This window comes from Oncorhynchus mykiss, chromosome 11 (assembly GCF_013265735.2).
Source record: "Oncorhynchus mykiss isolate Arlee chromosome 11, USDA_OmykA_1.1, whole genome shotgun sequence".
NCBI lineage: Eukaryota > Metazoa > Chordata > Actinopteri > Salmoniformes > Salmonidae > Oncorhynchus > Oncorhynchus mykiss.
The window spans coordinates 39,291,285-39,363,373 of record NC_048575.1 but is presented as its reverse complement, the minus strand read 5'-3'; the positions used below and the strand labels follow the sequence as shown (position 1 = coordinate 39,363,373).

The following is a 72,089-nucleotide window of genomic DNA, read 5'->3' as shown; positions in this document are numbered from 1 at the left end:
GATGACCAAAGGACAGATGACCAAAGGACACAAGCAATGGAGCCTAATGTCCATTGCTTGTGTTTCTTGGCTCAAGCAAGTTTCTTCTTATTATTGGTGTCCTTTAGTAGTGGTTTCTTTGCAACAATTTGACCATGAAGCCCTGATTCAAGCAGCCTCCTCTGAACAGTGGATGTTGAGATGTGTCTGTTACTTGAACTCTGTGAAGAATTTATTTGGGCAGCAAATTCTGAGGCTGGTAACTCTAACTCATCCTCTGCAGCAGAGGTAACTCTGGGTCTTCCTTTCCTGTGGAGGTTCTCGTGAGAACTTTAAAAGTTCTTGAAATGTTCCAGATTGACTGATGTTCATGTCTTAAAGTAATGATGGACTGTCATTTCTCTTTGCTTATTTGAGCTATTCTTTCCATAATATGGACTTGGTATTTTACCAAATAGGGCTATCGTCAATATACCACTCGCCCCTTGTCACAGCACAATTGATTGACTCAAATCCATTAAGAAGGAAAGAAATTCCACAAATTAGCATTTAACAAGGTACACCTGTTAATTTAAATGCGTTCCAGGTGACTATCTCATGAAGCTGGTTGAGGGAATGCCAAGAGTGGGCAAAGCTGTCATCAAGGCAAAGGGTGGCTATTTGAAGAATCTCAAATAGAAAATATATTTTGATTTGTTTAACACTTTTTTGATTACTACATGATTCTTTGTGTTATTTCATCGTTTTGATGTCTTCACTATTATTCTACAATGTGGAAAATAGTAAAAATAAAGAAAACCCTTGAATGTGTAGGTGTCCACATTTTTGAATGGTACTATATATTTTTTATTAATCTTTAGAAATAAATATGTATACACAAATGGAATCATGTAGTAACCAAAGAATATGTAGTAACCAAATATATGTGATATTTGAGACTCTTCAAAGTATCCAACCTTTGCCTTGATGAGAGCTTTGCACACTCTTGACATTCAAAATCAAATCAAATCAAATTTTATTTTATTTTATGTTAATGTGAGTGTAGCGAAATGCTTGTGCTTCTAGTTTCGACCATGCAGTAATATCTAACAAGTTGTCTAACCTAACAATTTCACAACAACTACCTTATACACACAAGTGTAAAGGAATGGATAAGAATATGTACATAAAAATATATGAATGAGCGATGGCCGAACGGCATAGGCAAGATGCAGTAGATGGTATAGAGTACAGTACATAAATATGAGATGAGTAATGTAGGGTATGTAAACATTATATAAAGTGGCATTGTTTAAAGTGGCTAGTGATATATTTATTACATCAATTTTTCATTATTAAAGTGGCTAGAGATGAGTCAGTATGTTGGTAGCAGCCACTCAATGTTAGTGAGACTGTTTAACCGTCTGATGGCCTTGAGATAGAAGCTGTTGTTTAGTCTCTCAGTCCCCGCTTTGATGCACCTGTACTGACCTCGCCTTCTGGATGATAGAGGGGTGAACAGGCAGTGGCTCGGGTAGTTGTTGTCCTTGATGATCTTTTTGGCCTTCCTGTGACATCGGGTGGTGTAGGTGTCCTGGAGGGCAGGTAGTTTGCCCCCGGTGATACGTTGTGCAGACCTCACTACCCTCTGTGGAGAGTCTTATGGTTGTGGGCGGAGCAGTTGCCATAGCAGGCAACATACCAGGCCATACCAGGCGGTGATACTCTCGATTTTACAGATGCTCTCGATTGTGCATCTGTAAAATTTTGAGTGTTTTTGGTGACAAGCCGAATTTCTTCAGCCTCCTGAGGTTGAAGAGGCGCTGCTGTGCCTTCTTCACCATGCTGTCTGTTGTGGGTGGACCATTTCAGTTTTTCCATGATGTGTACGCTGAGGAACTTAAAGCTTTCCACCTTATCCACTACTGTCCCGTCGATGTGGATAGGGGGCTGCTCCCTCTGCTGTTTCCTGAATCCACAATCATCTCCTTTGTTTTGTTGACATTGAGTGTAAAGTTATTTTCCTGACACCACACTCCGAGGGCCCTCACCTCCTCCCTGTAGGCTGTCTCGTTGTTGTTGGTAATCAAGCCTACCACTCTAGTGTCGTCTGCAAACTTGATGATTGAGCTGGAGGCGTGCATGGCCACGCAGTCATGGGTGAACAGGGAGTACAGGAAGGGCTGAGAACGCACCCTTGTGGGGCTCCAGTGTTGAGGATCAGCGGGGTGGAGATGTTGTTACATACCCTCACCACCTGGGGGCGGCCCGTCAGGAAGTCCAGGACCCAGTTGCACAGGGCGGAGTCGAGACCCAGGGTCTCGAGCTTAATGATGAGTTTGGAGGGTACTATGGTGTTAAATGCTGAGCTGTAGTCGATGAACAGCATTCTTACATAGGTATTCCTCTTGTACAGATGGGTTAGGGCAGTGTGCAGTGTGATTGCGATTGCGTCGTCTGTGGACCTATTGGGGCGGTAAGCAAATTGGAGTGTGTCTAGGGTGTCAGGTAGGGTGGAGGTGATATGGTTCTTGACTAGTCTCTCAAAGCACTTCATGATGATGAAAGTCATTTAGCTCAGATACCTTTCTTGGGGAACAGGATCAATTGTGGCCCTCTTGAAGCATGTGGGAACAGCAGACTGGGATTGATTGAATCCGTAAACACACCAGCCAACTGGTCTGCGAATGCTCTGAGGATGCGGCTGGCGATGCCGTCTGGGCCGGCAGCCTTGCGAGGATTAACACGTTTAAATGTTTAGCTGCAGTGAAGGAGAGCCCCCATGCTTTGGTAGCGGGCTGTGTCAGTGGCACTGTATTGTCCTCAAAGCGAGCAAAGAAGTTGTTTGTCTGGGAGCAAGACATCGTGGTCCGCGACGGGGCTGGTTTTCCTTTTGTAGTCCGTGAGTGACTGTAGACCCTGCCGCATACCTCTCGTGTTTCTACTTTGTCTCTATACTGACGCTTATAGCTTGTTTGATTGCCTTGCGGAGGGAATAGCTACACTGTTTTGTATTCGGTCATGTTTCCGGTCACCTTGTCCTGATTAAAAGCAGTGGTTCGCGCTTTCATCAATCCACGGTTTCTGGTTGGGGAATGATTTAATAGATGCTGTGGGTACAACATCACCGATGCACTTGCTAATAAACTCGCTCACCGAATCAGCATATTCATCAATGTTTTTGTCAGACGCTCTGCGGAACATATCTCTGTCCACGTGATCGAAGCAATCTTGAAGAGTGGAATCCGATTGGTCAGACCAGCGCTGAACAGACCTGAGCACAGGCGCTTCCTGTTTTAGTTTCTGTCTATAGGCTGGGAGCAACAAAATGGAATCATGGTCAGATTTTCCGAAAGGAGGGCGGGGGAGGGCTTTATATGTGTCGCATTCGATATTCTGATACAATTTAGGGAGTCTTGTTTTCAGATTAGCCTTGTTAAAATCCCCAGCTACAATAAATGCAGCCTCAGGATATGTGGTTTCCAGTTTACATAGAGTCAAATGAAGTTCTTTTAGGGCCGTCGATGTGTCTGCTTGGGGGGGGATATACACAACTGTGATTATGATCGAAGAGAATTCTCTTGGTAGATAATGCGGTCGGCATTTGATTGCAAGCAATTCTAGGTCAGGTGAACAAAAGGACTTGAGTTGCTGTATGTTGTTATGATCACACCACGTCTTGTTAATCGTAAGGCATACACCCCCGCCCTTCTTCTTACCAAAGAGATGTTTGTTTCTGTCGGCGGGATGCGTGAAGAAGCCAGGTGGCTGTACCAACTCTGATAACATATCCCGAGTGAGCCATGTTTCCTTGAAACAAAGAACGTTACAATCTCCGATGTCTCTCTGGAAGGAAACCCTTGCTCGGATTTCATCTACCTTGTTGTCAAGAAACTGGACATTGGCAAGTAGTATGCTTGGGAGCGGTGCGCGATGTGCCCGTCTACGGAGCCTGACCAGAAGACTGCTCCGTTTGCCCCTTCTGCAGCGCCGTTGTTTTGGGTTGCCGGCTGGTATCCGATCCATTGTCCTGGGTGGTGGACCAAACAGAAGATCCGCTTCGGGAAATTCGTATTCCTGGTCGTAATGTTAGTGAGTTGACGTTGCTCTTATATCCAATAGTTCCTCCCGTCTGTATGTAATAAAACTTAAGATTTCCTGGGGTACCAATGTAAGAAATAACACATAAAAAAACTAATGTGAGCGGACCAAGTAATTGGGCGTCACTCTAAAGCGGGAAGGTGGAATAAACGAGTCAGGAGTAAGTTTTCTTGATTGAACACAGTTCTCTATTGAGGGCATTGGGTCAACACAAACACTCCAACATAATCAATGAAAATCTTCCAAGGAAAAACATACATCTTCTTCTCCAGATGAAACAAGAACATAATAGGATTATCTTTAAACTACAACAAAAAGTCACGGGCTTGTCACCGTCTTAGTGGTTCTTCCTGGAAAGCTCCTCTCTCTCGGTGGCCATCTTCCAGAGATAGTTTCCCCCTTCTCTGCTGGTTCCATTCTCTCTCTTATAGGGGAAGGAGAGTATGTCATTAGTACCGTCAGCTGTGCTTAATTGCCTCTGGTTACCTTGTCTCCCATGCCTTGTTGGGCTACTATCTATGAGCCCAGCCTGCCCTCTGGTGGTCCTTCCACATACCCTCCCCCCCAGGACCGAACCGGAGGGTCGGGCGCCAGACGCACCGTCTTGGTCGCGTCGGGACAGCGCGTCTGCATTCCCGTTCCTCGATCCGGCCCTGTGGATGACATGGAAAGAGAACGGTTGTAAAGACAAAATCCATCTGGCTATTCTGTTGTTATTGTTTCTCTTACCAGCCATCCACGTGAGGGGCGCATGGTCAGTAACTAATGCAAACCTCCGACCCAGTAGGTAGTACCGGAGATAATCGAGGGCCCACTTGATGGCTAAGGCCTCTTTCTCTACGGTCGCATACCTCTGTTCCCGATCGCTGAGCTTCCTACTAATGAAGAGAATCGGCTTCTCTTCTTCACCTTTATCCTGAGCTAGTACGGCCCCGAGCCCTGTATCCGAGGCGTCGACCTGCACAATGAACTCTTGTGAGAAGTCCGGAGCCTGTAGAACGGGATCAGAACACAGGCCATCTTTTAGCAATTGAAAGGCCTCTTCCGTCTCGTCTTTCCACTCTACCTGGTTTGGCAGGTTTTTCCTGATGAGGTTTGTGAGGGGGTTGGCAATGGTTGCATATCCCGGGATAAAACGGCGATAATATCCTGTTATCCCTAAGAAGGCCCGAACGTCTCGCTTGGTCCGGGGTCGAGGCCAGTCACGAATGGCCCTTGTCTTCTCTGCCTGTGGGCGTATTTTCCCATTCCCCATGGTGTACCCCAGGTATTCCGCTTCGGACAGGCCCAGGCAGCATTTATTTGGATTGGCTGTCAACCCTGTGGCTTCCAAACTCACGAGCACCGCCCGTAATCGCAGGAGGTGACTATCCCAGTCCTCGCTGTGGATGACCACATCGTCTATGTACGCCGCTGCATACTCTTGATGGGGCCGTAGAATGGCATCCATGAGGCGTTGGAAAGTTGCAGCGGCACCGTGCAGTCCGAAGGGCATCCTCACATACTGGAAAAGCCCCTCTGGGGTGGCGAAGGCAGTCTTTGGGCGATCCTCCGGAGCCACCGGCACTTGCCAATATCCCTTCGTCAAATCCAGGGTAGTGATGAACTTGGCCTTTCCTAAGCGCTCCAAGAGTTCATCCACGCGGGGCATGGGATACGCATCGAATGTAGAGATGGCATTCACGCCCCTAAAGTCGTTGCAGAGTCTCATACTACCATCGGATTTGGGGACCAGGACTATGGGACTGGACCACTCACTCGTCGAGGGCTCGATCACGCCCATCCTCAACATTTCCCTCACCTCTTTCTTAGCGATGACTCGGCGAGCCTCAGGAATCCTGTAAGGGCGGATATGCACCTTGCCGGGTTCAGTGTGGATATGGTGGAACAGGACATCTGTTTGTCCTGGGAATGGAGAGAATATTCGACCGAAGTTCATAATCAGCTTGTCTAGCTGTCTTGACTGCTCCGGTAGGAGAGTTTGACCACGGCGCACCTGTGGTAGAGCCTCCTCTTTTCCTTTGCCCTCCAGGGCCATCAAAGCCACCTCCTCCTCTCGTCCATGGTACGTCTTCAGCAGGTTTATGTGATAGAGTTGGACCTTCTTCCTCCTGTCAGGTTGCTTGATGAGGTACTTGACCGGTGAGACCCTTTTCATTACCTCGTAGGGCCCCCTCCACTGCGCCAGCAAGCGATGTTCGGCCGTGGGCACAAGCACCATCACTTTCTCTCCCACGGTGAACTCACGGGGGGTCGCAGACTTATCATAGGCCCGGCCTTGGGTCCTTTGGGCCTTCTCCATATGCTCCTTGACTATGGGCCACACTGCTGACAGGCGGTCTCTCATCAGGGTAACGTGCTCTATTGTGGATCGAAAGGGGCATGGTTGGGTCTCCCAGGTCTCCTTGGCTAAGTTGAGGATTCCTCGACAGGGTCTGCCATAGAGCAATTCAAACGGAGAGAATCCAGTGGATGCCTGGGGTACTTCTCGCAGGGCAAACATTAAGTGTGGGAGAAGCATGTCCCAGTTTTTCCCGTCTCGGGACACCACTCTTCTCAACATGCTTTTAATCGTTTTGTTCAAGCGTTCACACAACCCGTCTGTTTGAGGGTGGAATATGCTTGTACGTATCTGTTGAATCTGATATAACCGACACAAGTCCTTCATCAACCGGGACCTTGATCGGTTAAGATAGTCTTGGGGAGGCCCACACGAGAGAACATCAGGAATAACTCCTTGGCAATTCCCTTTGACGACATGTTACGCAGGGGTATGGCCTCCGGGAACTTGGTAGCGTAATCTATAACCACTAGGATTCAGATTCACAGTGGGGTAATAGTGGGTGTCTCCATGGATACAGGATACGGCTACTTTGTCTGGTAGCAGTGCTGCGGAGGTCACCATCCGCTCCTCTACTAACGTAACCATACTTCCCGAGTCGAGAATAGCTACCACATCTTGTCCTTCGACTCGCACCGGAATCTCTGAGGCTGGGGCTATCTCTGCTAACCAACAGTGTTGATCCTGCCCCCTCAAAACGGGATGTGTGGGGATAGGCAGTGATGACTCCGTGACCATGGGCTCATCCTTGCTAGGACATTGTGGGGCATAATGGTTGGGAGACTGACATTTATAACACCGACCCTGCTGTGTGGTGGCTGACTTCTCCCACCTCCGGGGGGGGGTTTGGACGTTTCGGCGGCGGGCGCGCCGGGATGAGTCGTGGTACGGGATTGGAAGACTCCTTCCGTTCCTCCTTGTCACTTTTTAACAACTCCCCTGTAGACCGATATGTTTCTACCGCCTGGGCTATGTCGTCGGCTGACAACGGGTTGGCTTGCCTCACAACCCTTTTTAAGTCACTGGGTAATTCTCTCAATATCTTGTCCACTACGAGAGTCTCTATCACATGTCCTACTCCCTTTCCAGGTTCTAGCCACTGTTTCGTCAGTCGTATTAATGCGAAGATCTGGGCACGGACGGGTTGATCAGCTGTATAGGTCCATTGATGGAATTTTACAGCCCTATCTCTGGCAGTCAGTTGGTACCGGGACAGGATCTCGGTTTTTAGTCGCCCATAGTCCGCAGCTTCGCGGGAATCCAGGTCAAAATAGGCTTCCTGAGCCACCCCGGTCAAAAGAGGGGCTAATGCGCTCGCCCATTCTGTGGGCGGCCACTCTTCCAAGGTGGCCGTCCTTTCGAAGGTCATGAGAAAGGCCTCAATATCATCCTCCTTGGAGAGACGAGGTAAGATGGCGTGAGCAGCCGCTCTTGGCTTAACTCTAGGTTCTTCTCGTCGGCTCAGCTGTTGTTGCAGGAGTTCTATGGTTGTCTGCTGTGCCGTGATTCATTGTTGTAGTAGGGCGTTATCCATCGTTCTTGAATGGTTCCTCCGGGTCTACTGGAAGAATCTTGATTTACTCACTTATCCTTGTGTCACTCGTCCACCTAGTACCTGCATTCTCCACCAATGTGAGCGGACCAAGTAATTGGGAGTCACTCTAAAGCGGGAAGGTGGAATAAACGAGTCAGGAGTAAGTTTTCTTGATTGAACACAGTTCTCTATTGAGGGCATTGGGTCAACACAAACACTCCAACATAATCAATGAAAATCTTCCAAGGAAAAACATACATCTTCTTCTCCAGATGAAACAAGAACATAATAGGATTATCTTTAAACTACAACAAAAAGTCACGGGCTTGTCACCGTCTTAGTGGTTCTTCCTGGATAGCTCCTCTCTCTCGGTGGCCATCTTCCAGAGATAGTTTCCCCCTTCTCTGCTGGTTCCATTCTCTCTCTTATAGGGGAAGGAGAGTATGTCATTAGTACCGTCAGCTGTGCTTAATTGCCTCTGGTTACCTTGTCTCCCATGCCTTGTTGGGCTACTATCCATGAGCCCAGCCTGCCCTCTGGTGGTCCTTCCACACTAAATACTGCATAGTTTCCTAAGAACGCGAAGCGAGGAGGCCATCTCTGTCAGTGCCGGAACCAGCAACATGAGGTAGTCAGCTGAAATGCATTTGAATTAACAGGTGTATTTGTATTTATTATGGATCCCCATAATCCTGCCAAAGCAGCAGCTACTCTACCTGGGGTCCAGCAACATTAATAAAGGCAGTTTTTACCATTTTAAATACACTGCTCAAAAAAATAAAGGGAACACTAAAATAACACATCCTAGATCTGAATGAATTACATATTCTTATTAAATACTTTTTTCATCTACAAAATAGCTTCTCAGCAAAACTGGATGCATTTATCACAGTGCCATCCGTTTTGTTACTAAAGCACGTTATACCACCCACCCCTGCGACCTGTCTGCTCTAGTCGGCTGGCCCTCGCTACATATTCGTCGCCAGACCCACTGGCTCCAGGTCATCTATAAGTCTATGCTAGGTAAAGCTCCTCCTTATCTCAGCTCACTGGTCACGATAACAACACCCACCCGTAGCACGTGCTCCAGCAGCTATATCTCACTGGTCATTCCCAAAGCCAACACCTCCTTTGGCCGCCTTTCCTTCCAGTTCTCTGCTGCTAGTGACTGGAACGAATTGCAAAAATCGCTGAAGGTGGAGACTTATATTTCCATCACTAACTTTAAGCATCAGCTATCTGAGCAGCTAACCGATCGCTGCAGCTGTACATAGTCTATCTGTAAATAGCCCACTCAATCTACCTACCTCATCCCAATATTGTTTTTATTTACTTGTCTGCTCTTTTACACACCAGTATCTTTACTTGCACATCATCATCTGCTCATCTATCACTTCAGTGTTAATCTGCTAAACTGTGAATAATGTCGCTACTATGGCCTATTTATTGCCTACCTCCTCACCTCGCTATTTGCACACACTGTATACAGACTTTCTTTTTTCTGTACGCTTGTTTATTCCATGTGTAACTGTGTTGTTGTTTGTGTCGCACTGCTTTGCTTTATCTTGGCCAGGTCGCAGTTGTAAATGAGAACTCATTCTCAACTAGCCTACCTGGTTAAATAAAGGTGAAATAAAAATGTTAAAAAAGGAAGAAAAAAAAAGAAAAAGAAAAACCCTTGAATGAGTAGGTGTGTCCAAACTTTTGACTGATACTGTATATTAGTTTGTGTTGTTGCTGTGCTGTTTTCAGTGCAACTCTGTTCGTAGATAATCCTGTAATAATGTGACCACACACACCATAAACCCCAGTGGGAGAGAGAGAGTGAGACAGAGATCAAACACATGCGGTCACATGGTTTAAATTAGGGTCAGTCTTTTTCATCATAAAATACAATAAAGCAACTCTTACACAACACACACTTAACACTGCTTGTCCACCACACACTCAGCCAAGTCAGTATTAAACGTCCATCCATGTCCGATGACATTGGGAGATGAAGTGGAAACCGGCCACTAGGGGGCAACCGTGAGCGCTGTTACCTTCAAGTAGGTTTCAGTTTTGCTAGGGTGTTGTACACAGGGATTGTGGATAGGCAACAGCATCTGCCTCTGATTCCTAAGGTAGCAATAGGAGTTGTTTTCAATATGTTTGTTTTAAGCCTATCCCAAACGTTAACCATTCGGATTTAATGCATCATCTTAAGAATTTGGAGGTAATGCCTGACCTTAACACACAGACGAGACGTGTCGATGTGGTCACAGTTTGGAAAAATAATTCCCTGTGGGTTCTTTGTTAGGGGCAAATAGGCCCACCCACAAAAAATAAATGAAACATGCACGCACGCACACACACACACACACACACACACACACACACACACACACACACACACACACACACACACACACACACACACACACACACACACACAAACAAACAAACATGCACAAAATGTATTACAGCTCTCACAACGTCCCATTATAAGAAGCTTTAATGAGCCTTAACATCCTGTAAGAGAGCATGTGTCAGCAGCCTGACTTGCTGATATGTTAATATATTGTTTCCAGTGACTATACAGAATGGGACATATTCCCTCTTATCCAAATCCACACAACTACATCACACCTGAAGGATGAAGCAATCTTATTGTGTCTTGGTCCAGCTGAAGTAAAAGGGAGGAAACCGAGTTGTCATGCTCTTAGGGTGACTTTATGGTTTCATTAGAGCCCAAAATCCCCCAGAGTCCACCCACTCACACACAAACACACACTGAGCCCCCTGTGTAAAGCTGTTTCAGATTACTCCAGTCACACACAGCATTTAATGTGTTAACAGCAGGAGCAGCCATCCTCTCAGCAACTGAGCTGCTTTGTTCTCTAACGTAAAATCTCGTTTTAACTACCCTAAAGGTGATAGAGATCAATACAGTGCACACACACACACTAATATTTATCTAATATTTGATTGATTGATTTATAAACGTTATGCTACAAAAAAATAAATAACATACAGTTTGGATTAGTTTATAAATCTGTTAGTAATTGTATTTATTTCTAAGAATGCACTGCAACTCGCTGTTGACTGGGCTCGCCGCTTGTGCCATCAAACCCCTGCAACTTATCCAGAAATCCGCATCCCATCTGGTTTTCAACCTTCCCAGGTTCTCCCATGTCAACCCACTCCTCCGCACATGCCAATGGGTTCCAGACGAAGCTAGCATCCACTACAAGACCATTGTACTTACCTATGGAGCAGGAAGAGGAACTGCCCTTCCCTACCTTCAGGCTTTGCTCAAACCCTACACCCCAACCCGAGTACTTCGTTCTGCCACAAACATTGTTCTGATGCTTTCAACATTTCACCCCTCCATCAGATTTGGGGTGTATTCACTAGGAACCAAACAGAATCAGAGGGCCGAAACATGGAGGGACCTATACCTAAACTTGTCCAATAAGAAACTCTCGTTTTGTGTTCCAAAACGTTTTACTATGGTTTGCTACGGTGTGCACTAAAGAATGCACCAGATAACTTGCCCCCAGTTACCCTGGACACACAGGGTTATGGTCAAGATTAGGATAGGGGTTGAAGGGGGGCATTAGGTGGTTCAAGGTGCCTTGAAAACCTATTTTGCCCAAGACTGATAACCGCTGATCATCAATTCACAGTCAATGCTCTCCTCTGGCATAGTAGGCTGTAATTCGATTTCACAAATCCTCAGCACAGAGGGTTTATTGAGTGGAGATCAGTCTTAGCATGCGCTGACATGCACATGACTGCATTTCAATTCAGAGCCAAAGAGACAGGCTAATCAGAACTAGATCATCATAGTCATGATCTGTCATGATTGATAATTGAAGTCAAACTGAGACGTTTCTTAGAAAGGCTTGTTTATCTTAAACTTGTTATGTCACGTGTGCTCCCTCTCCGGCCTCTAGGTCACCAGGCGCACACCTATCACCAGCGTTACGCGCATAATGACACTCACGCGGACTCCATCACCTCCTTGATTATCTACCCTTTATATGTCACTCCCTTTGGTTTCTTCCCCAGTCATCATTGTTCCTGTTTCATGTCGGTGTGCTGTTTGTTTTCTTGTTTTGTTCATTTATTTATTAAATGTATTCACTCCCTGAACTTGCTTCCCGACTCTGAGTATGTTATCTGGGAAAAGAGCTCGGAATTCCTGCGAGACGATAGTAGTATTTGAATCATGAGTCTATTAATGTATCTTCTGTAAAAATGCATACCACAGTTCCACCTCAAGGAATGTGTGTGTGTGCACATTGTGTTTGTCTCACTTCTATGAGCATATGTTTGTTATAACACCACCAGATGCATCTCTTTACTGATTGGCTCATTTTATCCAGTTGGGACCAGGGAACAACCCCTTTCTGAGACGAGCCCAAGTGCCAGCCCCAAACCAGAACAACCATTTAGCATAAGCTGAATATTAGTTAAAGGCCAGTAGCATAAGATGAATGACACAAGTAGTCATATGTGCACGACTGGTAGTTTGAATAAGTAAAACATAAGGGCAAATTAGAATGAGCTACTGTTAATAGTGGATCTAAACAACATGACCTAGAGAGTCATGTCATATACTGTAGTAAACACAATGCATGAAGTGTGTGTGTGTGATCCCTCTTGCAAGCTAAGGTCACACAGACATTCATATGTAAACAAACATATACACTAAACAAATATATAAATGCAACATGCAAGAGTTCAATTTCACTTAAGGTAATCAGTCAATTTAAATAAATTCATTAGGCCCTAATCTATGGATTTCATCTGACTAGGAATACAAATATGCATCTGTTGGTCACAGATACCTTAAAAAAAAAGGGGTGTGGATCAGAAAACCAGTGCGTGACCACCATATGCCTCATGCAGCGCGACACATCTCCTTCGCAAAGAGTTGATCAGGCTGTTGATTGTGGCCTGTGGAATGGAAGGAATTGGGCCCATTCTCCCTGCCGGTCCTAACAGTGACTCCTCAGGAACCTCCCCAGCTCCTGGTTCATCCTCTCCACCTGCCCGTTGGACTGAGGCCTATACCCGGAAGTGAGGCTGACAGTGACCCCGAGCTTCTCCATAAAGGCTCTCCATACCCATGATGTGAATTGGGGGCCACGGTCAGAGACGATGTCCTCCGGAAGGCCATAATGCCAGAAGACCTGCTGGAATAGTGCCTCTGCGACCTAGAGAACAGTAGGGAGTCCAGAGAGGGATACAACAACGGAATTTGGAAAATCTATCCACAACAACCAAAATGGTGGTGAAACCGTCAGAGGTGGGGAGATCAGTAACAAAGTCAGTGGATAGATGAGACCAGGGATGAGGAGGCACAGGAAGGGGAAGGAGTTTCCCTGCTGGAGCGTTATAGGGGGATTTGGTTTGGGCACATATGGAACAGGAGTTAATGGGTGCGGGCTCCAAATAAAACATAGTAACCCCTTTATTGTGGTTGGGACCGGCCGCATCCACTTTCTTGACGTCCATCCTCACTCCCTGCGCACTGATTTGGTAGCCTAGGAAGGAGACAGCCTTCTGATAAAACTGGAACTTCTCAGCATTGACGAACAGGTGATTAACCACAAGGCATTCCAGGACTGCTCAAATGTGAGCGATGTGATCCTCCAAATTCCGGGAAAACTGATGGAGCATTGGCTAAGCCAAATGGCATCACCAAGTATTCGTAGTGACCAGACATCGTGCTAAAAGCTGTCTTCCATTCATCCCCCTCCCGGATGCGGATGATTTGAATGCACTCCGCAGGTCCAGTTTGGTAAAGAACCGGGCCCCGTGGAGCTGTTAGATGGCTGCCGGCACCAACGAGGGAAGGTAACGGTACTTAGTGGTGATTTCATTTACTCTTCTGTAATCAATACATGGTCGTGGAAGTAACCCTCCATCCTTCTTAGGCACGAAGAAGAAACCAGCCGACGCAGGAGAAGTGGACGTGCGGATGAAACCTTGTTGGAGTGCCTCTTGGATGTGCTCCTCCATGGCCTGGGTCCTAGTGGCCGATTATCGAGGGCTTGAATCGGGAAAGGAGAGGAGAGAGGGTATGATATGATGTTAAGATATTCAAGGATCTGGTCAATAAAGTTCCCTGCAGCACCACTAACACTGTATACACAGTATATGAGGGACAGTCAACTGGTGTGATGGACACTAAAAAGAGTTTAGCAGAAAGTGATGAAGAGGGAATACTCACTCCTGCCCCAGGAGGTGGAAGATCACTTGACCATCCCTCTGCTCTCGTGGATCCCGGGTTGGGAAGTACTGGACAATGCTGGAGCTGGTGCCCTCCTTGACCACAATAAAGACAGAGCCCCAGCTGTCTCCATCTGTGTCTCTCTGCCGCGGGAAAGCGTGTGACCCTTACCTCCATGGGTTTAGGCTCTGATCCAGAGTGTTCACTGAGGAAGGGAGAGAAGTGATGAGAGTACTGACTCTCCCGAAGTAGGTTATCCAGGCAGATGGCCATCGCAATGAATGCGTCCATGGACAGGTTGTTGTCACGACAGACCAGTTCCGTCTAGACCTCCTCTCGCAGACCTCTTCTGAATAGAGTACGTAGCTCCGGCTCATTCCATCCACTGGATGCTGTTACTGTCCGGAAGGTGACTGCGTACTAGACAGCCGTTTGGTCCCCCTGCCGTAATTGGAGTAGGCGCTCACCCCCTTCTCTGCCCTCCGGTGGATGATCAAAAATACATTTGAACAGAGCCATGAACACTTCATATGAATCTAGCTCCTCCTCTCCTCTCACCCAGGTGGCCGTGGCCCATTCCAACACCCACCCACCCATTCAGCAGAGAAATAACCATGGCAACCTTGTATTTGTATTTATTATGGATCCCCATTGCATCATCAGGGTGATGGCGGCGGATGAATGGCACGACTATTGGCCTCAGGATTTTATCACGGGATATCTGAGCATTCACAACAATGACATCAGCGAACCGCTCGCCCATACGACACCATACACACTCTCTGCCATTTGCCATGTACAGTTGAAAGCGGGTTTCATCCGTGAAGAGCACACTTCTCCAGCGTACTAGTGGCCATCGAAGGTGAGCATTTTCCCACTGAAGTGGGTTACGAAGCCGAACTGCATTCAGGTCAAAACCCTGGTGAGGACGACGAGCAAGCAGATTAGATTCCCTGAGACAGTTTCTGACAGTTTGTGCAGAAATTCTTCGGTTGAGCAAACCCACAGTTTTATCAGCTGTCTGGGTAGCTGGTCTCAGACGATCCCGCAGGTGAAGAAGCCAGATGTGGAGGTCTTCGGCTGGCCTGGTTACACGTGGTCTGCGATTGTGAGGCCATTTGGACGTACTGCCACATTCTCTAAAACAACATTGTAGGTGGCTTACGGCAGAGAAATTAACATTCAATGCTCTGGCAACAATTCTGGTGGACATTCCTGCAGTCAGCATGCCAATTGCACGCTCCCTCAACTTGAGCCATCTGTGGCATTGTAGTGTGTGACAAAACTGCACATTTTAGAGTGGCCTTTTATTGTCCCCAGCACAAGGTGCACTTGTGTAATGATCATTCTGTTTAATCAGCTTCTTGATATGCCACACTTGTCAGGTTGATGGATTATCTTGGCAAAGGAGAAATGCTCACTAACAGGGATGTAAACAAATGTGTGCACAAAAAGTTGAGAGAAATAAGCTTTTAGTGCTTATGGAACATTTAATGTTCGTTCAGTATAATAGCCTTAAAACATTTGTGGTGGTATTATAACACCAGTCACTGTAAGGATCAACACTGAAGACGAGAAGCAGGTACAGCTTCATCTCTCTCTGTTTCGGTCTCTCTCACACACACACTCTCTCACACACTAACAGTGGCGTCATGTCCATAGGGGACACAAAGGCATGTGCCCCGTCAGATTTATACATTTAAATTGTTTTCAGATGTAAACTTAATTACTTAACTGAATTTTTAAGCCCACGTTTTATCATCATTATTTATAAAAGAACTGTCAGCTGTATTTTGTGGAGGGGGCACACTGACTGAACCAAGCAAAGAGTACCCCCGCCCCCTAGTAAGTGGTTCTTTCCAAGGTGCACAGAGCAAAGAGATGCCTAGACAGGTGGAGGAGGAGAGAGCCTGTGAAGTGACACATGCAGTATTTTATTTGATTTTAGCTGCAGGTGATATGCAGGAGGCATGTTTGTAAATTAATTTTATCATCTAATTAAGATTACATTTGAAAAGGTACTACAGATGACAATTTGCTATCTAGTTAAATCTGGTGCGTTGACATCTTGGTCCCTGACAATTAAAACAATTAAAAATACAAAATCAAGCTATGTAGCCGATTGATCCCTTCTTGATGAATTAATCAAACTAAAATGGTTTGTTGTTTCTCTGTAATATTATCCACCTAGCAATTTTATGAAGTTGGCTTTAACTAGCCAGCTAGATATAGGTTCCCAATCTCCCAATCTCATAACTACATATCAAGGCATTTCAGGCCATCAATCAAGTTACCGTAGCTTGTCTAACTAAATATGCCTACTGTTGCTAGACTTTAGGGTAATACCCTGACTACAACATCCACGTCGCGTGCGCGAGCATTGCAAAATAAATTTAGGAATCTATGTTATTCAATTATTGCACCCACACTGCTCGCACGCGAGCCTACAAGCGTCTGCGTTTCCAAGGGCTAAAAAAATAAAAAAAATAAGTAATTCCTATTTCTGACACAGATCGCGCTGCAAGTCCTGCCTCTCCCATCTCCTCATTGGTTTATAAAAGCAGGTACCCACGTGCCATCTCCTCATTGGTTATACCCACGTGGGTGATTGAAAGATGAACTGTTTTGCCGGTTGTCGTGGTAATACTATGAAAGTGTAGATGCCAATCACCATATAAATTCAAAGATGAAAAGGCCTGGAAGGAGGAGAGATGACTAGAAACGATTCAGTTGGCCGTTTTATGTGTGGATTAATTGTCAGAGAAGAGGACCTTGTGCATTTCAGGTAAAATAACAACTCAATGTTTCTATCCGAGGACAAATTAGCTAGCAACAGCAGATAGCTAAATAGGACAAATTAGCTAGAAAGTGCAAGCTAACTAGCTAAATTGCCATACATGTTTAATGCTTTTCGACCTGTCCCCAAATTAATGTCATTGGTTCAGAGTTTGTTTTGATATTTTATCCTGTGCGTCGTGATCGCGTTTGTTGTAGGGGGACAAAATAAATGTATGCAAGATGGCGCACGCTCGCAGCCGGTATGGTTCCGTGTTAGGGATTGACAGATATTTAGATTGTTATTTTCAAAACTCATATGACAATAAATAGATACAAAATTGACAAAAATGACTAACTATTGGGTTATGATACTATATACCAGTGTGGCAGTTGTACTAAATTCACAAGGCATAAAAGTTATTACAATTCAATGTGCATCATGAATTAAAATGCTAATTGAACAGGTAAAGAGGTATGCTTAAATAACCTATGTAGAAAAATAAACATGAATTGGGCATAATTATTATGGCTCTAGATTGCAGGAAAAAGCTGTTTCAGTTATTTGAAAAATGCAAAATTGCATGATGCCCCTGCACACACACACACACACACACACACACCCTCTGGGTGAGCCATTTTGAAAGAGGCCTTGATTAGTGTTAATCCTGGATCAGATTGGGTTAACAAGAGCTGCTCAGTCTTGGGCCTGCAGTGCACACTGTTGTTGGATAACAGGCTCTTTTGAACTACTTTTGGAGTACGTAGTGCAGACCTGCTGTACTTTATTTGTACTACCCCTGCTGAGACTGAGGCTGTCCAAATATGGACACTGTACTTATGGATCACACAGTGGCTTCATTGTGATTCATCCCAGTCTCCTTTACTTCTACTGGACAAGTCATCATGGGTCAGTGTTTTATCATACATCCATGTGGGTCATCATGTACTGTTCTGAAAAAGCTGCAAAACCTGGACCCATATAAATCAGCTGGGCTAGACAATCGGAATCCTCTTTCTAAAATGATCAGCCGCCATTGTTGCAATCCCTATTACCAGTCTGTTTGGAAAGCTGCCGTGGTCATCCCCCTCTTCAAAGGGGGGTAACACTCTAGACCCAAACTGTTATAGACCTATATCCATCCTTCCCTGCCTTTCTAAAGTCTTTAAAAGGCAAGTTAATAAACAGATCACTGACCATTTCGAATCCCACCATACCTTCCCCGCCGTGCAATCCGGTTTCCAAGCTGGTCATGGGTGCACCTCAACCACGCTCAAGGTACTAAACAATATCATAACCACCATCAATAAAAGACAGTACTGTGCAGCCATCTTCATCGACCTGGCCAAGGCTTTTGTGTCAATCACCACATTCTTATCGACATCCTTGTGTTCTCAAATGACTGCCTCACCAACTACTTCTCAGACAGAGTTCAGTGTGTCAAATCGGAGGGCCTGTTGTCCGGACCTCTGGCAGTCTCTATGGGGGTACCACAGGGTTCAATTCTCGGGCCGACTCTTTTCTCTGTATATATCAACGATGTTTTGTCTTGCTGCGGATGATTCCCTGATCTACCTCTACGCAGACTACACCATTCTGTATACATCTAGCCCTTCTTTGGACATGTGTTAACTAACCTCCAAACAAGCTTCAATGCCATACAACACTATTTCCGTGGCCTCCAACTGCTCTTAAACGCTAGTAAAACCAAATGCATGCTTTTCAACCATTCGCTGCCCACACCCTAAACTGTAATTACTTCGCTACTATGGCCTATTTATTGCCTACCTCCTCACGCCATTTGCACACACTGTATATAGAGTTTCTTTTTTTTTCTATTGTGTTACTGACTGTACGCTTGTTTATTCCATGTGTAACTAACTCTGTGTTGTTGTTTGTGTCGCACTGCTTTGCTTTATCTTGGCCAGGTCGCAGTTGTAAATGAGAACTTGTTCTGAACTTGCTTACCTGGTTAAATAAAGGTGAAATATAAAATAATAATAATAAAATAAATGTACAAACCTACATGGACAACCGTTGTAGTCGGTCAACCTCAGCTGTAGTACAGTGACCTCCTGGGTTTTTGCATTGTTGTGTGACAACTTTCTTCATTTCAGTGAAGAATTTGTGTTTACAAAGAGTAGAGTAGAGTAGAGTAGAGTAAGTAAGTAAGTGAGGCAGGCAGTGAGCACCCTTCCACACCAACACACACACACACTCCCACCCTCACGGAATAATCATGTGTTTTGAAACCAAGGCAGGCAGGCAGGCAGGCGGGCGGGCGGGCGGGCGGGCGGGCGGGCGGGCGGGCGGGCGGGCGGGCGGGCGGGCGGGCGGGCGGGCGGGCGGGCGGGCGGGCAGGCAGGCAGGCAGGCAGGCAGGCAGGCAGGCAGGCAGGCAGGCAGGCAGGCAGGCAGGCAGGCAGGCACTTTTAATATGAAAACCAGTGCTGTTTTGTGGAATGCAGGATCAGTCATGGGACGTGTTTGATGGCTCTAATAAACACCATGGATCATTGTAGAACATTAGATTAGGGCAAGAATGTGTCACAGTGGCTAGTTGCCATGATGACGGAGGAGCTTTATTGCCAAGGAGGTGATGTGGAGATCAGAGGATCAGAGAGAAGCCTTGTTCCTAGAGGAAGTAAACAAGAAAATGGATTCCGCACCATAACACATTACACAATAGCTCATTGTGTCCTCAGAAACATCAAACCCTGAAAAATCCCTGAATGTCTGGTCTATGGCCTTTCTCCTTGTCAGGCAGGCAGAGAAAGGGCACCCCTCCATCCCTCCAGTGTAGGCTGTATATCCTGTGTTCTTCCTGTGTTCTTTGTAAATTTCATTTAGTAGGGATTCATCAAGCAAACAGTGGATCTGTGCCCCTGTCTGCATCAGGGCTAAGGGGGGTGGGGGAGTAAAGGAGTAAATCTGATTTGTTTTTTTCATATTGTTTCACATATTTCCCTGGGTGTAATCTGCTGTTGTGTGTGCCACCCCCCGGGCTCTGTGACCTCGTCTGATCTGCTGTGATCCGATTGCCTGGCAGGCAATGTGGGATGCAGGGCTAAGCCTCTTTAGCACAAGTGTTTAATAACTCAGCTAAATCTGCTTACGTACCCCTCTTGTCCCCCCCCCCCCCCCATACAGTCACTGCTCACCGGGATAGTCAGGATTTTGCACCCTTCCACACCAACACACACACACTCCCACCCTCACGGAATAATCATGTGTTTTGAAACCAAGGTTATCATATTAAACTAAACTATTATCTTTGACACCAAAACTAACATCATAAATTATGTTCCACTTTAGTTTTTTCTCTTCTAAACTTTGGGCAAAAATCCAATAAGGTTTTTGTGCTTTTTTCAAGCAGGTAAATGATGCCAGGAGATGGTGATGCAGTTTCTCTAGACAGACGGATTGTCTCCCGCAATGTACCAATGTTCCAGCATATACAGTGGGGCAAAAAAGTATTTAGTCATCCACCAATTGTGCAAGTTCTCCCACTTAAAAAGATGAGAGAGGCCTGTAATTTTCATTATAGGTACACTTCAACTATGACAGACAAAATGAGAAAAAAAATCCAGAAAATCACATTGTAGGATTTTTTATGAATTTATTTGCAAATTATGGTGGAAAATAAGTATTTGGTCACCTACAAACAAGCAAGATTTCTGTCTCTCACAGACCTGTAACTTCTTCTTTAAGAGGCTCCTCTGTCCTCCACTTGTTACCTGTATTAATGGCACCTGTTTGAACTTGTTATCAGTATAAAAGACACCTGTCCACAACCTCAAACAGTCACACTCCAAACTCCACTATGGCCAAGACCAAAGAGCTGTCAAAAGACAACAGAAACAAAATTGTAGAACTGCACCAGGCTGGGAAGTCTGAATCTGCAATAGGTAAGCAGCTTGGTTTGAAGAAATCAACTGTGGCAGCAATTATTAGGAAATGGAAGACATACAAGACCACTGATAATCTCCCTCGATCTGGGGCTCCACGCAAGATCTCACCCCGTGGGGTCAAAATGATCACAAGAACGGTGAGCAAAAATTCCAGAACCACACGGGGGGGCCTAGTGAATGACCTGCAGAGAGCTGGGACCAAAGTAACAAAGCCTACTATCAGTAACACACTACGCCGCCAGGGACTCAAATCCTGCAGTGCCAGACATGTCCCCCTGCTTAAACCAGTACATGTCCAGGCCCGTCTGAAGTTTGGGAGAATGTCATATGGTCAGATGAAACCAAAATATAACTTTTTGGTAAAATCTCAACTCGTCGTGTTTGGAGGACAAAGAATGCTGAGTTGCATCCAAAGAACACCATACCTACTGTGAAGCATGGGGGTGGAAACATCATGTTTTGGGGCTGTTTTTCTGCAAAGGGACCAGGACGACTGATCCGTGTAAAGGAAAGAATGAATGGGGCCATGTATCGTGAGATTTTGAGTGAAAACCTCCTTCCATCAGCAAGGGCATTGAAGATGAAACGTGGCTGGGTCTTTCAGTATGACAATGATCCCAAACACACCGCCCGGGCAACGAAGGAGTGGCTTCGTAAGAAGCATTTCAAGGTCCTGGAGTGGCCTAGCCAGTCTGGCTGACTAAATAATTTTTTGCCCCACTGTACGTCTGTAAAAGTACCTGCGTCATTCAAGGCAGAAAGGAGTCAGAACAGGGAAGACAGTCATTGCCTTTTCCGGTGACGTCACCCCCTTATCCGCTTGCTGCCCTAGCATAAGCATCCCTTCCGGACACAAAGTAGTAGCTAGCTAGCGAGATGGAGAATGCAGAGGTTATTTGTAATGAGTGAATTTCGGTAGTTTGCACCATCTACTACTAAAACCGCGGCAAAGGTTTTGCCTCCAAACTTTGGTTTCAAATCGCAACGTTCTGAAATGTCTGCCTACAGACTACGGAAAGAGTTCAATTTTTCAGGATTGGCCGGAGAGTCTGGAGACTTATCTGTCTGAAGAGGACCCTCCCAGGAATTTTTTCCCTCCGAAATGTCCAAGAGTATCTGACATCCTCCCCAGACCTAGTGCTGTTGCTCTAGGTCTGGGATTTCCAAGACAACTAGCTATCACTAGCTAACAGGAAATAAAAACAACCTACAACACACACATGGCTACTAGCCTTCCACGCATAGGCTACTTTCTGTTCCTAACACTTAAACTAAAACTGAAACTTAATAATATAAAAACGAAATTGATAAAAAATGTCTAAATAAAACTGAATAAAAACGAGTAAATTCAGTCAGAAAACAAAATGAAAATAGAAATAGAAAAACACAAAACTATAATAACCTTGTCTGAAACAAATCACTTTGAATTTAGCCACATACAACAATAAACAAGCTGAGTCGTTGAGTTTAGGTGACATGAATAGAGTGGGAGAAACAGAGGGATTTAGACCAGCTTAAAGAGAGAGAGCAAGATAGAAATAGAGAAAGAGAGAAAGAGGGAGGGAGGGTATGTCAGTAAATCAGGCATAAGCAATTGAAACGCGAGGTTTGGATACAGGAGGTTGAGAGGTTGTAAGGCATGTGTTTTTCCTGATGTTGCTTCTTACTTTATCCCATTTCTCAGTGTGTGTTTTAGTTTTGTTTAATTGTACTAGAGGTTACTCATAGGGTTGAGAGTCTCAGTGTCTAAGCCTGTCTACTGGCTTAGAAAATCAGCGGAGGAGATTTCACACACATAAACACACACCATCCACACTCACCACATTCAAATTATACACACACAAATGCAGACATGCAAAGTCTACAAACATATGAACCTCCCACAAACAAACAAGAATATACAAGAACTATGCTATTTGCGCACACACACATGCATGCACACACATACACACAGGGCCATTAGTGTGAGTATAGGCCTATATAGGGGCACATGACCACAGCAAGTTGCCATTATTAGCCTGAGTTAGGGTATTTCCCAAAGCGTGTTTTCATTAGTGTTAAACAAATGTTGTTTATCCAACTATGGAGCCATCTTTGTTCCCCTTGAGCTTTACAGTGACCCATGTCGCTCAGATCACTGGTTCATTATAACTGAGCTCTCTGTAAAAACACAAAGTGAATGCCTTTTACAGAGAAACGTTTCAATGTACAGAGACACATCAAAAGTTGATTGAGCTACATTCATTTTTTTATTTTACAGACATAAAATAATTTTATGCTGTTGAGTGAATTGACAAGTACAGCCCAGAAAAATACTGCTTTCTTTGTTATGTCGTCAGAAAGAAAATGTTTCAAAGAGAATGGGGAGATCAAGCAGAATGCCCTAACATACATTAGCACTGTCATGGTGTTTGCTTGAAAGAAAATGTACTTCTCGTGTGTGTGTGTGTGTGTGTACTTATCCCCCATCCCTCTGCAGGGAAAACATGACCAGTGCAGTTCAAACATAGCCAAACTACAATAAGTCAAAATAACAAAAAGCACAATACAAACACACACTGGTGCTGGTACTCTGTCCTAACTGCACATAAGTACTTCTATGTTTCATTGATGAAATTAAGCATCTGTCTTTATGCTTTTGATAAACATCATGCACTCCACCGGTTAGAGAGCTGTGAGCAGAACAGGGTTGCAGTATGGCCTGTGTGTTGTTGGGTGGTGTTAAGCATTTCTAATCGGAGGGCAAAGCCCCATCTCTTCGCAGAGAGTTTTATGAGTCACTCAGGTGTTGGACACCTGATTTGCATTATGAGTTCCACAGCTACACGTGTAAGGAAACACAGACAGAGCAACCACCACCCCCTCCTTCTCATCACATACACAAGCATGCATGCAACCATGTCACACACGCACACACACACACACACACACAGTGTTATATTCACAAATACCCTACTGAAAGTAACTAATCTGTGCAGGATACCCATCAGAACGGCTGTCGCCTATCTGGGCCCAATATCCCAGTCGGAACCAAAGCAGCTCCACATGTTGCCTTTGAAGTGTCTCTGAGCCCAGCTGAGGCTAATAAACCAGGGGGTTTATGTTGGTTCAGAGGTCGGCCTGGAGGGGGGAGGGAGTGGGGAGGTGGGGGTGCACAGCGTGTCATTTCCATACTGTCTGGTACTCGCCCCACACGTTTTCCGTTTTTTTTTCTTCTTCAGCCCTCCTGTGAAATCTCATAGCCCTTCTTGGGGTGGGGCTGCTGTGGCTGCTATATCACTGTGTGATCATGGGGTCCATCTGCTAGTGTCTCTGGTGGATTCACTCACCCCTCTGTGCTGTTCCTAAGTCAGTGCTAAACAAACACACAGACATAGTTTATTTTTGTCAAATTATGCCCTTGGATATTAAGACAAGACAGACAGGAATTGTGCCCCCTTTTTCTTTTCAGTTTCAACGCAATCAAACACAATGCATTCAGGGGCTATAAGGGAAATTAGTGCAATATAATGTGGTACCATCTATCAAAAATAAATATCTTACTTAGTCTTCACAATTGAATAACACCATCGTTTGGAGCGTCCACCGCTATGCCTGAATTACTGCACCATGAAGCCGAGTGAAACAAATGACTGGCTCCATAGAACAGCTCAACTGAAAACCTCAAGACAATGTCCATTGCTGACACACCTCAGGACCATGACTCCTGCGTGGCAGCCCTCCCCTCTTCTATTGTGGTGAGTGACTAGAGTGGGATCACTCCATTTAGCCTCCCACACGACGTTGCTTGTTCAGCCCTTATCTGTGAGAGTTTCTCATCACTACAGCAGGACTGACACGGTCACTGCTGAAATAGCCACTTCTCCTGGCTGTCTCTCTTGTTCTTTATAAAAGCACAGTCATTTGTTTAGCTACCAAATCAGAAATGAATGAACATTTGCAAACCAAATGGAGGCTTGCTTTGCTGGTTATATTTGTCCTTCAAAGCAGGCGATAATGGTGTGCGTCTCCACTCTAAACAAATGTAGGTGGGGGGAACAGAGAAACAGGCCAGAGAGTGGTTTGCGAGGGAAATGAAGTGACACTGATCATGTCATGTCAATATCTACCTTGTCTGTCAAAATACAAAAAGACCAAACATTGTTGAAAATGTCAGGCAAACCTTTGGGGTTTGCCTGGAATACACCTTCTTGTTTACTCTAAACTGGATAGCACAGATGGAATCAACATATAGGATTGGATTGTAGGGTTAGCAAGTCATGCACTTACATCACTTACTAATTTCGACAAGCATAAGTACTTAGATGTAGCTATGGATAAGGTGTACGTATCTAGACGTATATTTGTGGCAGAAAGCGTATATACTAGTATACTAGTATACTTCACAGCTTGTTAAAGTCTACCCAGAACTCCCAACCCCCTTATCTACTCACTCAATACTATAGTTTCCAAATCTTGCCACAGGACAAACATCAATGAGAAAACCATCACAAATTCTAAGGTTGAATACATATTGTAAGGCTAATCCCACCTGTTTTATGACAAGTACCGCATTGGGTAAAGACATGCTAGATTCAATCATAATGTCTATCTATTATCTATACATGTCTATTATGGTTGGGAGAGGCTATACGGACACGCCTGCTGCCCAAATTGATGACGTTTGAGAGTCGAGTGGATACGAACGAATTCGGTTTAGGCAGTGGCTACACTATCTAGCTACTTCCCTCTCCTTACTGCAGCAAGTGGGAGCGAAGGACACTGTGCCCGGTGTTGTTGTATTGTAGACTTGCAGCACAAATTCTCCCCATTGAGCAGTGTAGACTGTTTCCCTGTGCCATTTTTATTTTATTTTATCTTTATTTAACTAGGCAAGTCAGTTAAGAACAAATTCTTATTTTCAATGACGGCCTAGGAACAGTGGGTTAACTGCCTGTTCAGGGGCAGAACGACATCAGATAGTTAGTATCAATATTACAAGTTATTAGTCATGTAGGCTGCTATCCTACTCAAAATAAAAAGAGGGATGGAACAAATTGGAGATGGTGGCCAAATCCAAATGGTGACCAATACTACAAGTTCTTTCTCCCACGCCCATCAAAATAGGCATCACTTTATTTGACAGGTTTTAACTAGCTGCTGTTGTTGCCATCTAAGCAGGCATAAACTAGCAAGCTGCGATGGGCTTATCAGGACAACCGACTGAACCAAATCCATTTGTCGCCCCGCTCAACTGTTGTCATGTGTTGTGTTGTTGCCTTGGGTTTCTCTTTATGTAGTGTTGTGGTGTCTCTCTTGTCATGTGTGTTTTGTCCTTTTTTATTTATCCCAGCCCCGTCCCCACAGGATGCCTTTACCTGTTGGTAGGCTGTCATTGTAAATAAGAATTTGTTCTTAATTGACTTGCCTGGTTAAATAAAGATGAAATAAATAAAACGTTTAATTCTTCTTCTTCTTCGGTATTATGGCGGTCCGCAAACAAATGTTATAGGTGCATGCCGCCACCTACTGTATTGGTTGTGTATCAGCCTACTATTCTATAGTATGAATTTATTACACTTTGTGAGAAAAAAAAGTGCACTACCAACTAACCCTACACCAATTAAAACCTCACCCCTATTCCATTACATTGTCCCCATCTAATCCTACAGCAGGCCAGCAGACTGGGAGGACAAGACATTATCGTTCAAAACACCTTGTAACGCTTCTGCAGTAAAATCTCGTACACCCAAGTACTTATCTGCTGCTGCCACCGCAACATCTAACATCTGTGATCTATGTTCCTTTCCTGATGTACAGTTGACAACCATGGCCATTAACGCCCCCCCCCCCCCCCCCCCCCCCCAAAAAAAAGAAATACTGGAGCACGTTATTCCTATCACTCTTTATTGGCCTCGGCCAACTCACTGGGATCCTCTTAGGATTCCTCACCCTGGACCCATCTTCCTCTACTACTCTCTTCACTGCCTCAGCATACAACACCTTCTGGACTACTCTGGTACTATTCTGATCCTGGCAACCTCAAACTGCCTTTCTCTCACCAACCTCCTCTGATCTCCAGCACCATGGGCATCCCTACAGTTTACACATACACATTTTCCCACCGATACTTACTACACATTCCTTTGTCTCATGTCCTCCTGCACACTTCTCACATCTAGGAATCTCCCTCCTACACACTACTGCCACATGACCATCAGCTTGACACCTAAGATACTGTAATGGGTTCGGGGAAAAATCTCTCACAGGATAACTGACACATTCTAACTTGACTTTGTCTGGTAAAGTCTATGCATCAAACCTCAGTAGTATAGACAGTGTCTTCACTGTTTCACCACCCTCTCTACTGGGTCTGCGTTGCACCAAACGGCGGGCGTCACAGACACCGGGAATCTTCAACTTCAGTTGACCCTCCTCAACATTTAACGCCACTCCAGTACTGACTCTTTTCAACGGCGCCCTGAGAGGAACGCTAGTCACGGTTCTTGTCCCCAGTTACGTGGGGCAGAGCACAAGCTCCCCTCTGGATGACAGAAACCCAACAACATCTACACAATTCCACTTTGAGTCACTGTCACCGACCCAACATTCCCCAACCTCTTCTCCACCCAACCTGACACCACATATGGATCCGCCAGAAGGCAAGGATCCATTCATCAAAAATCTTACTCCAACTGGGCTCAAACTCGGCGGTCTTCACCGCACCTGCCAGAGCAGTTAATTCATCCTCACTCTCGTCATGTTCAATTTCCTTCTGCAGCACTCTATACTTACTCTTAATATGTTCCACTTTCTTCATTTTTCCCTTTCAACCTTCTTACCAACCTCTATGGGTTCCTCTGACTCCATTCGGGGGTACTTGCCATCTTCCCTATTCCTCAAAACTGCGGGGAAAACTTGAGACCACAACTTGTTCTTCTATACTATTGTTGTGTTTATCCCCACCAAGTAAATTATGTTTATTTTCACTTCCCTCATGGAACCCAGCCCTGTCAAAGAATTCACTTTGTCAACCGGGCTACAGGAAGGGGTCATCACTGGTTACCACCAAGTCCCCAAACATGACTCTCAGCTGCGTGACATACGTCATCCATTTGGGAACCAGGCGTGTCTGTATAGCCTCCCATTATGGCTACAGTATATTCACCTGGTGAAGACACAACTACAAACTTCAAATTGCAGGGCGTTCAAGGAATTGGTCTGATGGGGTATTCGTGATGTCATCGCGCATTTAAGGACCTTTAACGGCACCACGTTACTTTGATTGATAGCTGAGATCTGTCACTCTTCAGTAGCTAGCTGCTTTGTGCGCCATTCCTTGCTAAACCTATCTGTCATTCGGGATTGGCTAGTGTCTGTGTTGCTCAAACTAATCGCCAGGCTTGAATACATTTATAGAAAATCTATTGGTGGATTCTACAAATCGCATCATTTTGCCACGTGAAAAGACCTGTGGCTATTGGCCTGTGCAATTTTCGGGGGCGGTTCCTTTTCTGGTTAGCTGTGGGGGGGGGGGGGGGTTCGATTATCTGGCACTGGCTTTCCCTTGAGGGGAGATGAACCTGGGTGAAAAGGGATTGCATTCGTTATGGAACTGGGCTACCTCCGGGCGTGTGCCAGGTTCCCCATCCAAAACCCATGGCTAAATAGGTTCAAAACAAAAGTGAAGTAGCCTAGGCTAGATTAAGCACTTGTAGTAAAGATTTGCTTGATAAAAACGCTATATCTACCTCCCTAATGAAAATTCGTTTAAAAAAATCGAACATATATTTTATGGACGATCGTTCTATGCTGACAATTTGACCAAGCGGTACAGATTGCGGTTCGATTTGAGATAGGCGCTCCTCGCTGCTTTTGCCCGTTCACCATAGAGCGGTGCACCGCGGCTCAGGTTAATAGAACTCCCTCCGTCTGAAACCGCGTGAGAAAGTTGCCTTTGAGGCAAGCTAACATTATATTTTGTTGTTCTGGTATAGTGGGGGTTGTTATTATCAAAACATTTACGAAACCTTTCTTGCACAACACCCCCATTTACTCGAATACAGGTTATTCTTCGGATAATGACTATTAATTTATACCGAGCATTCACCACAAGCTATTGCGGCAAGTCAAAGTGCAATTAACTTCTGTGGATTTGTTTCCGTAGCCTACGCTTCTCATGACCGCGTTGTGGGTTTGGCTTGTTGACTAACTGGAGTTTCGGGCTATTCGGATATTGCTGGGTGGACAGGATTACACGGTCTACATGAAAAGGAGGACTAGTATGATACTTTTTTTTGTCCTCACCTGTTCTTTTTCTCCTTTCTATGGTTAAATACATGATCGTATGCCGGAGTAGCCTACAGCGAGAGAAAAGGAGATTCTTACATGCATCATTCACCTGAGCACCGCTGATAGAGAGTTGACGGGAGATCTATGAGGACAAATTGTCGGACGTGTTTGTGGCATTTAACGGACAGTCTCGGAAGGAGCTAGGATGAATTTATCGTAACCTGGAGCATCCTCGCGCCTGTCCCTATTTTGTTAGCAGACGGGCTTATCAGGAACCGGGCATCTGCGGAGGTAGAACGATGTATCCCCAGGGTCGACACCCGGTAATGTTGGACAGTGAAACGCATTCCCCATCCGCAGATTCTCTGCACTCATTTGTCATGTTGAACCATTTTAGCATTTGTATAGCTCTGTATGCCCACGATGGCGGGTCGGTCGAAGTTCCTTTGTTTGTCATTGCCTTAGCGGCTGTCGGCATGTAACATTTCTGTAATGAGTTTATCATGATGCACTCCCAGTAATTCTCCCAGTAATTAAGGCAAGACGTATATCGCACATGGCAGCGAATGCCGTATAGCTTTTTGTCTAATTCACTACTAATTAGCCTACAGCTAAAGTATTTGAAATGCTTCATCAGATGCAGAAACACAGGTTTTGAATGATGTGTTTTCTTATTTAATGTTCTTATTTTTACAGACACCCCACCAGGCCCCAGGCCAACCTTTCAAATTCACCATCCCAGAGTCACTGGACCGCATCAAAGAGGAGTTCCAGTTTCTCCAAGCTCAGTACCACAGGTGAGTGGCTGTTCAACACACGCATACTCTGAGGCCAAGATGTCACTGTTTGTGTGCTCAGACTATATAGGTCTAAGACATGCAGATGTGGTTGTTGAGCCAGAGGGGTGGCGTCTGAGGTCAGATTATTATAAATCCCCTCTTATTCCCCATGTGTGCAACTGCATGTTGCTGTCTTTGGGACTAGTGAGAGGTAAAGCAGTGAGCTGGAATGCCCTGCATTATCACAGTATCAGGCAGTAGACTATATTGCTGCTACTATAGCCCTAGACCTATAACTTCTGTTACTGGAAAAGGGTAAACAAATATTTATTTTCCATGATTCCAAGATGTTTAGATGACCATGTTTATCTGAACTGAATTTTGAATGTTTTCTGGTTGTGTTCAGGATTGGTGATGGTATCTGAGGCCTCTTGCTTTGTTTTGATTTTGTCCCTGTCTTCGGCAGTTTGAAATTGGAGTGTGAGAAGCTGGCCAGTGAGAAGACAGAGATGCAGAGGCACTATGTTATGGTGAGTCCAATCAGCACAATCTATGTTCAACTCTCAACCAGTCAACTCGTAGATGTTAACACTGTCAATGTGTGGCTAGACATAATTTCCACATTGTACATGCAAGCTTACGGTTAACTCTTATTGTTGCTCACACACACATGAACAGGACTACACACACACTCATCATTTACAAACACACATTGTCTCTCACATGCTGTGCTCAATGATTTCCAGTACATTATTGAGTTGGAGTGAATACCACATTTTGAGGTTGTTTTGTCCTTTTCAAACACCAGTAGTATTATTCACATATCTCTCTTATGGCCAAGAAGCAGTCTACATTGAGATGTAGGAAATTGGAATTTACTGTAATCCTAGTAACTCCAACTCTGTCATCCACAGTACTATGAAATGTCTTACGGGCTGAACATTGAAATGCACAAACAGGTAAGCCTCACACACTCTTCTCTATCTCTCCTCTATAGTGTGTGTGTGGGTTCGCCCAGGGAATGAGCTTTTAGCCTGCCAGGGAACTGGAGTGTGTTTTTATCAGAGTTTATCAATGATAGATGGTGCTCTGTTTCTCTCTAGTTAGACCCGGTGATACGAGCCCATAGGCAGGATGAATTACTCTGATTGATTGGTATTGTCTGGGGGAGTAGCCTGTTTTATTGCATTGAAGAGGCTGGGCTGGGGAAGGCATAGGAATCAATCACGGAACTCCCTGATCCAGGAAATGCAAAGGAGCACTCCCATATATCACACACACAAGTTTGCCCCACAGGACCAGAGCACTCTGGCTCATAGCGTTTACCAGTAATTACCACAGAAATCGATTGGTCAGGACAGAGGAAATTGGAGGTGGATTGGCCTGGGTGGTTTGCTGAGGGAGGATTTATGTGGGTTCTATGTCTCACCCCCTCTCACTTTCTGATACTAATGCATGCCTCCTATTGTGAGGGAGATGCCGTTTCTGCTCATTGTCTCCAGAGTGGGGCGTATTGTGAGTGACGTATCCGTACTGCCTCCTCACTGTAGCCTGTTGCTCTGGCCACTCCAGCCCCAGGCTAATGTGGCCTCTCCTTGGAGCAGTGGAAGCTGCTGAGGGGAGGACGGCTCATAATAATGGCCGGAACAGAGCAAATGGAATGGCATCAAACGCATGGAAACTATTTAAACTATGACATTTTTGTCCGATAGCTGATATTTTCCTTTGCCAAAAAAAAACAATATTGATATTTAGAATTTTAGCAGCCTTTTTAAGCATAATAGTACAGTTAAATAGTTAACACACACATGGACGCAGCGGTCCAAGGCACTGCATCTCAGTACAAGAGGCGTCACTACAGTCCCCGGTTCGAATCCCCGTGGGACTCCCGTGATTGGGAGTCCCATAGGGCGGCGCGCAATTGGCCCAGCGTCATCCAGGTTTGGCCAGAGTAGGCCGTCATTAAGTCCCCATTACCAGTAAAACATAATCAAAACCTATTTCTTTCACTTACTTGCTGTGCTGTTTCGTTGTTCCGTCGTTTCATTCTGAACTGGGATTTCATCATGCATGTCAAGCAGTGAAGTTTCAGCTGTGTCTGTCCATGGCCTCGCTTCCTCAGTGCGCACTGTGTCGGTTTCCATCTTGTTCCGCTGTGTATGTAGCATTTCACATAAACCCTGTTTTTTTTTGTCTGCATTGAAGTAGCGGTCCTTGTACATAGCATTGAGCATGGTGGCGACACAGTAAAGCGAGTGCCACCGAATCGCTTGTTCACAGCCTGCGTGCAGTTTTGTTGCGCAGTCGTTTCAATGCCATGACAGTGGGTATCACATCTGCTGCAGGCACAGGTGATGAGCTTATTTCTCGAGTCAGTTGTTCGAATCGAGCTAGTGAGTGTGTTCATGTTCTTAAATTCCATTGAAATGGCAGCAGCGGTATGACTACCATCACATTCATGAGCATGCAATACGACTTTTCTCAGTACGAAATCCTCAGCGACCCTCTGTGCTGTCAGATTCCAAATGCTCATGGGGCTGATATCGCTGGTCCAAATATCAGTCGTGAAGCTAATAGCAGTGACGCAATTGTATTAAAATGTTTATTCTTTAAATTTTTTATTTTTTTGCAGTGATGCTATTACTGTGTAACTCCGGTAGGGCAACATCTGAAAAATAGCGCTCTTGGTAGTGTGTACTGGTGCTCGACCAGTCTGCGAAAGCCAGCATCACCCACGACAGAGAATTGTTGATTGTCAAGGGCAATGAATTCCACTATCTTGGCATTTTAATTAAATTTAGCTTTTGAGTTGTCTAGATGAAATTTTCTTACTCTTTCAAATGACTGCTCAACTTGTTGACTGCTCGATCCACACAGCAGATATTGTGGGCTAGGTTAGGAATGCTTTGTTGCACGTGTAGCGCTAAATTTTACATTGCGTCATTACGCCATTACATTATACATTATACAGGTATGCACATCAGCTTTGATATCGGTTTTGCACATCAGCGTTAAACCAGACATCGGGCTGATGCCGACGTTGGCATTTTTTGGCTAATATCGGCCGATTCCGATAAGTTCACCGATTTATATTGTGCATCCCTAATGGCAACTAGAGATCGACAGATTAATCGTAATGTTTTCAAGTTCAAGTTTTCATAACAATCTGTATTTTTGGACACCGATTTGGCTGATTTTATTTTTTTTTAAATTGTTAATTATTATTATTATAATTTTTTGTACACCTTGATTTAATCTTTATTTAACTAAGTCAGTTAACACATTCTTATTTTCAATGACGGCCTAGGAACGGTGGGTTAACTGCCTTGTTCAGGGGCAGAACGGCAGATTTTTACCTTGTCAGCTGGGAATTCAATCTTGCAACCTTACAGTTAACTAGTCCAATGCTCTAACCACCTGATTACATTGCACTCCACGAGGAAGCCTGTCTGTTACGCGAATGCAGTAAGCCAAGGTAAGTTGCTAGCTAGCACTAAACTTATCTTATAAAAAAAACAATCAATCAAATCAATCATAATCACTAGTTAACTACACATGGTTGATGATATTACTAGTTTATCTAGCGTGTCCTGCGTTGCATGTAATCGATGCGGTGCGTATTCATGAAAAAGGACTGTAGTTGCTCCAATGTGTTTATGGTTAGGTATAACCATAAACATCAATGCCTTTCTTAAAATCAATACACAGAAGTATATATTTTTAAACCTGCATATTTAGCTAAAAGAAATCCAGGTTAGCAGGCAATATTAACCAGGTGAAATTGTGTCACTTCTCTTGCGTTCATTGCACGCAGAGTCAGTGTATATGCAACAGTTTGGGCCGCCTAATTTGCCAGAATTGTACGTAATTATGACATAACATTGAAGGTTGTGCAATGTAACAGGAATATTTAGACTTATGGATGCCACCCGTTAGATAAAATACCGAACAGTTCCGTATTTCACTGAAAGAATTAACGTCTTGTTTTCGAGATGATAGTTTCTGGATTCGACCATATTAATGACCTAAGGCTCGTATTTCTGTGTGTTATTATATCATAATTAAGCCTATGATTTGATAGAGCAGTCTGACTGAGCAGTGGTAGGCAGCAGTAGGATCGTAAGCATTCATTCAAACAGCACTTTACTGCGTTTGCCAGCAGCTCTTCGCAATGCTTCAAGCATTGCGCTGTTTATGACTTCAAGCCTATCAACTCTCGAGATTAGGCTGGTGTAACCGATGTGAAATGGCTAGCTAGTTAGCGGGGTGTGCGCTAATAGCGTTTCAAACGTCAACCGCTCTGAGACTTGGAGTGGTTGTTCCCCTTGCTCTGCATGGGTAACGCTGCTTCGAGGGTGGCTGTTGTCGATGTGTTCCTGGTTCGAGCCCAGGTAGGAGCGAGGAGTGGGACGGAGCTATACTGTAACACTGGCAGTACTAAAGTGCCTATAAGAACATCCAATAGTCAAAGGTTAATGAAATACAAATGGTATAGAGAGAAATAGTCCTATAATTCTTATAATAACTACAACCTAAAACTTCTTACCTGGGAATATTGAAGACTCATGTTAAAAGGAACCACCAGCTTCCATATGTTCTCATGTTCTGAGCAAGGAACTTAAACTTTAGCTTTCTTACATGGCACATATTGCACTTTTACTTTCTTCTCCAACACTTTGTTTTTGCGTTATTTAAACCAACTTGAACATGTTTCATTATTTATTTGAGGCTAAATTGATTTTATTGATGTATTATATTAAGTTAAGTGTTCATTCAGTATTGTTTTAATTGTCATTATTACAAATAAAAAAATAAAGAAATCGGCCGATTTAATCGGTATCAGCTTTTTTTGGTCCTCAATAATCGGTATCAGCGTTGAAAAATCATAATCGGTCGACCTCTAATGGAAACCATGATGTATTTGATACCATTCCACCTATTCCGCGCCAGCCATTACCACAAGCCCGTCCTCCCCAATGAAGCTGCCACCAACCTCCTGTGGCTTGGAGCTCCTGTCTCTGCTGCCTGGGTGTTTTGAGTTTCAGGAGAATGGAGAGCAGGCCCGTTTTCCTGCTCAAATAAAGGTATTGGGGCTGAATTCTAAACTCACTCCTAGGGACTTTACGTAGATCCTAACGGAATTTAATGGAGCTCCATTAACTGGTATGGTATTAGGTCTAGCTCCATCTTGCCCTCTGATAGGTTGAAATTTAGCCTATCCAGTCCTCAGGTGAACTACAGAACCAGCAGTACCTGAGAGTTAAAGGGCGACTGCACTTCCTGATTTGGCCTTGTTTTTCAGCACTGCTTATTAAGAAATGGTAGCGGCCATGACTGAAGGTAAACAAGAGTTTGATTTGGGTGTCTTTGACATTCAATCAAAGCAAACTGTAGCTAGTCAATTTGAGTTACAACATTATTGAAAGCAAGCTGGCAACATGCATCAAACGTCATCAGGTTTGCTTGATGATGAGCTAGCTAGCTTCCTCTCACATTACATGTTAAGGAGAGGCTATGTAAACTCCTCTCACTGTCAACAGCAAACTTAACATGTGTAAATATTTGTATGAACATAAGATTCAACAACTGAGACAAACTGAACAAGTTCCACAGACATGTGACTAACAGAAATTGAATAATGTGTCAATGAACAAAAGTAACAGTCAGTATCTGGTGTGGCCACCAGCTACATTAAGTACTGCAGTGCATCTCCTCCTCATGGACTTTGCCAGTTCTTGCTGTGAGATGTTACCCCACTCTTCCACCAAGGCACCTGTAAGTTCCTGGACATTTCTGGGGGGAATGGCCCTAGCCCTCACCCTCCGATCCAACAGGTCCCAGACGTGCTCAATGGGAATGAGATCCGGGCTCTTCGCTGGCCATGGCAGAATACTGTCATTCGTGTCGTGCAGGAAATCACGCACAGACCGAGCAGTATGGCTGGTGCCATTGTCATGCTGGAGGGTCATGTCATGATGAGCCTGCAGGAAGGGTACCATATGTGGGAGGAGGATGTCTTCCCTGTAACGCACAGCGTTGAGATTGCCTGCAATGACAACAAACTAAGTCCGATGATGCTGTGACACACCGCCCCAGACCATGACTGACCCTCCACCTCCAAATCGATCCTGCTCCAGAGTACAGGCCTCAGTGTAATGCTCATTCCTTCGACGATAAACCCGAAACAGACCATTACCCCTGGTGAGACACAACCGCAACTCAAGCAATTTTTGCCAGTCCTGTTTGGTCCAGTGATGGTGAGTTTGTATCCATAGGTGATGTTGTTGCCGGTGATGTCTGGTGAGGACCTGCCTTACAACAGGCCTACAATCCCTCAGTCCAGCCTCTCTCAGCCTATTGCGGACAGGCTGAGCATTGATGGAGGGATTGTGTGTTCCTGGTGTAACTCGGGCAGTTGTTGTTGCCATCCTGTACCTGTCCCGCAGGTGTGATGTACCGATCCTGTGCAGGTGTTGTTACATGTGGTCTATCACTGCGAGGATGATCAGCTGTCCGTCCTGTCTACCTGTAGCGCTGTCTTAGTTGCAATTTATTGCCCTGGCCACATCTGCAGTCCTCAAGCCTCCTTGCAGTATGCCTAAGGCACATTCAAGCAGATGAGCAGGGACCCTGGGCATCTTTTATTTTTGGTGTTTTTCAGCGTCAGTAGAAAGGCCTCTTTAGTGTCCTAAGTTTTCATAACTGTAACCTTAATTGCCTACTGTCTGTAAGCTATTAGTGTCTTAACGACCGTTCCATATGTGCATGTTCATTAATTGTTTGTTTCATTGATCAAGCATGGGAAACAGTGTTTAACCCTTTACAATGAAGATCTGTGAAGTAATTTGGATTTTTACGAGTTATCTTTGAAAGACATGGCCCTGAAAAGATGATACTAAGCTATCAAATAATGGCCTGTAGCTGTTAATGAACAATCAACAAAACTTAGCTACTTACCAACACACCAGTCTCATGTTTGACAGTTGACAGTCCAAGTAGAAACTAGTCGGATGTAATCCATATCCTGGACATATGCCCATGATTGTTGATCAACTTTACGGAATCCCATTTTCTATAGAGTAGCTATTTCCTGAGAAAGGGCAAGTACTAACCACACGTTTTGTCTGGTGAAGAGGTTCCAGTCGACAGGTTCGTTTTGCGTGACCGGGTGCCCTTGGTGAGCAGGACTTGCTCATTTTCAACCATTCCATTGGTCCTCCACCCGCACAGGGCACCAGGCCATGTAAAGGCAGCTCGCCCAGTCTTTTCACAGAAAACACTGGGTCACAATAGGCAAAAGGGGGAATGAATTGTTGACGTACAGTGCATTCAGAAATTATTCAGACCCCTTCACTTTTGATATTTTGTTACGTTACAGCCTTATTCTAAAATAGATTAAATTGTTTTTCCCCCTCAATCTCACACTACCCCATAATGACAAAGCAAAAACAGGATTTTTGTTTTCTCAAATGTGTGTGTATGTTTGTTTTACATAAGTATTCAGACCTTTTACTCAGTACTTTGTTGAAGCACCTTTGGCAGCGATCATAGCCTCGAGTCTTCTTTGGTATGACCTTATAAGCTTGGCACACCTGTATTTAGGGAGTTTCTCCCATTCTTCTCTGCAGATCCTCTCAAGCTCTGTCAGGTTGGATGGACTACTAAAGGACATTCAGACACTTGTTCCGAATCCACTCCTGCGTTGTCTTGGCTGTGTGCTTAGGGTCGTTGTCCTGTTGGAAGGTGAACCTTCGCCCCAGTCTGAGGTCCTGAGTGCTCTGGAGCAGGTTTTCATCATGTATCTCACTCTACTTTTGCTCAGTTCATCTTTCCCTCCATCCTAACTGGTCTCCTGGTCTCTGCCGCTGAAAAACTTCCCCATGCTGCCCCCATGTTTCATCCCGTAGGGATGGTTCCAGGTTTTCTCCAGACGTGACACTTGGCATTCAGGCCAAAGAGTTTAATCTTGGTTTCATCAGACCAGAGAATCTCCTTTAGGTGCCTTTTAGCAAACTCCAAGCGTGCTGTCATGTGCCTTTTACTGAGTGGCTTCTGTCTGGCCTCTCAACCATAAAGGCCTGATTTGGGGGAGTGCTGCAGAGATGGTTGTCCTTTTAGAAGGTTCTCCCATCTCCACAGAGGAGCTCTGGCAGAATCACCATCGGGTTCTTGTATAGACAGGTGTGTGTGCCTTTTCTAAATCTTCTCCAATCAATTGAATTTACCACAGGTGGACTCCAATCAAGTTGTAGAAACATCTCAAGGATGGTCAATGGAAACAACAGGATACACCGGAGCTGAATTTCGAGTCTCATAGCAAAGAGTCTGAATACTTATGTAAATACGGTATTTCTGTTTTTTTTTTTAATATATATAAATGTGCACAAATTTTTAAGCCCGTGTTCACTTTGAAATGATGGGGTATTGTGTGTAGATTGATGAGGATTGTTTTTTTTATTTAATCCAATTTAGAATAAAGCTGTAACGAAATGTGGAAAAAGTCAAGGGGTCTGAATACTTCCTGAATGCACTCAAGTAAGCCAAACCAACCCCTTAAGTCATGACACAGTCACTTACCAAACTCTGTTTATGACTCATATTAACCTATTTACACTTTAGTCAATTTTGACACTGGAATTCATGTTTCTGACCCGTATCGATGCCACAGGCCATTTCAAACCAGAGAAGTTGGTTATAAAGGGCAGTTGATCTTTAAGAGAGTGGGGTGGTTCTGAAATTCAACATATGTCCTCCTAGTCCCTGTAGGGCTCACTTTCTCTGCCACCTGGCAGGCCCTGTTGCTCAGGTCACACCCTCTGACCTATGACCTGAAGGCCTCCAATCACTGATATGCTAGGTGATGACTTGAGAACTCATCATGATTGGGATGTGTGGTTTGTTTTGTCACCTACTACCCTAGTTGAATGCTCTGCATAAGAGTGTCAGTCTACTCAATGACGACAGGCGATCCTTTCAATGTAACCCTCTGGCATGTGTGATAACCACCATACTGTCTGACTTTTGGAGTGTGGTTGGGTAAGACACAGGCAGGTAAATCACACTTACCCACTTTGGCCCAAAGCTCTGGGTCACATGATTATTTCCTTAACCGTCCCTTAATTAATCCCGTTAGCTCCCTCTAGTGATGTTACGTTTGATGCCAGTGATCCGATTCATGCATTGAAATCGCTAAGCAGTTTACTTCGAAGCAGTGGGCAGATACTTGTCACTTTATCAGAAGCATGTAATCACTGACAATTGAAGCGTTGTTTTGTCGAACAGCCACCTGATTGGTTTGGTAGAAGGCAAAAAGGCTACCCTGGTGTGACGTCATCTATAATAATTTGGCTGCTCTAAATTATTTTGACCAGCAGGTACAACTACTGTACACTGTGTTGATCAAAGCCTCAAGTAATGAACCTATTTTTGACACAATTGACTGGAAATGCTCAATGCTTCAGGAAGCTTATTTTCCCTGTAACTAGCTCCCTCCCGCATGTTTAGCTTAGCGGGAGTGTACTGGACACAGCCTATTCATGGCCTGCAGTACCTATCTGCTGGCTAAGAATACCCCTTAGACATTCTGGGAAAGCACAGTGGGAGAGGCAGGTATTTTATTGCCTAGCCAGGTATTATAGGTTATCTGGTGTGTTTCTAGGAGCTTGCCTGCAGCAGGTGTAGGTGTGTGTGTGTGTGTGTGTGTGCTAATGATAAACCTGTCAGGCCGGGCTTCTGAGGGCGTGTCACATGAGGACATGGCCTATAGCTGGGCTGCTAGAAGACTGGCTGGAGGAACTCAATTCATCAAATGTATTTTATAAAGTCCTTTTTACATCAACAGTTGTCACAGTGCTTTACAGATACCTAGCATAAAACCCCAAAGAGCAAGCAATGCAGAAGCACAGTGGCTAGAAAAAACTCCCTAGACGGCAGGAACCTAGGAAGAAACCGATAGGAACCAGGCTCAGGGATGGCAAGTCCTCTTCTGGTGCAGCCGTGTTTTTATTTTATGGAGATTTGAGGCTGTATGTATCAAGCGTCCTAGAGAAGGAATGCTGATTTTAGGCTCAGTTTAGCCTTTTAGATCACAATGAATACAATTACATGGACGGGGGAACCTGATCCTAGGTCGTCACTTCTGCAATGAGAAACTTGATACATAACTCAATTTTTCTCACCAGCTTTTCAAAGGAAAATGGTCTGCGTCGTGAGTGTCTGTGCGAGTGTGTGCATGTGTCTGAGTAATATCCCATTACTGCATTCGGAGGCTCCTCTAGTTCCCCCTGTACCCTGGCCCGCCTCGTATCAATCGGTTTGACCGATATGTAATTTCAGCTGGATCATCTGATTTGCCCCCTCCGTGGGGATATAGGGTATCCAGCCAATCGCAATCACCTCCGGGGGCCGGATGCCCGGCCATGGTTATGAGTGGGACCAAATTAAATTAGTAGTGATGAGATTATTTTAAGCGCCGATGGGAGTGGAAGAATAGAAGAGTGAGACACTGTGAAACCTAATCTAAGGCTGACATGATAGCAAGGCTGGGGCCTGTCTTTGATTCACTGCTTTGTGTGTCTGTGTCTGCACCAGAGTATGTGAGCAAAGCTGGAGTGGTGCTAGGAGCAGAGCGTGTCCATTTTAAATGGAGTGCTGGAGCATCGTCCTTCTCGCCTGCTCCAGTAGAGCTCAGGGCATACCCGTCCCAGCATGCATTTGTAGGCTACTTGTGTGCTGCAATAGCCCCTAGCTTTTGCTGCTGTCATGGAATTCACAAAATATTTTCATAAGGAAACTGATAACACTTGGGTGCAAAATCATGGTGACTTACAAAGATGCACCAAGAGCACCAAGAGGAAGAGCGGGAGTGCAGTGATGTAGTGTTCACTACAAAAGAGTCATTGTGAATCTGAAAATACATGGTGTACTTACGTGCACTTGTTAACAGAAAGGAATGAGGCGGGTAGCTAGTGTGTATAAATTAAAAATCTGATCTCTTAAGTTGATTTCATTTTCGTTCTATTATCTATTCAATAGGCTATTGTTGATTTTGGCCCAATAGGCCTGACATATATTACCTGTTTCATGGAGCATTCTGTTTTGCTAGGGTTATTTTGGCTAAAAACCTTTGGGCCTACCTAATAGAATTAAAAAAAATGTATCCCTGCTGAGCCTGGCAAGAGTGTGTTCTCCGCTGCTGGCCTGCTTTCCAGGCACCATTGCATGAGCCTGAAGCTTGACGTTCATGCAAAACTAGTATGTCACACATGCAAATGCTTCACAATTGTATTTACAGTGGGGCAAAAAAGTATTTAGTCAGCCACCAATTGTGCAAGTTCTCCCACTTAAAGATAAGAGAGGCCTGTAATTTTCATCATAGGTACACTTCAACTATGACAGACAAAATTAAAGAAAAATAATCCAGAAAATCATATTGTAGGATTTTAAATGAATTTATTTGCAAATTATGGTGGAAAATAAGTATTTGGTCACCTACAAACATGCAAGATTTCTGGCTCTCACAGACCTATAACTTCTTCTTTAAGAGGCTCCTCTGTTCTCCATTCTTTACCTGTATTAATGGCACCTGTTTGAACTTGTTATCAGTATAAAAGACACCTGTCCACAACCTCAAACAGTCACACTCCAAACTCCACTATGGCCAAGACCAAAGAGCTGTCAAAGGACACCAGAAACAAAATTGTAGACCTGCACCAGGCTGGGAAGACTGAATCTGCAATAGGTAAGCAGCTTGGTTTGAAGAAATCAACTGTGGGAGCAATTATTAGGAAATGGAAGACATACAAGACCACTGATAATCTCCCTCGATCTGGGGCTCCACACAAGATCTCACCCCGTGGGGTCAAAATGATCACAAGAACGGTGAGCAAAAATCCCAGAACCACACGGGGGGACCTAGTGAATTACCTGTAGAGAGCTGGGACCAAAGTAACAAAGCCTACCATCAGTAACACACTACGCCACTAGGGACTCCTGCACTAGGGACTCCTGCACTCCTGCAAATCCTGCAGTGCCAGACGTGTCCCCCTGCTTAAGCCAGTACATGTCCAGGCCCGTCTGAAGTTTGCTAGAGAGCATTTGGATGATCCAGAAGAAGATTGGGAGAATGTCATATGGTCATGTGAAACCAAAATATAACTTTTTGGTAAAAACTCAACTTGTCGTGTTTGGAGGACAAAGAATGCTGAGTTGCATCCAAAGAACACCATACCTACTGTGAAGCACGGGGGTGGAAACATCATGCTTTTGGGCTGTTTTTCTGCAAAGGGACCAGGACAACTGATCCGTGTAAAGGAAAGAATGAATGGGGCCATGTATCGTGAGATTTTGAGTGAAAACCTCCTTCCATCAGCAAGGGCATTGAAGATGAAACGTGGCTGGGTCTTTCAGTATGACAATGATCCCAAACACACCGCCCGGGCAACGAAGGAGTGGCTTCGTAAGAAGCATTTCAAGGTCCTGGAGTGGCCTAGCCAGTCTCCAGATCTCACCCCCATAGAAAATCTTTGGAGGGAGTTGAAAGTCCGTGTTGCCCAGCAACAGCCCCAAAACATCACACTCTCCAGAGGAGATCTGCATGGAGGAATGGGCTGAAATACCAGCAACAGTGTGTGAAAACCTTGTGAAGACTTACAGAAAACATTTGACCTCTGTCATTGCAAACAAAGGGTATATAACAAAGTATTGAGAAACTTTTGTTATTGACCAAATACTTATTTTCCACCATAATTTGCAAACAAATTCATAAAAAATCCTACAATGTGATTTTCTGATTTTCTTTTTCTCATTTTGTCATAGTTGAAGTGTACCTATGACGATAATTAGACCTCATCTTTTTAAGTGGGAGAACTTGCACAATTGGTGGCTGACTAAATACTTTTTTGCCCCACTGTATTTGTAGGCTACAGCCTTGAAATAATTTAAAAAGGCTAATCATAATATATCCTAAATAAACTGAAATATAAATGCAACAATTTCAATTTCATGTTACAGTTCATATAAGCTGTCTGGGTGGCTGGTCTCAGACGATCCCGGAGGTGAATAAGCAGGATGTGGAGTAAAGGTTGACCGATTATGAATTTTCAACGCCGATACCGATTGGAGGACCAAAAATTGTAATAATGACAATTACAACAATACTGAATTAACACTTATTTTAACTAATATAATACATCAATAAAAATCAATTTAGCCTCAAATAAATAATGAAACATTTTCAATTTGGTTTAAATAATGCAAAAACAAAGTGTTGGAGAAGTAAAAGTGCAATATGTGCCATGTAAAAAAATGCTAACGTTTGAGTTCATTGCTCGGAACATATAAATATGAAAGTTGGTGGTTCCTTTTAACATGAGACTTCAATATTCTAAGGTAAGAGGTTTTAGGTTGTAGTTAATACAGTATTTATAGGACTATTTCTCTCTATTCCATTTGTATTTCATATACCTTTGACTATTGGATGTTCTTATAGGCACTATAGTATTGCCAGTGTAACAGTATAGCTTCCGTCCCTCTCCTCGCTCCTACCTGGGCTCGAACCAGGAACACATCGACAACAGCCACACTCGAAGCAGCGTTACCCATCGCTCCACAAAAGCCGCGGCCCATTAGGCTGATTGGCTTGAAATCATAAACAGCGCTGTGCTTGCAAAGAGCTGGTGGCAAAACGCACGGAAATGCTGTTTCAATGAATGCTTACGAGCCTGCTGCTGCCTACCATCGCTCAGTCCGACTGCTCTATCAAATCAGACTTAATTATATCATAATAACAGACAGAAATATGAGCCTTTGGTCATTAATATGGTCGAATCCGGAAACTATCATTTCGAAAACAAAACGGTTATTCTTTCAGTGAAATACGGAACTGTTCGTTATTTTATCTAACGGGTGGCATCCCTAAGTCTAAATATTCTTGTTACATTGCACAACCTTCAATGTTATGTCATAATTACGTACAATTCTGGCAAATTAGTTTGCAATGAGCCAGGCGGCCCAAACTGTTGCATATACCCTGACTCTGCGTGCAATGAACGCAAGAGAAATGACACAATTTCACCTGGTTAATATTGCCTGCTGACCTGGATTTCTTTTAGCTAAATATGCAGGTTTAAAAATAGATATTTCTGTGTATTGAATTTAAGAAAGGCATTGGTGCTTATGGTTAGGTACAGTCGTCCAACGTTTGTGCTTTTTTCGCAAATGCGCGTTTGTTAAATCATCCCCCAGCGTTGCATCGATTACGTGCAACGCAGGACATGCTATAACTAGTAATTATGATTGATAGTTTTTTATAAGATAAGTTTAATGCTAGCTAGCAACTTACCTTGGCTTCTACTGCATTCGCGTAACAGGCAGGCTCCTCGTGGAGTGCAATGAGAGGCAGGTGGTTAGAGCGTTGGACTAGTAAACTGTAAGGGTTGCAAGATTGGATCCCCCGAGCTGACAAGGTAAAAATCTGTCGTTCTGCCCCTGAACAAGGCAGTTAACCCACCGTTCCTAGGCCGTCATTGAAAATAAGAATGTGTTATTAACTGACTTGCCTAGTTAAATAAAGGTATAAATAAAATAAATCGGCAAAATCGGCGCCCAAAAATACAGATTTCCGATTGTTATGAAAACTTGAAATCGGCCCTAATTAATCTTCCATTCCGATTGATTCGGTCAACCTCTAATGTGGAGGTCCTGGGCTGGCGTGGTTACACATGGTTTGCGGGTGTGAGGCCAGTTGGACGTACTGCCAAATTCTCTAAAACAACGTTGAAGGTGGCTTGTATTATAAAAATGAACATTATTAAGTGCTCTGGCAACAGCTCTGCAGCACATTGCTGCAGTCACAGCATGCCAATTGCATGCTCCCTCAACTTGAGACCTCTGTGGCATTGATTTGTTTGACAAAACTGCACAATTTAGTGGCCTTTTATTGTCCCCAGTAGGGTTGCATAATTTGGGGAATATTCAGAGGTGGGAATATATGGGAATTAATGGAAATATATGCAAATTAATACCATTTAAATGTAGATGTTTTTTTGCATTGGTTATATTTGCCATATCATATGGAGACAAACATAAACCATTTACCTTATAATATGTAGAGATTGCAAATGATTAAATCCCTCCAATAGAAATAAAAAAACAATTTAGTTACGAATTGAACTTTAATTAAATGAGTTGACTCTTCACATGGGATGATTTCACCGAACAACAAAAGAAAGGGAATATTGAATGATCCATCGCATCTCCCTAAAATATTTTCAACATAATGATAGTCTAGACACTAACGCTTTGGTTGTCTTCCTTTCAGGCTTCCATGTCTTCTCCCTGGACCTCCTCATTGTCCACCTCTTGAACATCAGACTCTGAGGCCTCATCTTCACTCTCACTTTCCAACCTTGTTGAGGATAGCTCGTTGTCAGGCTCAAAAAGCCTAAAATTTGTCCGGATAGCGACCAATTTCTCAACTCTTGTATTGGTCAGCCTGTTGTGTGCTTTGGTGTGTGTGTTCCCAAACAAGGACCAATTGCACTCTGAGGCGGCTGATGTTGGTGGGATTTGGACGATGATGGAGGCAACAGTCCCCTCAGATCCACAGTCCCTTCCACCAGGTGGCTGATGAGATGTTGGCATGACTGCCATATTGCATCTCCATCCCAAAGCCCTTGCTTGGAAGTGTACTTCACCAGACTGCCGAGAACCTTGCGGTCATCCAGGCCAAGGTGGCGAGACACGGTAGTGATGACACCATAGGCCTTGTTGATCTCTGCAACCGACAGGATGCTCTTGCCAGCATACTTGGGGTCCAACATGTATGCTGCTGCGTGTATCGGCTTCAAGCAGATGTCTTCACGCTTTTTGATGTATTTCAGAACTGCAGTTTCCTCTGCTTGGAGCACAGTGAAATGGGCAGGGCAGTACGGATTTCTTCTCTTACATCTGCAAGCAGAGTCTGAACATCAGACAGGATGGCATTGTCTCCCTCAATCCGCGCAATTGTTATTGCTATAGGTTTTAGGCTGCTTACCACTCTCTCCCAAAATACATCATCCAGTAGGATCCTATTGCTGGGGCTGTCCATATCAGCAGACTGTGATATGGCCATTTCTTGGAGAGACTCCTTCCCCTCCAGGAGACTGTCAAACATGATGACAATACCACCCCAACGGTTGTTGCTGGACATCTTCAATGTGGTGCGCTTATTCTTTTCACTTTGCTTGTTGAGGTAGATTGCTGCTATTACTTGATGACCCTTCACATACCTAACCATTTCCTTGGCTCTCTTGTAGAGTGTATCCCTTGTTTTAGGTGCCAGAATGTCCTTTTGGAGCAGATTCAATGCATAAGCAGCACAGACAATGGGTGTGATGTGAGGGTAGGACTCCTCCACTTTAGGCCAAGCAGCCTTCATGTTCACAGCATTGTCTGTCACCAGTGCAAATATCTTCTGTGGTCCAAGGTCATTGATGACTGCCTTCAGCTCATCTGCAATGAGACCGGTGTGTCTGTTGTCCCTTGTCTGTGCTCTTGTAGAGGTAAGAAGCTTTAGGTTGTAGTTATAAGAATTATAAGACTATTTCCCTCTATACCATTTGTATTTCATTAACATTTGACTATTGGATGTTCTTATAGGCACTTTAGTATTGCCAGTGTAACAGTATAGCTTCCGTCCCTCTCCTCGCGTGCAACTTACCTTGGCTTACTGCATTCGCGTAACAGGCTCCTTGTGGAGTGCAATGAGAGAGAGGCAGGTCGTTATTGCGTTGGACTAGTTAACTGTAAGGTTGCAAGATTGGATCCCCCGAGCTGACAAGGTGAAAATCTGTCGTTCTGCCCCAGAACAAGGCAGTTAATCCAACGTTCCTAGGCCATCATTGAAAATAAGAATGTGTTCTTAACTGATTTGCCTAGTTAAATAAAGGTATTTAAAAAATAAATAAACATTTAAATAAAATAATTCGGAAAATCTGAGCCCAAATATACCAATTTCCGATTATGAAAACTTGAAATCGGCCATTACGATTTAATTTGTCGACCTCCTTCCAATACACATTGACTGTGGGCATCAGAGGTGAACCAGTTGCATACACAGCTCAAACAAGACATTCATCACCATTTCTCTGACTACGTTCCTCCATTAAGTCAAAAAAACTTCTGAATCCAGGAGAACCATGAACTGTTGCTATCGATAAGGTGTCTGATTTCATAATTTTCACCTTGAATAGAAGTAGAGGGACTTTTGTCAGAGGTTGTTTGCTGTGAGTGCTGATGGAACTTTATACACTTGGCTAGATGATTCTGCTTCTTTGTTGCATTCTTTGCATATGATTTGGCACAGTTTTTGCAAATGTACACAGCTTTTCCTTCTACATTAGCTGCAGTGAAATGTCGCCAATCAGATAGTGCCCATGGCATTTTCCTGTAAAGATTAGAAAAAACGAGTAGAAAAAAAATACAATTCCATGTACAGATAAATAGTTAAGCAGTTAGAGTAAACAACTCCTTTGTAAGATACATGTTTTAAAATGAAACATGTATGGAAACAGGTGATTTTACTAATTAACAAAAAAAATGTTTGCATAGTCAACTTACACACACGCTTATCCCACCAGACATGCCACCAGACGTCTTTTCATAGTCCCCAAATCCAGAACAAATTCCATAAACGTACAGTATTATATAGAGTCCTTATTGCATGGAACTTGCTATCAAATATTGCTCAAATAAACAGCAAACCTGATATCAAAAAACAGATAAAGCAACACCTCGTGGCACAACGCCTATTTGATCTAGATAGTGTGTGTATGCATTGATATGTAGGCTACTTGTGCCTTTTTAAAAATGTATGTAGTTCTGTCCTTGAGCTGTTCTTGTCTAATGATGTTCTGTATTATGTTTTGTGTGGACCCCAGGAAGAGTAGCTGCTGCTTTTGCAACAGCTAATTGGGATCCTAATAAAATACCAATTACCAAAAATCTCATTAATGTACAAGATCTTGAAAATCAGCTGTACATGTGATGGAGGAGTGCACTGCACATGTGGTGGAAGATGCAGAGAGTTGCAATTCTGTTGAATTGGGGATAGTTTAACCAAAATATGTTAAGACCTAGAATTGTCTTGTGTATCCCACAAAAATGGTTCACTGTTATAAGCTAACTTTTTTTGATGAATTTTAAGCAAAATTCCTCAAATTCCAGGGCTTAACTTCCCATGGAATATTTCAGGCTAAATTTCATGTAGCCTATTTGAAATGATGAGCGCTTCTTACTGTCACATTTTCATGTTTATTAAAGTACTTTTCATTAAAATCATATGGTTTTGTTTCAATACTTCAAAGCCAAATGGTAGGTCCAGGTAGTCACAAAAATAGATTGTTGGTTAAATTGTGATTTTTAATTTTGAAATGGATGGAGCGAATTTTGGAGTAGCAGCTTTTCCTCACTGCTCGGATTTCCAACAGCTAAACTCCACTCACATGCTCTGGTTTGCACACGTATGTGTATGTCTGTGGTGCACTCGGACATATGTATGCGCACAACTGCATGTGCCCCCCCAAGTTAATTGTGTGTATGGAGTCATTCATACCCATATTGACTAATATGTGTTGTGTGCATTGAGCCCATGTCGTGACCGATAGCAGCAGTTGCTCCTATGAGCAGTTAGATGTCTTCCTTCTCCTTCAGTAACTCTCCAGTATCACACATACATGGGGATATCAGGTGGAGTTGACCTATGGTGTACTTGAAAGCAATCAAGCCGAAATGGGGAGGGACATGCCTGAACTTGTCCTCTAATTTTCATTGCACAACCTTCTTGTTGCAAAACGTTTTGCTATGGTGTGCACTAATGCTTACACCCCAGGTGGAGTTGACCTGAACATACTAGCTGTGAATACAATCGGGAATCCCTTTGGATCTCAGTGCACGGCTGATTGTAGTTGTGCGGCTATTCCAGGTTTTTGTTGACATTGCCCATACTTATCCATCCATCCTCTACTCTATCCAACAGACCGAGATTGCCAAGAGGCTCAATACCATCTGTGCACAAGTCATCCCCTTCCTCTCACAGGAGGTAAGTGTGTGTGTGTGTGTGTGTTCACAGTACTATGAAAGGTATTACGTGCTGAACATTGAAAGGCACAAACAGGTAAGCCTCTTGCAATCTTCTTTCGCTCCCCTGTATTGTGTGTATGTGTGTGCCCATGCAGCACCAACAGCAGGTGATCCAGGCAGTGGAGAGGGCCAAGCAGGTCACCATGGGCGAACTGAATTCTGTCATCGGGGTACGTGTCCTTCCCGGTCTACCACCCACAGTAAATGCACTCTACTACAACTTCCTGTGTTTGTGTGTACTGTGATGGTGTGTGTGTATGTGACATTTTATTACTGAAATATTACGGAGTCATTTACCCAAGGATATGGTACTACTGTGTTTGGCAACCATAAGATCTGCTGTGTGTAGGCTGCTGTTTTGGATTTTCTCAACGGTTCTGGGCTTTGGAGGGGGTGGGGGCTTTGCTCGATGGCTGTGGCAGGGGGTGGCAGTTGCCATTTGTGTCTTAATTGCAGGATTCTAGTGTGTGTATGAAGAGGGTTTGAGCGTCTGGTCCTCTCACCAAGCTGTCAGTCACCCTGTTTATGTGTGTTAAATGAGTGTAATGAAGCGTGGCCACCCTCTCACCCCCCCGCGGCTTACCCTAAAGGCGTCAGCATTCTTCAGTTCGGCTGGCACATACTCCCTTAAGACCTTTGCTTGAAAAACAAGAAAAAATGGCAAGAGTGTACTGTCTCTCTATTTGGAGACGTTGTAGAATTAATCTAAGATGACTCAATTTACATCTAACTATGTAAGATGTTTTGTGCAGTGTTTCTCAATAAAAAAAATGCTTGAAAAATGATTTGTCTCTCATTGAAGAATCCCTACTGTTAACCAATCCCCAATGAAGGGGCGTAGATAATATATGCACAAACTCTTCCAAACTGTTTTGGCTGGGAAGCATGTGGACACCTTAACACCCCCTAACACACAGGGCTCCCCTTGCCTCCACCAATACCTCCCCTCCATTGACTCTCACTGTGTGTGTGAGAGAGCGTCCTTTGCTGTGCTGTTTTGGCACAGCGAACAAGGGCTTGGATGGTGCGTGTGTGTTTTGGAGGGCAAGCCCAGGGATTAGCGCTGTGAATGAGTAGGCATGGAGATGGGGATAGAGTGCTGTGGCGTCTCTCCTGTGGTTCTCTGAAGGGGGGGTTGCTTAGTCAATTAGGTGAGATAAAGAGGGTTGACCTTCACCACCACCCCTCCCCCACTCTACTGCTGAAATCTCCCTCCCCCCGTGGCAAACCTCAGGGGTTTGATTCCCGTGGCTACTGTCTGAAGACGCAATAATTTATGTTTTGGAACACAAAAGCATTTCACGCTCAGACGAGCACCTGATTTGGTGTGAAAGACACCGAGACCTGACAGCTAAACGCCCCCAATCCAGCAGAGCCCCCACCCTCCCTGGCCTGCAGGCAGCAGCTGTAGCTCTCTATAACACCCTCCTCTCGTATCCTCCCTCAGGCTCTGGGCTGTGATCCCAGCTGTCACCATTGTTTATTGTTTGACCCCAGAGGGAGGTGTGTGTGTGAGAAACTGTGTGTGTGTGTGTTAAAGGGGAGGTTTACTGCCTCTGACATTATTTGTAAGCATGCCATGTCGTTGAAACCTGCTCTTGATGGAAAAACTGAAGGGTCATGAATTCCTCTATATTTTCACATTGATCACTCGGCTCCGTTTGTGTATTAATGCCTTGTCGTATTGATTGACACACTTTCCAGTGGTAGGCCATATTGATTATGGATTAGTAATTGATTGCCTCTCCCTCTCTCTCCTGTAGCATCAGCATCTGTCCCACGCGCACGGCCCCCATGTCCCCCTCACCCCCCACCCGGCTGGGCTCAACCCAGCCCACTTGGGGGGAGGGGCCAGCCTGCTCGCCCTGTCCAGTGCCCTGGGGGCGCCACCGCACCACCTGGTGGGCAAAGAGGACAAGAAACACACGGCGGAGGCCGAGCAGCTAAGAGGTGAGCAGCAGCCACACCCACTGTTACTGGGCCTGCACCTAAGGAGGAGTCTGTCTAGCCCGCCCACATAGACAGACCAAACTGACAAGACTGTATCATCATTGGGTTTGTTTTATAATAAATATACTGAACACCACAAGTGCAGGGCTCAGGATTAGAATTTCTTTCTTTTTGTGTGTTTTGTCGTGCCTCCCTCGTGTGCGCCCTGATGACCTTATCACCTTGATGCTGTGTCATCGTTGCTATGGGAACAGAGCAAGAGCCGGGCACAGTAAGTACTTCCTGTTACCTCTGGCTGCATCCTCCTCCTCATACCCTCCCCTACTCATTCCAACGTTCACACCTGTATATATATATATGTATATTGTCTGTCTCTGTCTGTCTGTCGGAAGTTTACATTCACCTATATATTTAAACTCAGTTTTTCACAATTCCTGACACTTAATCCTAGTAAAAATTCCCTGTCTTAGATCAGTTAGGATCACCACTTTATTAGAAGAATGTCAGAACAATAGTAGAGAGAGTTATTTATTTCAGCTTTTATTTCTTTCATCACATTCCCAGTGGGTCAGAAGTTTACATACACTCAATTAGTATTTGGTAGCATTGCCTTTAAACTGTTTAACTTGGGTCAAACGTTTTGGATAGCCTTCTACAAGCTTCCCACAATAAGTTGGGTGAATTTTGTCCCATTCCTCCTGACAGAGCTGGTGTAACTGAGTCAGGTTTGTAGGCCTCCTTGTTCGCACACGCTTTTTCAGTTCTGCCCACAAATGTTCTATAGGATTGAGGTCAGGGCTTTGTGATGGCCACTCCAATAAGGAGTGTTGTCCTTAAGCCATTTTGCCACAACTTTGGAAGTATGCTTGGGGTCATTGTCCATTTGGAAGACCCATTTGCGACCAAGCTTTAACTTCCTGATGTCTTGAGATGTTGCTTCAATATATCCACATAATTTCCCTGTCTCATGATGCCATCTATTTTGTGAAGTGCACAATTCCCCCTTGCAGCAAAGCACCGCCACAACATGATGCTGCCACCCTCGTGCTTTACGGTTGGGATGGGGTTCTTTGGCTTGCAGGGCTCCCTCTTTATCCTCCAAACATAACGATGGTCATTATGGCCAAACAGTTCTAGTTTTGTTTCATCAGACCAGAGGACATTTCTCCAAAAAGTACAATCTTTGTCCCCATGTGCAGTTGCAAACCGTAGTCTGGCTTTTTTATGGCGGTTTTGGAGCAGTGGCTTGTTCCTTGCTGAGCGGCCTTTCAGGATATGTCTATATAGGACTCATTTAACTGTGGATATAAATACTTTTGTACCTGTTTCCTCCAGCATCTACACGTGTTCTGGGATTGATTTGCACTTTTTGCACCAAAGTACGTTCATCTCTAGGAGACAGAACACGTCTCCTTCCTGTGCGGTATGACGGCTGCTTGGTCCCATGGTGTTTATACTTGCGTACTATTGTTTGTACAGTTGAACGTGGTACCTTCAGGTGTTTGGAAATTGCTCCCAAGGATGAACTGGACTTGTGGAGGTCTCCAATTGTATTTCTGAGGGAGGTCTTGGCTGATTTCTTTAGATTTCCCATGATGTCAAGCAAAGAGACACTGAGTTTGAAAGTAGGCCTTGAAATGCATCCACAGGTACACCTCCAATTGACTCAGGCTAATTTACATAATTTATCAGAAGCTTCTAAAGCCATGACATTTTCTCCAATTTTCCAAGCTGTCACAGGCACAGTCAACTTAGTCCATGTAAACTTCTGACCCACTGGAATTGTGATACATTGATTTACAAATGAAATAATCTGTCTGTAAACAATTATTGGAAAAATAACTTGTCATGCACAAAGTAGATGTCCCAACTGACTATAGTTTGTTCCCAAAACTATAGCTTGTTCACAAGAAATTTGTGGAGTGGTTTAAAAATGAGTTTTAATGACTCCAACCTAAGTGTATGTAAACTTCTGACTTCATGTGTGTATGTATATCACACACACACCAGTCAAAAGTCTGGACACACCTACTCTTTCAAAGGTTTTTCTTTATTTTTACTATTTTCTACATTGTATAATAATAGTGAAGACCTCAAAAGTATGAAATAACACACATTGAATCATGTAGTAACCAAAAAAGTGTTAAACAAATCAAAATATATTTGAGATTCTTTAAAGTAGACACCCTTTGCCTTGATGACCGCTTTGCCAACTCTTGGCATTCTCTCAACCAGATTCACCTGGAATGCTTTTCCAACAGTGTTGAAGGGTTTCCCAGATATACTGAGCACTTGTTGGTATGCAGTTGCCATACGAAGCGGTGATGCAGCCAGTCAAGATGCTCTGACCTTGTAGGCTGTGTCATTGTCGATCAAGATTACCACAGTGATGTGGTCTTCAAACATAATGATGGTTTTGGAGTCATGCGCGGCAGCGGGTGAACAGGGAGTACAGGAGGTGACTAAGCATGCCATGACCAGCCCTTCAAAGCACCCTTCACTGCCCCTGAATTGTGAGCAGATTGCTCCTCCCACTCTCCTAATCCCACGCTTAAAGGGTCTCATTGTGTTTAATACAGCCACTGACAGGGGGGAGCATTGTATGACCTCAGAACGGTGGGAAATTGCTTGTGTTTGTGGGTCAGCAATCTGCTTTCTAAAGCCTTTAAATAATGTTCCCCCTGAGAGGGAGGGTGTGTAGGAGCCTTTGGCTGGGGACAAGGAGAGGGGAGGCATGGGGAGAAAGAGGGGGGGGGCTCCCTCCCCCACGGCCTGTCTGTTGGGGCTGTGTGTAGCTCCTGGAGGCACATTTTGAATGACAGATTTAGGCCTAAATGGACTCCAACATGATGGGCTAATCCACAGAGTCAGGAACTGGGGGAGGGGATGGTGGAAGTGAATCACACACACAAGTACACACTGCCCTTTAGCTGCCGCTGTAAAAGCTGGACAGAGCTAGGAGAGGGAGGACTGATAGAGCGGCAGAACAACTCGTACTAATCAGGGCCTTCTCGCTGTGTTGCTCCAATGTGCCCGAAATGAATATGTATGTGTAACCCCACCACTATCCAAATGGTGTAGTTGTGGGGACTGCATGACACAAGGGCTTTGACTGAAGACTGGCAGACAGCCCCACCTTGGCCTATAGCACATACAGTGGGGAGAACAAGTATTTGATACACTGCCGATGCTGTAGGTTTTCCTACTTACAAAGCATGTAGAGGTCTGTAATTTTTTTAATCATAGGTACACTTCAACTGTGAGAGATGGAATCTAAAACAAAATTCCAGAAAATCACATCGTATGATTTTTAAGTAATTAATTTGCATTTTATTGCATGACATAAGTATTTGCTCATCTACCAACCAGTAAGAATTCTGGCTCTCACAGACCTGTTTGTTTTTCTTTAAGAGGCTCCCCTGTTCTCCACTCATTACCTGTATTAACTGCACCTGTCCACACACTCAATCAAACAGACTCCAACCTCTCCACAATGGCCAAGACCAGGGAGCTGTGTAAGGACATCAGGGATAAAATTGTAGACCTGCACAAGGCTGGGATGGGCTACAGGACAATAGGCAAGCAGCTTGGTGAGAAGGCAACAACTGTTGGCGCAATTATTAGAAAATGGAAGAAGTTCAATCCCAATAGAAAATCTTTGGAGGGAGCTGAAAGTACATATTGCCCAGCGACAGCCCCGAAACCTGAAGGATCTGGAGAAGGTCTGTATGGAGGAGTGGGCCAAAATCCCTGCTGCAGTGTGTGCAAACCTGGTCAAGAACTACAGGAAACGTATGATCTCTGTATTGCAAACACAGGTTTCTGTACCAAATATTAAGTTCTGCTTTTCTGATGTATCAAATACTTACGTTGTGCAATAAAATGCAAATGAATTACTTAAAAATCATACAATCTGATTTTCTGGAATTTTGTTTTAGATTCCGTCTCTCACAGTTGAAGTGTACCTATGATAAAAAATTACAGACCTCTACATGCTTTGTAAGTAGGAAAACCTGCAAAATAGGCAGTGTATCAAATACTTGTTCTCCCCACTGTATCTGCTATTTCCTTATTTCTTTCCACCTTGCCCATTCTTCACATCCTCTCTTCCTGTCTTTGGCAGAGTAATACCCTGCTGGTTGCTGACAGTTTGAGGAACTCAGACAAGCGACGCAACGGACCTGAATTCCCCAACGACACCAAGAAGAGGAAAGTAGAGGACAAGGACTCTAGTCATTATGTAAGCAGCAGCAGTGAGGTTGATAACTGTGTGTGTGAACGGTGAATGACATTGACAAACCTTTTGTCCCCACAGGATAGTGATGGAGAGAAGAGTGATGACAACCTGGTGGTGGATGTCTCCAATGAGGTATGTGTGTGTGTCAAATAAAATCTAATTTTATTTGTCACATGAATTTAGCAGGTGTAGTGAAATGCTTATGTTCCTAGCTCCAACAGTGCAGTGGTATCTAACAATACACACATCTCAAAGTAAAAGAATGGAATTAAGAAATATATTAATATTAGGACGAGAAATGTCGGAGTGGTATTGACTAAAATACAGTACATTACAATATATACATATGAAATGAGTAGAACGATATGTAAACATTATTAAAGTGACCAGTGTTCTATTATTGAAGTGACCACTGATTCCATGTCTATGTACAGTGGGGCAAAAAAGTATTTAGTCAGCCACCAATTGTGCAAGTTCTCCCACTTAAAAAGATGAGAGAGGCCTGTAATTTTCATCATAGGTACACTTCAACTATGACAGACAAAATGAGAAAAAGAAATCCAGAAAATCACATTGTAGGATTTTTTTATTAATTTATTTGCAAATTATGGTGGAAAATAAGTATTTGGTCACCTACAAACAAGCAAGATTTCTGGCTCTCACAGACCTATAACTTCTTCTTTAAGAAGAAAACCTCCTTCCATCAGCAAGGGCATTGAAGATGAAACGTGGCTGGGTCTTTCAGCATGACAATGATCCCAAACACACCGCCCGGGCAACGAAGGAGTGGCTTCGTAAGAAGCATTTCAAGGTTCTGGAGTGGCCTAGCCAGTCTCCAGATCTCAACCCCATAGAAAATCTTTGGAGGGAGTTGAAAGTCCGTGTTGCCCAGCAACAGCCCCAAAACATCACACTCTCCAGAGGAGATCTGCATGGAGGAATGGGCTGAAATACCAGCAACAGTGTGTGAAAACCTTGTGAAGACTTACAGAAAACGTTTGACCTCTGTCATTGCCAACAAAGGGTATATAACAAAGTATTGAGAAACTTTTGTTATTGACCAAATATTTCTTTTCCACCATAATTTGCAAACAAATTCATTAAATCCTACAATATGATTTTCTGGATTTTTTTCCCCTCATTTTGTCTGTCATGGTTGAAGTGTACCTATGATGAAAATTTCAGGCCTCATCTTTTTAAGTGGGAGAACTTGCACAATTGGTGGCTAAATACTTTTTTGCCCCACTATACATAGGGCAGCAGCCTCTTAAGGTGCAGAGTTGAGTAACCAGGTGGAGGCTGGTTATTGATGGCTATGCTGTCTGATGGCCTTGAGATAGAAGCTGTTTTTCAGTCTCTCTGTCCCAGCTTTGATGCACCTGTACTGACCTCACCTTCTGGATGATAGCGGGGTGAGCAGGCAGTGACTCGGGTGGTTGTCCTTTGGCCATCCTGTGACTCTTTCTAACGTATACATGCCGGTCTTTTAGGGAAAGGAAAAGGAGGATACCTAGTCAGTTGCACACCTGAATGCATTCAACTGAAATGTGTCTTCCAGATTTAACCCAACCCCTCTGAATCAGGCCTCGCTATATGGCTCAAAGCAACTCTATGGATGCCGTATGGGCCCTGGTCAAAAGTAGTGCACTATATAAGAAATAGAGTGCCATTTGGGACGCATATGATAATTTCACATCAGGGGAAGTAGGGCGCTGAGTGTGAGTCAGTGTGTGTGTGTGTGTATGACCCCCCCCTCTCCAGGATCCTGCCTCCCCTCATGGTACACCCCTGCCCTCCCCCAGAGAGAACGGGCTGGACAAGACACGCCTCCTGAAGAAGGACCCATCCTGTAGCCCCGCCTCCACAGCCTCCTCTGCAAGCTCCTCTTCCCTCAAGTCCAAAGAGATGGGAATGGTGTGTGTGGCCAAAGCTCTCCATACACTAATACTTTTCGCTGTCTGAAGAAGTCTTTAATGCTGGGTCACAGAAACACACACTTTTTAATGGACCTTCCCATTTCCCTCTAAAGAGTGGTGGAATATCTTATCTCTTTCCACCTTTCTCAATCCATCCCTTGATTTCTCTCTCCTTTAATGGTGTGATATCTGGGTAAAGACAGCCTATATGTTTCCATGGCAGCGTGACAAGCCAGGTACGCCTCAACCGAAGTCGAGCACTCCCACTCACCGAGGAGACTCCACACCCGGACCCAGTGCCACACCCACTCTCCGCCCCAGCCTATCCAAGCCCCCCTCCATGGAGCTACCTCACCCACCTAGTAAGATAAACTTCACCCCATTTTAATTTACCTCAGTACCTTTTCCAATCATACCTAACAGCCTATAGTACAGGCTACCTACTAATATGCATTTGTTTAGTTTAATTAAAGGCATACTACACTCAAACTATATTTTTATATTTTGTTCATTAGTCCACTGTTAATACAATCCCAAAAATGTTTTGCATTTCAGCAGTCAAGTTTTGAAGATGGAGCACTTTCAGTAAAGAGTTCAAACTTGCCTTTATGATGCGTTTTGTGTCATATGGTTATGAATATGCTGCACACTGACTGCACTGCAGATACATTAAACCCATCTGAAAACAGCTCTTGTCTACTCCCTAGCCGCTGGTCTGCGGACTCCGCTGGCGGTGTCAGGGCCGTACCCCGGGCCGTTTGGCATGCTGCCTCACGCCGCCATGAATGGGGAGCTGGCAAGTGCCGGCGCAGGCTACGCCGGCCTCCACAACATGTCCCCTCAGATGAGCTCTGCGGCGGCCGCCGCTGTGGCTGCCTACGGACGCTCCCCTATGGTGGGTGTGTGTGCTAGTGTGTCTCTTATTCCATATTGTGCGATCATTGCGTGTCTAAACGGCTAAATGTTGGTATGTTTATGTAGGTTCCGTTGCTGTATCTACTGACCTCATTTCTCTGGTGTGTGTGTGTGTGCCCGTGGCTGTTTGAGCATGTACTCCTCATCATCACTCTGTGTGTACTCATCATCCCTCTGTGTGTTCTCCCTCAGGCCGGCTTTGACCCTCATCCTCACATGAGAGTCCCTGGAATGCCCCCAAGCTTATCAGGCATCCCTGGAGGCAAACCGTGAGTTGCGTGTGTTCCGTATATAAACTGTAGGAGAGTGTCTTTTAGCACTGTGTTCTCCATAGTAGCAAGACAAATATCCCCTCAATTCCACCTTTCCCCTTACTAAACCTTCTCCTCTCAGAGCCTACTCCTTCCATGTTAGCGCCGATGGACAGATGCAGCCGGTACCGTTCCCTCCAGATGCCCTGGTGGGCCCTGGCATCCCGCGCCATGCACGCCAGATCAACACACTGAACCATGGTGAGGTGGTCTGTGCTGTCACCATCAGCAACCCCACGCGCCATGTCTACACAGGCGGCAAGGGCTGCGTCAAGGTCTGGGACATCAGTCACCCTGGCAACAAGAGTCCTGTGTCCCAACTGGACTGCCTGGTGAGTGCTAGACCTAATATACACACTGTTACCCAAAATTACACAGTTGAAGCATGTATTCAGTAGCATTGTTCTTCAACCAACATCACAGGATGTGTGTTTGTGGGCAGGGCACATGCTTTAAATATACACCTACAGTACCCGTCAAGTTTGGACAAATCTACTTTATTTTTACTATTTTTAACATTGTAGAATAATAGTTAGGACATCAAAACTGTGAAATAACACATATGGAATCATGAAGTAACCAAAAAAGTGTTAAACAAATCAAAATATATATTGGCATTCTCTCAGCCAGCTTCAGGAGGTACATTAGTCACCCGGAAAACATTTCAATTAACAGGTGTGCCTTGGTAAGTTAATTTATGGAATTTCTTTCCTCCTTAATGCATTTGAGCAAATCAGCTGTGTTGTGACAAGGTAGGGGTGGTATACAGAAGAAAGCCCTATTTGGTAAAAGACAAAGTCCATATGGCAAGAACAGCTCAAATAAACAAAGAGAAACGACAGCCCATTACTCTAAGAGATGGTCAGTCAATGCAGAAAATTACGGATTTTGAAAGTTTCTTCGTGCAGTCACAAAAACCATCGAGCGCTATGATGGAACTGTCTCTCATGAGGACCTCCCACAGGAAAGGAAGACCCAGAGTTACCTCCGCTGCAGAGGATAAGTTCATTAGAGTTACCAGCCTCAGAAATTGGAGCCCCAAAAAAATGCTTCACAGAGTTCAAGTAACAAACGCATCTCAACATCAACTGTTCAGAATAGACTGTGTGAATCAGGCCTTCATGGTCAAATTGCTGCAAAGAAACCATTACTAAAGGACACCGATAAGAAGAAGAGGCTTGCTTGGGGTCAAGAAACACAAGCAATGGACATTAGACCGGTGGAAATCTGTCCTTTTGGTCTGATGAGTCCAAATTTGAGATTTTTGGTTTGAACCGCCGTGTCTTTGTGAGACGCAGAGTAGGTGAACGGATGATCTCTGCATGTGTGGTTCCCACCGTGAAGCATGGAGGAGGTGGTGTTGGTGTGCTTTGCTGGTGAAACTGTTGGTGATTTATTTAAAATTCAAAGCACACTTAACCAGCATGGCTACCTCAGCATTCTGCAGCGATACACCATCCCATGTTGTTTGCTCGTAGTGGGACTATCATTTTGTTTTTCAACAGGACAATGACCCAACACACCTCCAGGCTGTGTAAGGGCTATTTGACCAAGAAGGAGAGTGATGGAGTGCTACATCAGATGACCTGGCCTCCAAAAGCACCTGACCTCAACCCAATTGAGATGGTTTGGGATGAGATGGACCGCAGAGTGAAGAAAGCAGCCCCCAAGTGCTCAGCATATGTAGGAACTCATTCAAGACTGTTGGAAAAGCATTCCAGGTGAAGTTGGTTGAGAGCATGCCAAGAATGTGCAAAGCTGTCAAGGCAAAGGGTGGATACTTTGAAGAATCTCAAATATAAAATATATTTTGATTTGTTTAACACTTTTTTTGGTTACTACATAATTCCATATGTGTTATTTCGTAGTTTGGATGTCTTCACTATATACAATGTAGAAAATAGTAAAAATAAAGAAAAACCCTTGAATGAGTAGGTGTCCAAACTTTTGACTGGTTCTGTACCACTTTGTGTGCATAGTTTGTGTATTAGAGACAAAAAATAACTTTGCACGCGCTTGTCAGAACCGAGACAACTATATCCGCTCGTGCCGGCTGCTCCCCGACGGCCGGACGCTCATCGTGGGGGGCGAGGCCAGCACACTGTCAATCTGGGACCTAGCCACGCCCACTCCACGCATTAAGGCGGAGCTGACCTCCTCAGCCCCGGCCTGCTATGCCCTGGCCATCTCCCCTGACTCCAAGGTGTGCTTCTCCTGCTGCAGCGATGGGAACATCGCCGTCTGGGACCTGCACAACCAGACCCTGGTCAGGTAAGGACCACATGGGAGAGAATACATTGCCAATAGGTAGCAGGTAGAAATTTGTAGCCTCTAACCACTGGTCCAGTGTCAGATATTGTTTCATCCCCCTAATGGTCAGTCATGTGTGCATACATTTTCATATGGGTGGCTCCATATGAATTGAACCCACAGCCCTTGGCATTGCAAGGGCTGTGCTCTACCAACTGAGCCACACAGGACCACGTATTTTTGATAACATCTGTTAATTGTGTGTGTGTGTGTGTGTGTGTTTATCACAGACAGTTCCAGGGCCACACAGACGGAGCCAGCTGTATTGACATCTCCAACGATGGGACCAAGCTGTGGACGGGGGGGCTGGACAACACCGTACGCTCCTGGGACCTAAGAGAGGGACGCCAGCTGCAGCAGCACGACTTCACCTCACAGGTACATGCACGCATACACACATCCCTGAAAGACACACAACCGCTCCAGCTGCACGACTTGAACCACAGGTACACACACACCCCGCAAACACACAGGAAGGGCTCTAAAGTGCGATCAATTTGGGCGAATGTACAACCAAATATTTTTGCTGTGTGACCAGGGGTTTTATTTTAGGAGCACAGTGCGACTACGATAAAAGTATCCCAGATAATAATTGTTGTAATGATAAGGCTTCGCTGTACCGTTGTTTTTGAGTGCCATGAAGGGTAAAGCGAGTGCAAATTCGTTAGCGTCATGGTTGCACCATAACTACAGCGAAAATGGCTTGCTTCTAGCCCTACCAGGTCAAGAGATCTAACCTATTTTACCGCCACAACATTTTTATCTACCTATAGTGGATCGCCGGGACCTTCTACATTCATAAATCACGCTGTGGGCTGTTCTAAAACTACTCGTGTGTCGACGTTATTAACCATTTTGATGACATTTTGTTCAGTCCTATTACCTCATTGGCAAGCTAACAACCTGGTAACTTTATTAGGGCCCTATGAAATCTGTTTTTTTTCTCCCAAATTCTGTTTCTATCTTTCTGAATTTATTTCCGATTTACGTTAATTTTATCATCAAGATTGTCTAATAATACAACTGAATAAAAAGTCAATTTAATAAGATATAACAGTACATTTGTAATGATGCAACACACTTTTGCACTTTTTTTTATCAAGGAAAGTGCTTCAATACAGAGTTCTACTAAGTGTTTCATTATAAATGGAAAATAAATCATGCAAGAATCTAGGCAACAATGCAGCAACCTTCTCTATTTCCAGCTGGCTGAGGATGTTTGTGATTGCTTGGGAGGATGACTTTTTTGCCACCAAAAACTCTCTGTACAGATGAACATGCTCTGCATGGTACTTCACTATCTCAAACCAGCTATTCCATCTGGAGCTCACTGCTTCAGGAGCCTTGACCTACACAAACTCTTCAAAATGAGGAAGCTCACCTATCTTCTCTTTCTGGCAGGCTTCTTGAAGAAGATGGATCTCATCCATGTCACAAGTGATGCAACTTCAGATAAATATTTGTAGTGCTGTCATGTGTTAGGGAATGATCAGAATTAGTTGGGTAACATAGATAAGATGTTTTATTTTCATGATATGCTTATGAGTTATTTCTCATAAGAATGTATTTTGTTGTACTATAGTGGTGGCCATTGGCAGTTATCTGTTCTATGTCAAGACTAAGTTGCATGGGCCGCAGAGAGGGGAGAGGTCAAGGGGTCATCATGTGTAAACATATATTTTGCTCCACTGTGTCTGTGCCAGTCACTCCCTACTTTTTCCATCGGGGAAAGGAGGATGGCAGTGTCTGGAATCATTCTATCCTCTCCGTGAGTTTGTCCAGGATTGGTTGTATTTAGAATTGGTTCTATCTAAATGACAATTTGATATATATCATAGGGTGGGGGTAATGTCTTGGTACCATTTTGTACCTAGGACGAGATAAGAGCTTTGTTTAGGAGACCAAACTGAACGATAATTTATAGCCAACTCTGTCTTCTTTGGGGATACTCCTCTGAAGTAAAGTATTTTCTTTGTGTAAGTTCCTAAGACCTGTGTTTTGTCATGTCGTCTTGAGAGGGGGTGGATCTTTGCTATAAAGGAACCCATTTGCCATTATGTTGGGCACTCTCAACTTTTCATTAGAGATACTGAACTGTTGAAAGTCAAAATGCTATTGCAAAAGCTTAATTATTATTAAAGGTGAAGATTAAGCATAACTCTGACTCGTGTGTGATTTGCTCTCTCATCATTTGGTAATTAAGGAAATTTCCACGACACATGTCTCACCCACCAGATTGATGACATGGCAGAGTTCCTTTCAGAACCTCCTTGAATGCCTTCAGGCATTAGGAGGCATTATCTGTGACCGCTGCCCAGGCATCATTCAGGTTCAGATCGTTGCTGTGGAGGGAGGCTAGTATAGCTTGGGAAAACGTTGAGTCTGTCTGTCCACGAAAATGACATCCACCAGAAAGCACTGGTTTTCAACACCTACAATGAAAGATAAGGAAAAACTTGAATTATGTTTTTACCTAAAATAATATTGTGAAACTAAGTGTTATTTAAATTTCAAGGTTAAACACAATATAGATACAGCGATCGTTAGCTAGATGGAGGCAGACGGCTGCTGACATTATGCATCGCTGTATTTCACCACGATAGATCATCGTTTGGAATATCACAATTTCCATGCGTACAATTCACACTGCAGAATGTAAATGTAGGCTATTGCAATGGTATATTAATAGGCTAAGTTAACTCACCAATGACTATGTTTAGAATGCTGCAATCCCTTGGATCTGTTGTCTTGTCAACAACCACCACAAACTTCTTCCCATGGTCCTTTTTGTAGAACGGCAGTCATATGTTGGTCGAACACACTGGGCAGGTGCGTTTGACGGAGGCTGCTCTCATTTTCTCAAAGTCCTGAATAAATTATTGTCTTGAATCTGCTGATGCGCTTGCACTAGTAATGGTTGTTTGAAGAGGCATGCTCTGGATAACACGGTGCTTTTCCTTGTTCTTCACATGGGCTTTAGACTTTAAGTGGCCATCACATGTATTTTTATGGGTCCAATCAATAGTATGTTGACAGAATTTGCAAAACAGCTTATCGCCTTACTCATAATAGTCCTTTGGGTATTGCTCTGCTCTGAATTTAGGGGTTAGGGTCGACTTTGCCCTCTGACAGCCTCTTCGTCATGTTTCTCAAAGTGACAGCCAAGTTGTGAGGTGACAGCCAAGGGGTAGGTTACTACAATAATTAGACCTACTTTAGATTTTTTTTAACGGAATTTCAGCCAAATTATGGAATATTCTGCAAAATTCCACGTTTTACAGTTGATTCCATTTTATTACCAAATTTCGCGATTCCACATAGGAAATCATAGGGCCTGGCCCTACTTAACCAGGATATCCACACATTTGGAGGCACAGATAAAGGAAAAGGCATAGCTTCTTCAGGACATCAATGATCATAGAAATACATTCATGATCTCTGCATGTCTTTTAAAGTGACAGTGTAAAATATTCAATGTTATACACCTCAATGGGAAAATAGTGCTTTTATACAATGTAGAAACCTAATATTCCACATATTACTTTGTAATTTCAATGACCGGTATTTGTATATACATTTTTAGCTTTTATAATAAACATATGTTTTTCCATGTTTACATATTAGTTTCTAGGGCACAAAATGGCTAGAATTCATAGGCTGCGTTTAGACACAGGCCAATTCTGATATTTTTTCCACTAATTGGTCTTTTGACCAATCAGAGCTGATCTGATTGAGATGAAGCCAATATTGGGCTTTTATTTATTTATAAAATCTTATTTTCTGTTGCTTTTCGGTTGCTACCAATGAAAAATAATCATTTGGAGCCCGGGCATCTAAAATCACTGTTGAGGAATGATCTCATACCATTTGGTCGCTGCTCGTTTTCTCCTCGCAACGGTGTATTCTTTACAGCCTGCTAGTGCAATAGGCGTATCCAGAGTAATACACTATGTATCTGTTATGTGAAAATAGGGAGCACAATAGTGTAATACACAATAGTGTAATACACAATAGTGTAATACGCAATAGCACCGGAGGGGATGGCTGCTGTTTTGTGTTATTTTGTGGGTTTTTTCCCCCGCATTGTTTTACTTATTTTGTTGATGCTACCGTCTCTTATGACCGAAAAGAGCTTCTGGATATCAGAACAGCGATTACTCACCTCGAACTGTATGAAGATTTTTTTCTTTAACAGCTTCTACCCCCAAGCCATAAGACTCCTGAACCATTAATCAAATGGCCACCTGGACTATTACATTGACACCCCCATTTGTTTTTACACTGCTGCGACTCGTGGTTTATTATCTATGCATAGTCACTTTATCCCTACCTACATGTATACATTTCCTCGACTATCCTGTACCTCCGCACATTGACTCGGTGACGGTACTCCCTGTATATAGCCTCCATTGTTATTTTATTGTGATTTATTTTTAAAATATTTGTTTTACTTAAGTTAATTTAGTAAATCTTAACTCTATTTTTGAAACTGCATTGTTGGTTAAGGGCTTGTGTTAAGTAACCAGTGTTGGGTTGTTTTCGGTGCAAATATTATTATTTTTTAACACGTTTAGCCCTCTAGCAGGATGATATTAGCTTAACACCTAAGGAGTGAATTGTGAAGGGGAGAAAGGCAGGGTTGTTTATTGTGGCAGCTGTGTCTGTCTGTGTCGATTTCTCATGCCCCTGAACACACACACGCTGATCAGAGACCGGTTTCCCAATAGCGATGGAACATTTTTCCTACAATGGCCGAAGATGCAACATGCATTTCCCCCAAATACCACGCAGAGAGATTGGTTGCTAAGTTGGAGTATATGTCGATACTGATAGGATTGAAAGAAAGGAAGTGCTGCTCTCGGATCAGCTTTCTCCATTCACATTTTTCCTTAACATTATAATTATTTCACAATTCTGATGAGGGATCAGCTTGAGGCACCTTATTCTGTTTACCCAATAAAAATGTACAAATTCACCATGTTAGGCTACACATCATTAAATGTATTGAGACAAATTAGACAGTAGACTACAAGTAGTGAAATGGAGCTCAATTGATTGAACGTTAAATGTATTTCAATTGGATTGAAATAGGCCTGTAGCCTACAGTTTTATGTTTTAATGCAGTCATCTAATTTTTCATTTGAATCGTATTTATATTGCTTGTTTATATCAATTGCAAACACATTGGTAACTTTGTATTTGTTGTGAACTTTGTTCGGAAGTCACAAGGAGACAGAAACATATGATTTATCAATGTTCTTCTCTGTATAAAGTGACACGGGAGGGCAAAAAAAGCATCTAATGACACACTTAGCTGTTCTACCAGTGGTCTGAGGCAGGTGTTTAAATTACGAGCGTTTTCAAGTGCAACGTTAATAACGATGCTTTTGGGAAACCGGGCCCTGGTTGTCCCCTGCCCTTTCTGTAAATCTTCTCTCTGGGTTACTACTGTATGTATCTGTCTATCTCTCACATGAACACACACACACTGACCATGTTGTCCCTCTGCCCCCTCTCCAGATATTTTCTCTGGGGTATTGTCCGACGGGAGAGTGGCTGGCGGTGGGGATGGAGAGTAGTAATGTGGAGGTGCTCCACGTCACCAAGCCAGACAAGTACCAGCTCCACCTCCACGAGAGCTGTGTGCTTTCCCTCCAGTTTGCTTCCTGTGGTAAGGCCATGTCACCAGAGCTCTGGCTGACGTGCTCAAGATTTGTGTATGGGTGCGTCTCAAATGGCACCCTATTCCCTATGTAGTGCACTACTTTTGACCATGCTCAACAGAGCATTGGGGGCCATTTGGGACGCATACTATGTCTTTGTTAGCTGTGTACTGTATTGTACTTGATTTACAGTATCAGTCAAAAGTTTGGACACTTACCCATTCAAGGGTTTCTTTATTTTTACTATTTTCTACATTGTAGAATAATAGTGAAGACATCAACACTATGAAATGGCACAAGGAATCATAGTAGTAACCAAGAGTGTGCAAAGTAGTAACCAAGAGTGTGCAAAGCTGTCATCAAGGCAAAGGATGGCTACTTTGAAGATTCTGTATGGTCGATGCATCTTAAAAACAACGATGTTACCGGCTTTTGTCTCCATGTTATGTTGGCATTTTCTAACTGATGGAACTAGCCCCCAAATGAGTCGCCTTTCCCTGGTTCATTTTCCACTTTGAACCGAGATGTATTAAACTCCCTGTTTTAATACAGGTATTCAGTTCAACTTTTTTTGTTGACCTAGTAGACAGCCTTATTCTGTTTTCATTGGAGAATCTCAATTGTATTTTGTATTTAGTTGTGTCCTCTCTCCTCAAAATCCATTGGAGGAGAAGGTCAGAGGGGAGGGACTTCTGACTTTATCATCCAGTGGGTTTTGAGGAGGCAGGAGGTGAGTCAAGAAAATGCAATTGGCTCTCTCCTTGTCTCTTCATATACAGTAGCTCTAATCCTAACGTGATGTGATTTGATTGTTTTTTTAATTCATTTTATTTATACTCTGGGTTCTCTTGGATTTGGCCCCTGCATCCACAGTAGTATATGTCCTAGCTCTACTGTATGTCTATGTGATTCCTAAAGCTCTGTCTCCTATTTCTCTGCCTGCCCAGGAAAATGGTTTGTGAGCACAGGGAAGGATAACCTGCTGAATGCGTGGAGGACACCGTACGGAGCCAGTATATTCCAGGTACACACACACACCTGTCCACTTGGACAACCGTCTGTTCACTCCGACGGCCTTCCTACCAACATGTTTTTTATTTATCTTGTATCAAGGCTGGGTGTTGAGCTTGCTCTAATCTTTCTCGCTCTCTCTCGCTCTCTTTCCTATCTAACTCTAGTCGAAGGAGTCTTCGTCAGTGCTAAGCTGTGACATCTCAGTGGATGATAAGTACATAGTTACAGGTTCTGGAGATAAGAAGGCCACTGTCTATGAAGTCATCTACTAGACTGCACTGGTGAACACTAGGATCAGAAACTGACCACCCAAAGTAGCTTTCACTGTCCTAAAACCAACCCTGGGTCAGGGGATACTGCAGAAAGTTCTACACCCTTTGACTTTTTCCACATTTTGTGTTACAGCCTGAATTTAGATTTATTTTTGGTCACTGGCCTACACAAAATACCCCATAATGTCAAATGGGTTTTGAGTCAATAAGTATTCAACCCCTTTGTTATGGCAAGCCGAAATAGGAGTAAAAATGTGCTTAACATGTCACACGAAAAGTTGCATGGAATCTGTGTGCATGGACTCTGTTTTAACATGATTTATGAATGACTACCTCATCTCTGCACCCCACACAGTGCAATTATCTATAAGGTCCCTTAGTTGAGCAGTGAAAAGAAGCATTGGTAGATGGATAAAATTAAAAAAACAGACATTGAATATCCCTTTTTAAATAACTTCCCATAGTGAAGTTATTAGTTACACTTCGGGTGGTGTATCAATACACCCAGTCACTAAGATACAGGCATCCTTGCTAACTCAGTTGCCGGAGAGGAAGGAAACCGCTCAGGGATTTCACCATGATGCCAATGGTGACTTTAAAATAGTTTAATGGCTGTGTTAGGAGAAATCTGATGATGGATAGCATTGTAGTTACTCCACAATGCTAACCCAATTGACAGTGTGAAAAGAAGGAAGCCTGGACAGAATACAAATATTCCAAAACATGCATCCTGTTTGCAACAAGGCACTAAAGTAATACTTCAAAAAATGTGGCTAAGCAATTAACATTTTGTCCGGAATACAAACGGTGATGTTTGGGACAAATACCACTCTCCATATTTTCAAGCATAGTGATGGCTGCATCATGTTATCGGTATTTTGAAAACAAGATGTTTATTTTTTCAGTGAAATATGGAACCGTTCTGTATTTTATCTAACGGGTGGCATCCATAAGTCTAAATATTGCTGTTACATTGCACAACCTTCGATGTTATATCATAATTATGCAAATTAGTTCGCAACGAGCCAAGCGGCCCAAACTGTTGCATATACCCTGACTCTTGCAATGAACGCAAGAGAAGTGACACAATTTCCCTAGTTTAATATTTCCTACTATCATGAATTTATTTTAACTAAATATGCAGGTTTAAAAAATATACTTCTGCGTATTGATTTTAAGAAAGGCATTGATGTTTATGGTTAGGTACATTCGTGCAACGATTGTGTTTCTTTTGCAAATGTGCTTTTGTTAAATCATCCCGTTTGGTGAAGTTGGCTGTCTTTGTTTGGAAGAAATGGTCTTCACACAGTTCGCAATGAGCCAGTTGGCCCAAAATGCTGCATATACCCTGACTCTGTTGCACAGAACGCAAGAGAAGTGACACAATTTCCCTATTTAAAGGAAATTCATGTTAGCAGGCAATATTAACTAAATATGCAGGTTTAAAAATATACACTTGTGTATTGATTTTAAGAAAGGCATTGATGTTTATGGTTACGACAGTGCTTTTTTCGCGAATGCGCTTGTTAAATCACCCATTTGGCAAAGAAGGCTGTGATTCAATGATAAATTAACAGGCACCGCATCGATTATATGCAACGCAGGACAAGCTAGATAAACTAGAAATATCATCAACCATGTGTAGTTAACTAGTGATTAAGTTAAGATTGATTGTTTTTAATAAGATACATTTAATGCACTTTACCTTGGCTCCTTTTTGCTCTCGCACAACAGGTTGTCAGCCTGCCACGCAGTCTCCTCGTGGAGTGCAATGTAATCGGCCATGATCGGTGTCCAAAAATGCAGATTACCGATTATGGAAACTTGTAATCAGCCATTCCGATTAATCGGTCGACGTCTAGCATCTATATCCACAGTAAAACAAGTCCTATATCTAAACCTGAAAAGCCGCTCTGCAAGGAAGAAGCCACTGCTCCAAAACCTCCATAAAAAAGCCAGATTACGGTTTGCAACTGCACATAGGGACAAAGCTCAAACTTTTTGGAGAAATGTCCTCTGTTCTGATGAAACAAAAATAGAATTGTTTGGCCAGATTGACCATCGTTATGTTTGGAGGAAAAAGGGGGACGCTTGCAAGCCGAAGAACCCCATCCCAACCATGAAGCACAGGGGTGGCAGCATCATTTTGTGTGGGGGCTTTGCTACAGGATGGACTGGTGCGCTTCACAAAATAGATGGCAACATGAGGTAAGAAAATTATGTGGATATATTGAAGCAACATCTCAGGACATCAGGAAGTTAAAGCTTGGTCGCAAATGGGTCTTCCAAATGGACAATGACCCCAAAGTTGAGACAAAATGGCATTGGAGTGACCATCACAAAGCCCTGACCTCAATCATATAGAAAACTTGTGGGCAGAACATAAAAAGTATGTGCTAACAAGGAGGCCTACAAACCTGACTCTGTTGCACCAGCTCTGTCAGGAGGAATGGGCCAAAATTCACCCAACTTATTGTGGGAAGCTTGTGGAAGGCTATCTGAAACGTTTGACCCAAGTTAAACAATTTAATGGCAATGCTACCCAATACTAATTGAGTGTATGTAAACTTCTGACCCACTGGGAATGTGATGAAAGAAATAAAAGCTGAAATAAATTATTCTCTCTACTATTATTCTGACATTTCACATTCTTAAAATTAAGTGGTGATCCTAACTGAGCTAAAACAGGATTTTTACTAGGATTACATGTCAGGAATTTTGAAACTGAGGTTAAATGTATTTGGCTAAGGTGTATGTAAACTTCCGACTTCAACTGTATATTTAATCAAATTTTGAATTCAGGCTGTAACGCAACAAAATGTGGAATAAGTCAAGGGGTATGAACTTTCTGAAGGCACTACTGTATATACGTGACCTTTTAACTGTACAACTGACCCTGGGTTATGGGATCCTACAGAACATTCTCTATACATGACCATTCATGGGCAGAGCTTCCAGAACAATTGATGATGGACAGACAGTCGGATGGATTCATGGATATAGAGAGATGGATCGAAACCTCATTATAGACAGATGGACAGAAAGGCAGACCGAAACCTCAGAGGTGCCAAATTAATGGCATTGTAGTTTATTTTTACAGACAAAGAATGTGAATGTCCTGGTGACCTCTACCATTTGTGACCTCTGACCTCAGCTTGCTCTTCTTTCAGACATGACTTTCCACTCAGACCTTTCACACCCTAGTACTGTGTCCCTTCCTACATGTCTGCTATTGCTATCATGTAATTAGTTTTCTTTTCTTTGTATTTTATCGGTTGAGTACTTGTAATAAGTGTATATATTTGTTTTCTTACAGTAATTGCTTTAGAAATAACAAATGTTTGGTATGTCTTTTACATGGAAAATATCTAACCAGTTAAAAACACTAAATGGTCTTACTGCTAGCTAATATAAATCAATTGAAATGTCTAGATAATAAATGTTCTTTTTATTCTAACAAACGTCTTTTCTCTGGCTTCCAAAGTGAATTGTGACATTCTTGTTCTTGGGCATGGTCTTTCATCCAAGAAGGCCTATATTTAAAGACTACATGGGTTAACTCGTATGTAGAGACTAATCAAATCTGGGTGAGAATGTCAAATGGCACTCATTGCTATAGTCATAATCTTGATTTTCATCTTAAAGCTCATCAATGGCAGACGTGTTGAGGTTAACGTTGAGAACATAGACGTCTGAATGGTTCCTCTGGGAGGTTCATTAGCTGAGCACAGCAGAGCAGGCGGTTACAAGTGTTGAGCAGGTCCATTCACACAGTCATTGTGGGTTAATGCTAACGCAATTATCATTAACGTGCGGTGTGGAGGTTCATTTGCAGGCTAATGACCATTAGAGGAGGGCTTCCAGGGGGAAGTGGAGGAGGTGCTACTGAATAATGAGCTGCTCTTCAGAGAGCAATGAAACTGGCTACATCTGCAATTGGAGACTATGTGCAGTTGCGTCAACATTTATTTGTCATCTGCACAGGATACAGCAAAGTGTACACAGTACAATTAAATGCTTGTGTGCATGTTTGTGCGTGCAGGACTGTGGAGCACTGCGTAGTGCTCTTGACTATGGGCCTTTGTGCTAGTGTTGCATGGTATACTGAAATTTTTAGATGAAAAAACAAATAACACTTCGGTATAATTATTTTTAAACATTCGTTAGGCTACTTCTGTCAAATGTCTCACATGATTGAGAGGATCAACTCTATCAGTGCAGCCCCTTTTATAGTGAGAAGAGCAAAGTGCCAGGTCCACTTATTTTGGGGCCGGCAAGTAGCCTTGTGGTTAGACCGTTGGTTTACAAACCTATTCATTGACGTCTAAACAAACTGGTTCCAGAGTGGTTTTTACTAAAAATGTTTTGGTATAACTTGAAGTAGCAGAATGAATAGTGTCAAAGCAGCCAGTGAGGATGATATACATGTGGAAGATTTTATCTTCAACCATGCTGGAATGATATCTGCACGGATCCAGTACTGAAT

General features: G+C 43.7%; 1 protein-coding gene across 8 annotated transcripts; it reads left to right on the top strand.

The window, feature by feature from the left end:
• Nucleotides 1-28,412: 28,412 nt before the first annotated feature.
• LOC110535683 (transducin-like enhancer protein 1) lies at nt 28,413-68,031 on the top strand. Of its 8 annotated transcripts, none has more exons than XM_036935444.1 (20): nt 28,413-29,437; nt 29,811-29,911; nt 30,360-30,423; nt 30,808-30,852; nt 48,912-48,974; nt 49,111-49,215; nt 50,779-50,965; nt 51,220-51,236; nt 55,089-55,174; nt 55,281-55,334; nt 57,005-57,116; nt 57,342-57,480; nt 57,808-58,013; nt 58,226-58,302; nt 58,427-58,676; nt 60,368-60,615; nt 60,885-61,032; nt 66,175-66,325; nt 67,265-67,341; nt 67,496-68,031. In XM_036935444.1, the coding sequence occupies exons 1-20, from the start codon at nt 29,414-29,416 to the stop codon at nt 67,601-67,603; spliced, it is 2,262 nt and encodes a 753-aa protein (XP_036791339.1). In that variant the 5' UTR covers nt 28,413-29,413; the 3' UTR covers nt 67,604-68,031. The 8 variants fall into 8 exon arrangements, with proteins under 8 accessions (XP_036791339.1, XP_021476528.1, XP_021476527.1 ...); XM_021620851.2 differs by having other exon boundaries at nt 28,414-29,104; nt 55,089-55,205; nt 56,964-57,116; XM_021620850.2 differs by having other exon boundaries at nt 28,414-29,437; nt 49,111-49,185; nt 55,089-55,205; nt 56,964-57,116.
• Nucleotides 68,032-72,089: the final 4,058 nt, after the last annotated feature.

Bases quoted from the DNA above. Each gene is read 5' to 3' on its own strand.
- LOC110535683 (XM_021620848.2), top strand. From the start codon at position 29,414: ATGTATCCCCAGGGTCGACACCCG. The intron at 29,438-29,810 runs GTAATGTTGGAC...TTATTTTTACAG, and splicing joins ATCCCCAGGGTCGACACCCG to ACACCCCACCAGGCCCCAGG. The intron at 48,975-49,110 runs GTAAGTGTGTGT...GTGCCCATGCAG, and splicing joins TCCCCTTCCTCTCACAGGAG to CACCAACAGCAGGTGATCCA.